At 36.6% G+C, this 70340-nt stretch overlaps 1 protein-coding gene across 2 annotated transcripts; it reads left to right on the top strand.

Annotated features, from left to right (window-relative positions):
- The first annotated feature begins 9883 nt into the window (after positions 1 to 9883).
- Positions 9884 to 47360, top strand: LOC149956323 (uncharacterized). Of its 2 annotated transcripts, XM_090164705.1 has the most exons (10): positions 9884 to 9963; positions 10034 to 10086; positions 39912 to 40015; positions 40903 to 41056; positions 41794 to 41825; positions 43173 to 43295; positions 44222 to 44338; positions 44394 to 44514; positions 45938 to 46100; positions 47067 to 47360. In XM_090164705.1, exons 2-10 carry the CDS (start codon positions 10041 to 10043, stop codon positions 47191 to 47193), a joined length of 987 nt encoding a protein of 328 aa, XP_090020831.1. In that variant the 5' UTR covers positions 9884 to 9963; positions 10034 to 10040; the 3' UTR covers positions 47194 to 47360. The 2 variants fall into 2 exon arrangements, with proteins under 2 accessions (XP_090020831.1, XP_090020832.1); XM_090164706.1 differs by lacking the exon at positions 43173 to 43295.
- The last annotated feature ends 22980 nt before the right edge of the window (positions 47361 to 70340 follow it).

Here is a 70340-nt window from a genome sequence, read left to right as displayed (position 1 = left end):
TGTTTATTTTGCGCGAAGCCATGCAAATTATTGAAAACAAGGTCTAAAAATCCTCATGTGCAACTTGTCGAAACAATTGAAATTAAAGATTCGATATTAAAGAAGTGTCTGGAGCGAGAGGACGGTTCGGGAGGCGATATTCTTCGACGAATCGGGTCATGTATCGATTTGGTTGCTGTAGAAGCACGATATCATACGACTTGTCATGCCGCGTTTTCAAAAACACCGAAATCAAAGGAAACGTCAGGATGACCTAAAATTGGAGCTTTAGAAGATTCCTTTGAAAAACTTTGCCTATTTCTAGTGGATAACGATTACCAGTGTCAGTATTCTATACCAGAGTTGAGAGAACAAATGGAAATTTATCTTCCGGAAGGTAATTTTAAGTGATTTTTCTTGGTAAATAAATGTGTAACGAATTCGAATATTTAGGGGTCGAAGGCTGGACGGAAAAACATTTAAAACGACGTTTAATTGATCATTTTGGGGAAAAGGTCATAATTTCTGAGATTCCTTCAAAGCCTAGCGTGCTTTCATAACATTGCTCAAAAAGTACTAAACAACGAATGGTACAATAGTAGGAAAAAAGACCCTGATGATGAAATAAAGAGAATTCTTAGTTCGGGATGTTAAATTAAAATAATTCGATTGCGACTCTTACCCTTCCGCGGAAGATATAATTTCAGGGGGCGAAAAGGATATCCCATATTCTATACAAATATTTTTAGAATCTTTGCTAGGTGGTAAAAAGATAATTGACGAAAAAAATGTAAAGATTCTTGCAATAGCAAACGCTTTAATAGCTATAATTAGATCGCGATCTTACGTGTCCGCAACTTTAAGTAGTCTATCTATACACCTACATAGAAAATATGGATCTAAAGATCTAATTGAAATTTTGTCAAAGTTAGGATTGTGTAGCTCATATAAGGAAGCTCTTAAATTTGAATCATCTGTCGTTGCTAATTCGAGTGTAGAATATAAAAATAACGCTTTCGTTCAATTTGTTTTCGATAATGCGGATTTTAATGTAAAATCCTTAGATGGACATGGAACATTCCACTCTATGGGTGGGATAGTTTGCGTAACACCGGAAAACAAATATTCCCGTCACATATTTTAAGAAAAAGAAAGAAAATACTATAGGGGAGCTAAAAGTGGAACAGTTTGATTATGGAGTAGAGGGTTCCGTATTAGTCTCTTAAACATCCTTTAGCGTTTTCTACCAAATACTACGAACGTATCCTGGAACGGCTATATGTCGGTTAATGTTTCTAACTACAATCATGTAAAAAGTAAAATTATGGCTGTTCCCTTTATAAAATTAGATCCTGGAAACCTAAGCACACTTTACACGGCACTTCAATTTGCAAAAAAAACTTCTGAAAATCATAATCAGCAACACTGCGTAGTGACGTTTGACCAGCCTTTATTTTTGAAAGCCGTAGAGATGGTTGAATTGGTTGGTGTCGAAGATCCGGTTAGCAAAGTATCCATCCGATTAGGCGGATTTCACACTTTGATGTCTTATTTAGGTTCCATCGGTTATATTATGAGTGGAAGCGGAATCGAAGAACTTTGAGAGACAGTGTACGCTAAGAATTCCGTACCGCATATGATAAATGGCCATGCCTATTCTCGCTCACTAAGGGCTCACCTTCTTACGCAACAAGCGCTAACTTCGTTAATTTCCAAGGAAATGGATACGAGTCAAGTTGATTTTAGTGAGATAGAGTTGATTTACAAAGATCCAACTGAAACAAATCTGATAAGAAAGCCCCTAGAAAAATTGCACGATTATTTTTTTTCAACTTAATTTAAACTAGGGGATAAAAGTCGCACCTCAAAGCTATGGGTAGTGTACTGGATGATGGTTGAAACAGTTAAGTTGTTCATTTACGCCGAAAGATGTGGACTATGGGCTCTACACCTTCACTGTTACAACAAAATGCTACCATTTTTCTTCGCTAGTGGGCAGGTAATTGGACAGACATGGTAATTGAGCAAGACCTAATGTGTGCCATGAAGATCTATGGTGGCCTTATACTCGGAAGGGGAATGACTGACCGTTCTATGGCAAAGTGGGTTTCTACAATTCCATTTTGCACTGCTATTGCTAACGCAATAGAAACTTTCGCCAAAATTCATACTGTAAGCGGTGAAAAGCACGTTGAACTCCGAGACTCCAGACGTGCGCGAGATGCGAAAGATTTAGACAAATTTAGTGATTGGTTTAAAAACCATTCTCCCTTTAGTACCGAAATCGGAGAAGATCTTATTTCGCTAGTAACTGTGAGAGAGCTCAAGAAATAGGAAATGCATTAGTCATTAACGCGGTTGGTAAGAAAATGAAAGACGTAAAATTTAAACGTAATGACAAAGTGAAAACACTCTCCTTTGTCAACAAGAAGAGTATTCGAATAAACAACGAAGACATTCAATCCTATTCAACTTTTTAATCGGATAATTTGCATAAACAAGACTACTGAAGAATTAGAGCACTGTTTTGAGTACGAACTCGCTTCTTATCAGCCGTCTTTGTTCGTTGACGGTCAACTACGAAAAGCAACGAAATCAAATCTACTCAAGGAATTAGATAAAGTTGTTGAACCCAGAAAATCTCTACTGCAATCGTAAAATATGGCTATTGTTGTCGACGGAGGGTTTTTACTGCACAAAGTTGTTTGGCAACGTCCATCTACCCATGGAGATATTTTCATTCAGTATGTTAGTTTTATACACTCTAATTACGGTGTCGGGGTAACTGTCGTATTTGTTGGGTACGACGAATCAGTTCCCTCAACAAAAGCGCAAGAACACATTAGAAGAAACAAATCAGCGGTTGATGTTGTTGTACAGGATAGGCTTGCTGTTTCACAAAGCCAAACGGATTTTCTTGGAAACACGAAAAACAAGAAACAGTTCATATCCATTTTATCGAAGCATTTTAAGAAGTCTCACATTCAAGTTGTTCAAGCCCTATCAGACGCGGATACCGTAATTATATCAACAGCTCTTTAACTTTGGGAACCCAAAAAGTCTGTTTGTGTTATTTCCGAGGACACCGATGTATTGGTATTGCTGGTTTACCATACTACTTTTAAAAATATGTACATGGTACGTCCTGGGAAATCGAGCAATCCGGATAAGGTCACTGACGTCTTTGAATTAAAAACCAAACTTGGAGACATATCAACTATTTTGCCGTTCATCCACGCTCTATCCGGATGCGATAGCACCTCAGCACTTTACAATAGAGGAAAACAGACATTTTTGAAACTTTTTCGGACAAACCCTAACTTATTCAATGACGCTTTGGTTTTTAATAAAGAAAATGCAAGTAAAAAAAATCTTTTGCAATCTGGTGAACGAATTATCCTTAAACTTTATGGTGCCAATATAAGAACTGAGACACTAAATAGATGAAGGTACCTGCTTTACAATAAAATGGTCTCGAGACAGATACTAAACCGAAATTTTGAACTTGCGTCTCTTCCACCAACAGAATCTGCGTTAGAACAACATATTTATCGAGTTTACTTTCAGACCCAAGAATGGAAATTTAAAACACTCAAGGTGGAAGAATGGGGTTGGAAATTAGGCCACTCTATCTTGGGCCCGATTTATTGCGATATTCCCCCCGCGCCATAAAGTATACTTAGGTTAATCTTTTGTAAATGCAAAGTTACCAACTGTACCAACGCCTGTTCTTGTCATAAGTTTGGGATGGTATGTTCCGCTATGTGTGCGGAATGTAACGGGATATCTTGCCTAAATTCTAGTCGCAAAGATAACATTTCTGATGACGAAGATATTGAATAGTGCAAATAAATGTAACCTTCAATGAAAAATAAATGTTTTTATGATTGACATGATTTCTTAACCATATATGAATTTTTAAAGTAACATTTTCGAAAAGGAGTCGAAAACGTAAAATTACGATTTGCTTTTTGTGTTGTAACTTTTATTATGCTTGGAGTATTTCGATGCGGTCTTTTTTACTAGATGGCTAATGAATAGTAGCAACGAAATGCTAATTACTCTCCCATTACTAAACCTACCCATTTCGCCGTAAACAGCAAAAAACTCAAAATTCCAAGATGGCGGCCATTTTTGGGGAACTTCCGCCCCCCCCCCCCCAACAATAGGAAACTTTTTTCCGGTGATTAGCACCATGGGTAGATTTAATTTCCGTTGAGACTTGCTTGTCTCTAATTTTGTCCGAATCAAAACCTAATTGCACTGTACTAGGTAGGAGATAGAAGAAAGCTTCAATGAAAATTTTCCATGTGATAACCTTAATTTATGCAAATTTTAACCCAGAATCGCAATTATTGAAACGAAAACATATTTAACCACGTTTTTTTTAACCAACGCAACTATATGCTTTAGTGTTTATAGCCTGCAATTTAAGGGAAGTTGCCTTTAAATATATTTCTTTATTAGTCTGTGATCACCTATTGTGTAAGGCACCATTTAAAAAAAAAATTAGGATTTTTTTTATTTTGAAATTTTAGTAGTTATTTAAATATTTTCTCTATTTTTTGCAATTGCATTTAATCATAACTGTTGGAAGACAAAAAACGCGCCTTAAACCCTAGTGCTTCAGGTTCATTTATTAAAATTATTTTATTGCTTAGCTGCAGGGCGTACCGAAGAGAGTACGTTTGGGGGGGGGGGGCTGGAGGTAAGTGAAATTTGCCAAGTAAAAAACAAAGTTTGTCTAGTCGTCTAAGTTTGGATTGTTACGGTAGATTTCAAGTTAAATGTTTCATTAAAATTATAATCGGTGGCGCCAACCGCTGTTAGCGGCGGGAACTATATACTATACAATTGATTTAATAGTACTAAGTTATAGATGGCGCCACCCGTATAGTGATAGAGTTGACGGCTGAGTGCGCCGACTGGAAATTTCAGAATTTGTTTCGCAAAACCACGACTACCGAACACGCCTATGTCCTTCTAGCGGTACTATTCCTAATTCAATGGCGAAAACGGCTCGGCGTCTAGTTATAGTGAGTGAAGCATTTGCGTACTCTCTTTATATATAAAGCGAGATACACGAAGAAGAAAAAAGAGATTGAACGATGCTACAGCAATTTAAAAATCCCATCAAACCCGCTTACTATTTTCTCGTCGTGTATCCCGCTGTAGTAAAAAATTAGATACATTTCATCCTGACGAATACTAGTTGTTGTTTAACTGAACTGCTTTGAATAACTGGTATTTTTCATACCCAAATATAACATAAACAATTCAACCACTTATTACTGGAATATTAACGTAAGAGCCACCGACACTGTATCACACCATATGATCACACGTTATCTTTACCCAACGTAACTCTAGGAATATTGGCTTGTTAAATTTTCACTTTCCTAAAGAATATCACTATAATATTCACGACTTACCTAATTTACCCTAAGTAAAAAAAACTGTAACATCTCCTATAGAAATTAAAACAATTTTTATAAATTTTAAACAGATTGCCAAATTTAACGTAGAAAATGAACACTGAAATAATAACGAACAACCGATATTCTCTATCACGCGTCTATCTGCCTTTCAATTTTATAAGGTGCTGTAGGAAAAATGACTATTTCAAAATCTTTTACCCAAGGCTGAACTAAAGTTCCGACACACTAGCCGGCTAGTATAGAAATCTAGAAATCAGGTCTTGTAAGTTATACATACTGAGAAGCAACTACATAGAAATCTCAAACATAATTAATGATTTAAGAGAAGTAAATTGCTGGGAAATTCTAAATTATTTGTTGCAATATCGTTTACCATCAATTTAGGAGTTTTTTTAATTAACTAACATGTTTCATAATTTACATTTTGCCAAGTCCACTTCGATTTGCCAACTCTACAAAACTTTGGGGGTGGAAGCCTCCCCCTGTCCCCCCAACGGTACGTCCCTGTTTAGCTGCAGTACACTGAAAGAAGACATTGAAGAGTTTCAATTATGAAACATTTTGGTAGTATTTATTAAAATCAAGATTGAAGAATATTAAACTTGTGTAATGTTACATGAACTACTTAATTTTAAATAGCCAGAAAAGTTACATTTTGTTGAAATTAAAAAAAAAGTAAATGTAATTGATGTTAACCAATGTGGGCAGCATTGTAATTTAACCACTGTAAAAATTGTGAATCTATTTTTAGTAAATTTTGTTAACTTAAGCTGTTTTAATTCTATATAGCTGTACCACGTCTTTGAAATAAATTAGTTCATTCAATAATTTACTTTTATATATTTAAATCGAAAATTCCTATTCACACAACAAATTTGCTTAGGTCACTTATATACACTTTTACCATGTAATAACTGATATTTTATTTTATTTTGGTTATGACTATAACAACAGCGTAATTCCTTGCCACAACAGGATATTACATTTAAGGTTCTATTTTTAAAATACTGTTAATTTCACTTTATACATCCAAATGTATATTATATATACTGTAGCAAACGGTTTTTACTTGCTTCTTTTTAAAATGTTCTCCATATGTTCATCTGATGTTCCACTGTACTTTTTTGGATAGTGTTCCACAGACGTGAAGTGTCCTGTAAACGTTACAGATGCTCTAATTTTGGAAGGATCTCGTTCCACAAGCGTTCCAAAAGAAGGTCTGTGGGAAAGGTTCGAGTGCATTTATAGCACACCTAGAGTGCACCATAAGAACACATTTGTACATCTGATGAACATCTAAAGCATATCTATCAAGGCGTTCAACAGGTGTCAGGTGCTCTAATTGCTGGACACTTTTTTTGCGTTCTTCAGGTGGCCGTTCTTTTAACGTTCTTTAGGTGTCATGAAGATTTGCAGTGTACCAAAGAACCAGATAACAGGAGAAACTAATTAACTGAAAATACTACCAAATTTTGAAGCCAAAACAAAGACAGAATCAGAGTCAAAAGTACAATAAAACTAACAAAACGTCCATATTCGGAAAATGCGGAAAAGATGAAAACCTTCAATCTAAACAAAAGTTAAAGATAACCAATCCCGACATCACCAAAAATTACCACAAATTTCCAACCAAAAAAATCACAGCAGTGAAAAATGTATTAAAATAACTTGCGATGCCAGTTCAGAGTGAGTAGCGGCCTTATGGCTTAAAGCACGAATCGAATCACGATGTGAAAAAACGAGCACAGATACGATATGTAATCGCTTAAAATTTTTCACACAAATAGTTTTATTTCAAAAGTGTAATTTTAAAATAAGTCTGCCATGGAAATCTCTCTAAAAAAAAGATTCATTGTGTTAAAAGAAAATACAACTAGGTCACCGTGAGATACCTTTTCGGTGTAGAGAATCTGTGGGAAACGTTTATTGTTCTGAAAAACAAAAGGAGAAGTATTGCCATATTTAATTATTTTTTCTGATCATCAGCTAGAAGGGTGGGAATACGCCGTAGTTTCAACTAAGACTATTATACATCAAAGGTATTTGTTTTTTTTACTAATTTGATGTTTCTTTGGTCCGACCCAGAGGAGCATCTATTGCTATAAGCTCTTCAAAGTACATATAAATTTATCAAGACCTTTCTCGTTAAATTCTTTTACAAACAATATATTCGCTGCAGCTTAACTAATATTTGATAGTTTGCAGCTGCTTAACTTCACGATTATTTTGTTTCTGTTGCTTAAGATATTTTCGAATATATATTATGTAGATTGCGTTATGATCGAACTGATTGCTGAATACACAATATTTTGTGTATTAGTTAGTGGGTTACTTCTAGTTAACATAGAACTCACATTTTAATGGTTAAGATGTATTGATACACGCATTAAATTTAATATACCTAGCTCTAGATAATCGGGATTAAGATTTAAACAACAAAAACACCAAGTTTTACTTTCACTGGTAATCGATGGGCTCTCGTAAATCGGCAATATAATTATTTACAAAAATTTATCAGAGTAGATATAAACGGAGTAAACAATACAACACGTTCAAGACGTTATAGACAGAGCGAATTTAAATGCCAACTTGGGCCAAGAGAATAATTTTATTAAAATTATTCAAAACAATTCCATTTTTGGTTGTGACGTCCTGAAGCTAAACTTCATCTAATCGTATTTAAGCAACAAGTTATTGCTTGGTATAAAAACATTTTAAAGTTGAAACCACAAAAGTCATCACCACCGCAAACCGAGGGCGTTAAGAAAGTGAGCAACGCTCTGGAGGGTCGGACCGAACCGCCTGGCAGGCATTATCAATACTACACTTATCACACTGCATTAGAGCCAAAGTGCTGCCATCTCTAGATGGAATAGTTGCTAGGAAATAACAAAGCCCCAGAACTCTGGAAGACCTCGTCTGCTAAAAATTTTAAAGTTATAGTCTGGATATTGCAGTAGTTTCATTACAAAATACCGTCCGCCATGACTCGATTAAACAGAACGAAGAATATCTCTTATCTGGTTTCCAACCCAGATTGGGGGTCGGAGCATATGTGTTTCCAGTCCCTACGTACGTTACTACAACAAAGCAGAGGGGGGCAAATACTGTGAATAAAGTTAAAAAATTAATATCCTTAAATTCCTCATTTGGTTGATCAACTGAGCGAGAGCTCACGCCAGATGATGATTTCGTACGCTTAGGCTGAGGGTCGATTAGTTCTCTCAGTCAGTGATTAGTCATGGCGCGGTGAGCGGAATGGGATGAATATCGCGGCAGCCATCTCAATTTTAAAAGTTGCGTCCTCTAGCGGCAGGATAGTTCGTTCACTAGAAAACTCTGACTGAGGGCTGAGCGAGATCGCTACGAGATATGTAGAAGTTGGTTCACATTGGAATTTCGCACCACGCTGACCGACGGGATAGTCTTTTTCCCGGAATCCGCTAACAGCACGGTGAGAAAATTTTCAGTCGATTTGGTTAGCTATAAAAACACAATAATAAGCAAACCGACTATAACTTACTTTCGAATTTGAAGTGCTCACTCGGTTCGAGATGATTTTCATAAATGAGCGCTCACAATGTTTGCCCTCCTCTGTACGGAAGAAACATGAGTTCACTTACCTTAGAAGTTGTGATAACTGCGTTTTAGTTCCTCGGATAAATAAAATATCCATGTCAATCGTTTACATATACCTTGATCGAGGGCAAAGACTATATATACGCTGCGCTTACTAGACAGGCGTCTCCATACAAAAAACCTATTAACACTTTCGAAGCACGAGAGAAGCCTTTGACCCGCCGTTAGAGGCGACACTAGTAGCACTGCTGAAGCGCGGGGAAAATTTTTACCAGCGTCTGCTATCGTATGCAAGTTGAGCCATTGAACACGCTACTAAATTACTAATTCAGATGTTCGAATCATTATTTCACCTTAAGTAAAAGGTCTTAAGTTAATCATTATAAACTACCAAAAAAATTTAAGAAAACATCGAAAATCCATTTTATCTACAATAATACATCAGGTGTATACATATTTATTCCGTGTGACTACCATCTAGGACACCAAACCTGGTTATTTGTCGGGTAGCCCTGCAAAACTAAAAAATAAAATTATATCCCCTCAGGCGAAATTTTTTTTATCTTTGTATCGTTTGACATTGAGTTATTACAGGCATTGTTTACTCGAATGTTAATACAAGAGCACGGGCCGGGAGTAGTGGCTCACTCCTGTAATCCCAGGCGTCCGGGAGGCAGAGTTTGTGGATGGCCGTGTTAGGACGACCACCAATCCCCTAACGGGTGGTCGGAATACTTCCGCCAAGGGTGTCCCCACCCCTGTCCCCACGTATCCCCCCGTTGGCGTGGCCGTTACACATATCTTGCCCTGATTAATCAGTTACTGTGTGTGTGCTGGTGTCTAAGGCCTCGGGTCGACACCGATGTGTGTGTATCTAAAAAAAAAAAAATACAAGAGCACGTTTTATTTGGTCTGTTGCGATTTTAATTTTTTAGTTAGCAATTAAATGGCGGAGTGTAACTCTAATGTAAGTATAAGGCATGTTTATATATAATTACCATATTTAAAACAAATTAAATCGTTGGTTTTCGGTGTAGCAATCTCATGCTAACGGCCCCGATGAGGCAAAATCAAATCCAGAACCAAAGTTGTGAGTATTTAGATTTTTTTTTGGAAATCTAACACCTAATTAGGCTTATGCAAGCAGAGATGGGCGAAACTGTAAACACTCTCAATCGTAGCACTCTCCCTCTAGAGTGTGAGTGTTCGTCGAAAGAGGGGATTTCCCCCTTCTTTCGACACTCTTCCCGCTCTTACCACTCTCCCTCTTTCGAAAGAGTGGCATTCTCGGAACTCTGAGTATTCCACTCTTATTGTTCTTCTGGCGCGCTAAAAAAGGGCGCGAAATATGAATTTCCATATTTTTCCAGGTCTTTAAAGGTCAGGAATTTTGAATTTTAATATTTTTATATATCTTTAATGAGCCGGGAAATTCCAATTTTCACTTTATTCTTATTTTTAGAGTGCTTGAAATAGTTTAGTGATTTTAAATTAAATATTTAAATGTAATGAAGTCTTAAACTCATAGCATAGTAAATAATTTTTTTTATTAGTGATTAGAATTAATCAAGGGTGAGATTTGTGTTACGGCCACGCCAACGGGGTGATACTTGGGGATATGGATGGGACACCCGTAACGGAAGTATAACAACCACCCGTTTATAGATTGTTGTTTTTTCTCACAGGGCCGTCCACATTCGGTCTCCAAAATGCTTTGTATTACAAGACTATGCTACTTGTCCCGGCAGTTATTGAAATAAACCAAGTAATAAGTAAATCTGAAGTATTATTTTTTAAGACGACATTATTTGTAAAGTAAAGAAGTACTAGAGAACCAGACTGTATACTGTACTGAACTAGGTTAAAACTCTACTGGTTCGATATATATGCAACATATTAGAAAACAAACTAGGTTATTATCAGTAAAACGTTATCTTGTTTACAAACACCGAAGATACACGAAGAAACGGTAACGCGTAATTTGAACAAAGTCAATATCGATTGTTTTTTTTTCCTTTTCTTCAACACTTGCCCTCGATGAAGACCTTGTCATACGCGTGTAGATTTAACTTCCGGCGTAACGAGTAATAGTTTCGCGAAGATATCTTGACTCGGAACGTAGGCTATATTAATGAACCCTTTGCTGAACACACTCTCTTACGTTGTACTGTCGAACGCTAGCCTTGTGTTTCGTGATTGTTCCACTTCCATCTGTTTACACACGGAAAAACCATTTGTTCCCAATTATTTAACGTTCACCGTGGAGGAGTGATCAAGTCGTAGACTCCGTGTTTGTTTATCGCCCTTTTCCACTCGGTGGAATCAAGTTTGGAATGAGCTTCTTCAACTCTTTTTGGCAAAGCGTCGCGTATAAGAAAAAGTTTATCCGCAGGAGAGCAGACACTACATGATGGCTTCCTCAGCTTCGAGCGATCCCTCAGGACAGGGCCGTCAGCTCCGGCTGGACATATTTTGGGTAGTTCGACGGGTAAGGCATCTGCGACTTCTCGTTTCTCGACGTATCTGGTAGTCAAGTCATCTCTTGACTTGACGGATCTGGTAGTCGCGTCATTCCCACTCTCATCTGATTCCGATGTTGCATCATGAGAGTTCGTCGACTGCTCACTCTGGCTAAAGGCATCTTCCGAACCAGAAATCCACGTCTCCACAACGAATTTCTCGGGACTGAACCGACCGTCCCGAGACCGTAAGACATTTGAGCTCAGGAACGTAGACTCGTTATTCGTTGGAATTTTCTTCGTAGCCGGCGATCACACCTTTATAGGCTTTCTTCCCCAGTTTCTTTCTCTTCACCTTTGGACTGTGAACGAAGCATTTTGTTCCGAAAAATCATAGGACGGATTCGTCTTCCCAGTCGATAGCTCATACGGTGTCTTCCCGGCAATACGAGTCGGAGCCGTTCAGTTTAATACATACGTCGTGGTATTAACCGCCTAGGCCCCACAGATTGGGTGGGAGATCTGAATTAACATGTACACTAACATCGCTCGGACGGACTCCATAATCGTTTGGTTATCTCGCTTGGCTACCCCGTTCCGATCTGGTGTGTATGGTATTGACTCGCGATTTCATCTGGTGAAAGTCGTCGTGTACGTTCTCAGTACCGTTGTAGTTTACCAACTCTAGAACAGTGTACCCGTGGGTTGTAAAAAGAGCGATAAAGTCGACCACATCAGATTTCTTCGCCAGAAAATGCGTGACCCTCAAGCCAGAGTATTCATACTTAAGAAGTAGGTAGTATATCTTGCCCTTCATAAACGGTGTTGGCGATAGTCCCCAGAGATTAGATTGAATCCGATCTCCAGGTCTTTCCGCCTTGTCCAGACGAGTGCTTAAACGGTATCTGGTCATTTTGCTGTACATACAGGCTTTTCAGCGCTTGTCAATCTTCGACTCAACCACTTCTTAGCAGAGTCTCTTTAGCGTAGCTGCAACGTGACGCTTATCTTAATGACCAAAGCGTTCGTGCCAGACTTGGAGATCTGCCATTCTTTCATTCTTTGGATCAGCTGCCAGATGTACGGATTTTCTCGACCTTTCTAGCGTGATGTCCAGAGGGAATAGGTGATCGACCTTCCCAGGTAGACGCATTTTTTGGGTTCCCTCGCCATTCTCGTACAGGCCGCGTGACTTTGCCGTAGCTCTAAATTCCAAGCCATTGTTCTCGTAACTGCACTTTTCAACGAAAAAACATACAAGCGAAATTTTTGATACGCTAGACATTGTGAATGACCTCTCAATGTAACTCCTTTCCGATGCGGATTACTACTGCAAGGCCACCTTCACCGTCTGCAGACATCTGGGCTTTATTTCCGACCTGGGCATTAGCTGGGGTGTTGAACTTCCGGAATCGTGTGTCTTTCCACTGCTACCTCGTGTATGGCCACCTCCCCCGTCGCCTTCATCCTTCCACGGTCTCTTCGGGTTAGGACAGTTTCTGGAGATTTGACCGTATTTGTTGCAATTATAGCACTTCGGTCTGTGATTTCGTTTACTTGCTCTGTTCGTTTACTTCGGTTCGAATATCTCTCGCAGTTTGTCCCACATCTCCTTCGGTTCCTTACGGCGATCATGTTCTGAACCTTCCTTGACAGTGATGACCAGATAAGGGTTCGAGCGCTACTGAAGGCCACTCGGAACTTCTTTTTGATAACGGTTCCATTCGGTCACCAGTGACGACGTCGAAAATATCTCAGATCGTGAGAATGACAATGACCTCCCGTTTCAAGCTCCTCCCGTTTTCTGGTCCAGTCAGTTTCTCAATGTCGTGTCGAGGAAGCCCATCCATCGTGATCCGGAAAGATCAGGAACTTATGGATTTCCGGATACTCACTCAGTCGTTTCGTGGTGTGGACGGTGATATCAGTGGCGCAGTGGAAGCGTACTGGGCCCATAACCTATTGAAGTTTTAAACTCATTGCATAGTCAATGAAATAAACCGACAAAATAGTAGGGCTGTGCGAGTACTCGAACTCGACCTCGAATAAGTAATTGGAGAATACTCGTCGATTACGGAGTACCAAAAAATTGCATATTTGGGTACCCGATTACTCGAATAAGCTGCTCTCGAAACTTGTTGAGTATTTGTTTTTTCTATACTCGAACAAGATAAAGTTTCAACTTAATCAAGTACGCGATAACCCGATTCGTTAAAAATATTACTCGAGGTTTTCCTTTTAGTTACTCGACTCGAACAAGAGAAAGTTTCCGCTTAATCAAGTACTCGATAACCCGATTCTTTAAAAATATTACTCGAGGTTTTCCTTTTAGTTACTTGACTCGAACAAGAGAAAGTTTCCCCTTAATCAAGTACTCGATAACCCGATTCTTTAAAAAATATTACTCGAGGTTTTCCTTTTAGTTACTTGACTCGAACAAGAGAAAGTTTCCGCTTAATCAAGTACTAGATAACCCGATTCGTTAAAAATATGACTCGAGGTTTTCTTTTTAGTTACTTGACTCGAACAAGAGAAAGTTTCCCCTTAATCAAGTACTCGATAACCCGATTCTTTAAAAATATTACTCGAGGTTTTCCTTTTAGTTACTTGACTCGAACAAGAGAAAGTTTCCGCTTAATCAAGTACTCGATAACCCGATTCGTTAAAAATATTACTCGAGGTTTTCCTTTTAGTTACTCGACTCGAACAAGAGAAAGTTTCCGCTTAATCAAGTACTCGATAACCCGATTCTTTAAAAATATTACTCGAGGTTTTCCTTTTAGTTACTTGACTCGAACAAGAGAAAGTTTCCGCTTAATCAAGTACTCGATAACCCGATTCGTTAAAAATATTACTCGAGGTTTTCCTTTTAGTTACTTGACTCGAACAAGAGAAAGTTTCCCCTTAATCAAGTACTCGATAACCCGATTCTTTAAAAATATTACTCGAGGTTTTCCTTTTAGTTACTTGACTCGAACAAGAGAAAGTTTCCGCTTAATCAAGTACTCGATAACCCGATTCGTTAAAAATATTACTCGAGGTTTTCCTTTTAGTTACTTGACTCGAACAAGAGAAAGTTTCCCCTTAATCAAGTACTCGATAACCCGATTCTTTAAAAATATTACTCGAGGTTTTCCTTTTAGTTACTTGACTCGAACAAGAGAAAGTTTCCGCTTAATCAAGTACTCGATAACCCGATTCGTTAAAAATATTACTCGAGGTTTTCCTTTTAGTTACTTGACTCGAACAAGAGAAAGTTTCCCCTTAATCAAGTACTCGATAACCCGATTCTTTAAAAATATTACTCGAGGTTTTCCTTTTAGTTACTTGACTCGAACAAGAGAAAGTTTCCGCTTAATCAAGTACTCGATAACCCGATTCGTTAAAAATATTACTCGAGGTTTTCCTTTTAGTTACTTGACTCGAACAAGAGAAAGTTTCCCCTTAATCAAGTACTCGATAACCCGATTCTTTAAAAATATTACTCGAGGTTTTCCTTTTAGTTACTTGACTCGAACAAGAGAAAGTTTCCGCTTAATCAAGTACTCGATAACCCGATTCGTTAAAAATATTACTCGAGGTTTTCCTTTTAGTTACTTGACTCGAACAAGAGAAAGTTTCCCCTTAATCAAGTACTCGATAACCCGATTCTTTAAAAATATTACTCGAGGTTTTCCTTTTAGTTACTTGACTCGAACAAGAGAAAGTTTCCGCTTAATCAAGTACTCGATAACCCGATTCGTTAAAAATATTACTCGAGGTTTTCCTTTTAGTTACTCGACTCGAACAAGAGAAAGTTTCCGCTTAATCAAGTACTCGATAACCCGATTCTTTAAAAATATTACTCGAGGTTTTCCTTTTAGTTACTTGACTCGAACAAGAGAAAGTTTCCGCTTAATCAAGTACTCGATAACCCGATTCGTTAAAAATATTACTCGAGGTTTTCCTTTTAGTTACTTGACTCGAACAAGAGAAAGTTTCCGCTTAATCAAGTACTCGATAACCCGATTCGTTAAAAATATTACTCGAGGTTTTCCTTTTAGTTACTCGACTCGAACAAGAGAAAGTTTCCCCTTAATCAAGTACTCGATAACCCGATTCTTTAAAAATATTACTCGAGGTTTTCCTTTTAGTTACTCGACTCGAACAAGAGAAAGTTTCCCCTTAATCAAGTACTCGATAACCCGATTCGTTAAAAATATTACTCGAGGTTTTCCTTTTAGTTACTTGACTCGAACAAGAGAAAGTTTCCCCATAATCAAGTACTCGATAACCCGATTCTTTAAAAATATTACTCGAGGTTTTCCTTTTAGTTACTTGACTCGAACAAGAGAAAGTTTCCCCTTAATCAAGTACTCGATAACCCGATTCTTTAAAAATATTACTCGAGGTTTTCCTTTTAGTTACTCGACTCGAACAAGAGAAAGTTTCCCCTTAATCAAGTACTCGATAACCCGATTCGTTAAAAATATTACTCGAGGTTTTCCTTTTAGTTACTTGACTCGAACAAGAGAAAGTTTCCCCATAATCAAGTACTCGATAACCCGATTCTTTAAAAATATTACTCGAGGTTTTCCTTTTAGTTACTTGACTCGAACAAGAGAAAGTTTCCCCTTAATCAAGTACTCGATAACCCGATTCTTTAAAAATATTACTCGAGGTTTTCCTTTTAGTTACTCGACTCGAACAAGAGAAAGTTTCCCCTTAATCAAGTACTCGATAACCCGATTCTTTAAAAATATTACTCGAGGTTTTCCTTTTAGTTACTCGACTCGAACAAGAGAAAGTTTCCCCTTAATCAAGTACTCGATAACCCGATTCGTTAAAAATATTACTCGAGGTTTTCCTTTTAGTTACTTGACTCGAACAAGAGAAAGTTTCCCCATAATCAAGTACTCGATAACCCGATTCTTTAAAAATATTACTCGAGGTTTTCCTTTTAGTTACTTGACTCGAACAAGAGAAAGTTTCCCCTTAATCAAGTACTCGATAACCCGATTCTTTAAAAATATTACTCGAGGTTTTCCTTTTAGTTACTCGACTCGAACAAGAGAAAGTTTCCCCTTAATCAAGTACTCGATAACCCGATTCGTTAAAAATATTACTCGAGGTTTTCCTTTTAGAAATTTATGATAATAATAATAATCAGCTATTCTAATACCCAAGAAATCAGCGACTTTTAATAATTTTTAATCAGGTGGCCGGGTTACAATGCGTAGGAGGGTGGTAGTAAGCCCTTCCTTCCACGCGAGCCAACAGCTCCCTACACTCACTATTATTAAACCTACAAAAATTTTATTGAAAGGGGAAACCGAAGAACATCAGGGAAAACCCCTTTAACAAGGGGGGGGGGGGGAGATAACTTTCAAACTACGCAAAAGTAGTAGTTTTTCTAGTTCACTCATTATACTGACCATAAAAAATTAAAATGGTTAAACGTTTCTGAAAATACGTTTTATCAGAAGTATATATTATACTATTACGAGAGAAGTATCCATCTTCCTATATTGCTAATCTTATACGCAGGCTCTGGATGATTATTCAATATCGAAATTCGGGAAAAAAAATAGTGCCGGGTCAAATGCATCGTATTTAAACTTTATATAGCTATTACGTCGGGAAAATATGGTGTATAAAGCGCTAAATATCCGTACGCCGTGTAATTTCCACGTTTTACATCGATAAACTCAGCGTTGCTCGCGGTAAATTCTATCACGTGATGTTATGTACACATCCGCGATTTGACGGCAAGTTCGCGCCCAATATATATTGCCTCGACCCTGCGAAGGTGAGTGTCTACCATTAATGTCGCAAATGGTAACTTGTCACGTAATAGATACCATTTTAACTTTGGAGTCTCAAGAGGACTAGAAATTTTTATAAATTGAAGCGAATACTGGCATTATATTTAGTTCCACGCGACAAGCTTTTTACACTCGCGATATACGCGAATCGTATTCCGAGCTGAGTGCTTTAATGTTTTTTCCCCAAATTTTTGTTGTTGTTTGTAACACTCGTGAAAGGAAAAATAATTTGAACTTTGTACGCTTATAAAACTTAAAAGTAAGACCTCGCGGTTACGTTAAAATGTTTTGGTGGGTTAGAAAAACCGAGAATGAATTATGTTAAAGACCGAGAGCAGGGCGAATTGCTACCCCTCTAATCCTGTACTCGATGTTTTGACGAGAGACTGTGACAGCTTATTTGACAAATATGATAAATTGATTGACAGCTCTGACAGCTTGAGTGACCGCTTATACAGGGTGTCCACTAAAAAATGAACCAGGGCGAATATCTCAAAATCTGTTTTAGGTACGATTTTGAAATTCTCAAGTCGTTTACAAGATGTAGGGGGAAACCTACTGCGAAAATGTCGATGACCTTGAACCATGTCTTCAAGGTCATCCAAAAACAAACTCGAGAACCGTAAGTGTTACAATGTTGGTTCCAATTAGAAAAGTCTTTCACGTCACATTGTAGGTCTAATTAGCTTTGATTCGATCGAATTTAACCAATAGGAAATCGAGGAACTGTTTTTAAAATCACAAAGGTCGTTAAAAAGAAACTTGAAAGAAAACGACCATAACTCGAAACCAATTCGTGTTACATCGAAATTTGCTAGACAAACTTATTATGGTGGGAGATTTTCAAGTTTGTAAAATTGGATGACCTTGAAGACGTGGAACACTTTTCTAATTGGAACCAACTTTCTAGAGGTCGAGGATGGTCAATTTTTATTCAAAATTATTCGTAAAACGTTTTGATCAAGTAATTTATATTTCTGTATTATCCGATTAATTTCTTGATAAATTTGTAAGACTAATCGGAAAAACGACGTTTTTTTCGACAAAAAGCTCAAATTTTAAGAATAATACATGTTTTTTAATCATTTTCCGAAATATTAACTAGTAAATTTCTTTGTTTAAATTTTTTTTCCCGAAAAAAATCAATTTAAACAGGGATGAGTAACCGTCACAACTTTCTAACACTTACGGTTCTCGCGTTTTTTTTTGGATGACCTTGAAGACATGGTTCAAGGTCATTTAAATTTTTAAACTAAAGACCCTCAATCCTGATGAGGATGTGTAGCAAATTTCAGTACTCTAACACGGGTATCTTTAGAGTTATCAGCTCCCGAACCTCGCTTTCGACACATTATCAACTTAACGACCTACTTGTTTTTCATCTAGCATTTATCGGCTTCCTATTGGTCAAATCCGATCAACTCAAAGCTATTTGTAAATAAAAAGTAACGTGGAACACGTTTCTAATTGGAACCAACTTTGTCACACTTACGGGTCTCGAGTTAGTTTTTGGATGACCTTGAAGACATGGTTCAAGGTCATAGAAATTTTCGCAGTAGGGTTCCCCTGCACACTCTATGCGACATGCAAATTTCAATTTCGTACCTAAAACAAATTTTGAGATATTCGCCCTGGTTCATTTTTTAGTGGACACCCTGTATTATTGTACAAGTCAAAAACAGTCTGAGCCGTCGGTCACTCTTCAAGAAATCAACAAGTTCAGATATGTGAGGGTTTTTTGGAAATAGTTCGAAAATTTTAGTTAGGCACCCGGGCCGACGGGCCCCTTTCGGAGACCCGGGCCCGGGGTACTTTTGCCCCGCTAACGCCGGCCCTGGGCTTTCTAACGAAGCGAACCAACGAAGAGGTTACTCTAACATGGGATAACTAAACCTGGAACTGGAATTTAATGCGTTGCCACATTTAAAAAAAAAAACCATACCACTCAGCTAATTTTGAAAAATAAATACAAGAAAACTTGACACTAAGAATATCGCCGTTACAACATCAAAGCGGGGACTACAGTTGCGCCTGCATGTTCTCAGTTAACATTAATTCACTCTCGGTAAAACTGGTTCCCCCTTTTTCTCCCCCTTTCGGAAGCGTGCCACTCTCGGGACGCTGATAATTCACTCTTTTGGTTTTTCTAGCGCGCTAAGTAAGGGCGCGATGTTCTTCTTAAAGGGCGGGATTGTGGAATTTCAATTCTTTGGTTTGCCTTTAACGGGGCGGGAAATTCCAATCTTCTATTTAGTTTTACTTTTAGAGTGCTTGAAATAGTCAGTGATTCAATATTTAAATAGCTGTTAAATTTATTCTTCGCTCACTCAGTACGCTGACCATAAAATATTAAACAAGGTTAAAACCGTGTCTGAAATTTACGGCAAAATAGTTGAATAAGATTACGATATTTTAGGTGAATAAGATAACGTCCAAATAGGTTAATAAGATTTCGATATAATAGGTGGATAAGATTACTTCAAAATAGGTTAATAAGATTACGATAAAATAGGTGAATAAGATTACGATATAATATTAAAATAGTCATAGTGAGAATTTTGCCACGGTTTTAGAAAAGTCAGCGTCACAAGCGGAACTTCAATATTTGAAGGATGGTGGATGGGCTCTCTTATCGTCAAAAATACTTTTCATTTCTTTCTTTTGAGATGGAATAGTTCTTTTTATAAAATAACCTTGGCCATCTTGTTGAAATGTTGCCTCCCAGCTTCAGCTGTGAATCCGTTTTCTCTCGCACTAAAGAGTTTATGAACTCATTCTTAGGCTTTGGCTGAACTATTCCAGGGCAACATTTCAACAAGTTGGGCAAGCGTAAAGACATTTTATAAAATCAACTATTATACTTCAGTTTATCAGGATTATTTAATTTGAGCGTGGGCGCCCGCGCGGGGGGGGGGGAACGGGCCATTTCCCCCCCTTTTATGAGCTATAAATGCAAAAATAAAGGTATGAAGTTCCTTCCCCCTTTTGATTAGGTATGCAGATTCCCCCCCCTTTGTAAACTTTCTGCGGGCGCCCCTGAATTTGAGTCCTTAAGAATTTGTCCCATAAAAGGTAATGATTTCGTACGAAGATAATCTTTATGTTAAACGCCTTCCTTTCGCATTAAATGTATTTTTATCCGGATTAAGAGCGAAAACGGAACCATCGATTCAATATCATCTGTTTTTAACTCAAAAGTTCTTTAATATCATCATGGGCCAAAAAATGATAAATCCAGGACATGACTCTGCGAAAAATCCGTCCAACAGCACTAACACCCGACCACTATTGCCCCCTATTGCGAAAAACGCCCATGATATCATCGTGATCGTACGGTTGGAAAGACCTTGAAATGCTCTCCCCACTCTTAGAGGGGCCTAAAAAAGGGGAAAGGCCCTTCGAAACCACGGCCGCTGAGTATTGCACGGCGCGTATCTCGTCAGTCTCTCCTGGAAACAGCGGGGTACCCAGTCGTTGGCGTCGCTAGCGCAGACACAAAGGAAGCGGTTGCCGCGCAAATCCCCCGTCGTAGTCGTAAAGCCCGGGAATGCACTGGGGTCTAAATTTAAATGGTACATTTTCAATCGAGATTTTTTAAGATTTTTTCGTTAAGAATAGTTACAAAAACCTTGTGTTTTCAATCTTGGTTGTTTTCAAACAATACCCAAAGAGTAAAAACCCGGTCATTTAACATTTAGGCTCAAAATCTAAACGGTAAATCTAATTCAAATAATGTTTGTAGCAGTAATGGAGTTATTATTTTCGAAAAAGTACTAATCAATTAGAAATTGATTTTATAGACTTTAAACCACTAAAATAAGAGTATTTTATATACTTCTGATAAAATGTAATTTCGAAATATACTTATTTACCTATTAAATCCCAATCTTATTCGCCTTTTAAACCGTAATCTTATTCAACTATTTTAACGAAAGCACTCTTTTGGTTTTTCTAGCGCGCTAAATAAGGGGGCGATATTCTACTTAACGGGAGGGATTTTTTAATTTCAATACTTTGGTTTGCCTTTAACGGGGCGGGAAATTCGATTCTTCAATTTAGTGTTACTTTTAGTGCTTGAAATTTATTATGGGTGCCCAGTTCAGAAAGAGATCCAGACAGCTAAGAATGAGCTTGGAAGTGATACTAAACTGATTAAGAGCCTTAAGGGCAGCCAGACTGTCTGAAAAAATCTGAACAGTCTTGCCCCGATACTTCTTCGTAAGAACAGAAGTCTACACAGAAGCAGATTGCGGAAATCTCAGCATGAAAAACCGTTGTAAAAACGCCAAGGCTCTCAGAGAAGCCCAACTTCTTAGGCCGACGGTTAACTCCATCTCCCACCCCTGAGTGAGTCTTGGAGCCATCCGTGAACCAAACAGTTTCACCTTTGGCTCCAAAAACTGTGTCGCCAGTCCAGTCTAGGCGACTTGGAAAGTAAACACTAAACTGCTTTTCAAATTGTAACTTTGCAGCTATCTTGTCAGAACCCATCAATAAGATCGGTAAATGACCAGAATATTGCCGAAACAATTTGGTGTGGCTGCATTCCCAATAAGCAGACCTCCACCAACCATTATTCGGTAGGGACTCATATAATTGCAACCTCCTCTATATAAAGATGGAGCGTTAGAATATTCAGGAGCACCTCTAAAGAAACGCTTGGGTTTTTCCCAAAGAAAGAAAAATCGTTAAACGAGCCTGTACCACCCTCCGAGTGAAAGGAACCAGGCTCGTCTTCAGTAGCGGCGCCAGCAACAGCCCGGGGTAGGCCTGGGCCTACTTGAAATTTTGATAGGGGCCTCCAAAAGTCGTCTTAAGGGGCCTCCAAAATGGGTCCTCCAAATTATTTAATATCAGAAAATTCTGTAATTTGTTTGCGAAATAATTTTATTATTTATTAATTTTTCAATATTCAACGCGAGTGATTCGCTTAACGACACTGCTGTTTTTATTCCTTTCAAAGGTACGAGTCACTTTTCTTTGGCAGTAGTTCATTTTTTAGTTTTAATTTTTCGCGAGCGCTACTTTATCCAAATTGTATCTTTAATTTTATCTTTACAAATAAATGGTTCATAAACTTACTTTACTTAATGTACCTACGTACATTCATTTTTGTAAAGTTGTAAGTTCTGATATATGGGATGTACATGCGAAGTACCGAAGGAATTAATGTAAATTGGTAGAAATAAGTGTTATCGGTACACAAAAAAGGATCAACACACACTCTGTTTTTAGTAATGTTTAAATTCATAATTAATTCTAATTGTTTCGTCGCGTACCCATTTTACCCAACATTTTCACCACCTGCTTAAAAAAAATTAAATAGTTCACGCGGACGGATTTGAAATAATTGTGGTGGTGGGGGGGTGCCTCCATAATTTTGGGTGGCCTCCAAATGTTTGGCCTACCTCCTGGCGCCGCTACTGCTCGTCTTGTCAGAATTGACGGTGAGGCCAAAATCCCTACGCCAGCATTCCACAGAGATGAGAGCTTTTTTCATCATAGCCGAAATGGTTTCTGGGAACCTCCCAGTAATAATCATTGCGACATCGTCAGCGTAATCAAAGCCGCAACAACCATCCCTGTTTAGCCTCACCAAGAGATCGTCCACAACCAGGCACCACAGCCCCCCTTGAGGGCAGCCCCGGCTGGTGGTGACTATTGCGGAGTAGCTCGATTGGGGTTTGATGGGAGAGCGGTTTGTTTTTAGTTTTTTAAATTAAGTCGACCGACTGAAAAATCGCTTAACTAATATTTGAATTTGTTGAGGTTAAGTTAAAGCTACGAATTCAATTTCTATTCGCGAACTGTGAGTTATTGTAACCTTACAAGAAAAAGTCATGAGTTTGGGTTTTTTTTAAAGTTTTATTTTTAGCGACTAAATATTTGGCTCCTTTCCTTTGGACGCCAATTGAAAAAGGTACCGGATGGAGGTCCGAATTCTTCGTTCCTCCGTTGTAACAAGGGGGCGAAAATGTTTCGAAATACACTGGTGCAGTATTGAAAGGAAAGGAAAATTTCCAGTGACGCGCGGGTTTTCCCCGCTCATCACTATGTCTTTCCTTTTACAATCGAGGTTTTTACAAAGATCGAGAACGAAATTATTTACAAAGGAGTATACAGGAAACGTTTTTCGGAATTAACAGATATATATTTAAATTTACACAATTTTAAGATTCAAATAGTTTTACACAATTTTATATTTATTTTAGGTTTAATTTAATTTTATTTTAGGTTTAATTTTATTTTATTTCAATCAAATTCTTAACACTCCCGCCCAGGTAATACATGCAAAGCGTGTTATTACCGACAATTTTAATTTCGATAATTGGCTTAAGTGATTTCTAGGGGACAAAGTGATTGCAATGACCGCCTGATATGGTTTCCGTTCGCGGTACGAAGAATGCAACTACGATATTTTTTGTCACGTCCTATGTGAATTTCAGTGACAACTCCTAATTTCCAAAATTGTTTTGGCACCTTGTTTTCGTGAATCAGCATTACATCTCCGATCTGAATGGTCGTTTCTTTGTTAGCGAGTGCTATTTTGTGCGCCGAGCCAAGTTCTTTTATGTACTCGTCTCTCCAGCGAGTCCACAATCGATTTATTATTGCGGCTCGATACTTCATGCGATTGGTAAAGTCCTGACGAGTTTTGGGGATTTCTCCCTCCTTAAGTTGAAGTGGAGGTAGGCAGGTTACACGTTTGTTTATGAAAAACTGCGAAGGGGTCAATGGCGAGGGTTCGTTTACGTCATTGAACACGTACGTGATTGGTCGAGAGTTCACTATCGCTTCCGTTTCAGCGAGCGCGGTTTGCATTTCCGACGGTGTGAGGGTGGCGCGGGCTAAGATTTTCTTGAGAGTGGTTTTCGTAGACCTGACTAGTCGCTCCCACCAGCCCCCATGCCAGGCGGCGCGTTCCACGATGAAACGCCAAGTGATACCTTTCCTTCCGAAGTACTCTTTCACTTCGTCGTTGTTGATTTTATCCCAAATGATTTTTAAGTCTTTGTTTGCGCGATGAAAGGTTTGGGCGTTGTCTGTGTACACGATTTGTGGAATTCCAAACAACGATATCATCCTTGTTAACGCGAGTAAGAACTCGTAGGTTGATAGTGTAGGTACCATCTCCAGATGCATAGCGCGGGTTACGGCGCATGTAAAAAGGCATATGTATGCCTTTTGCATGTTGTTAGCGACCTTGACCATGATTGGGCCAGCGAAATCAATGCCCACAATTTCGTATGGTTCTGCTTGATTAATTCGTTCCTTCGGCAGAGGAGCGGTTTCCACCTCGCCTTGTTTGGATTTGTATAAACGACATATTAAGCATTTGTTTATGACGGTTCTGGCTAATTGTCTCGCTGACAGCACCCAGTAGCGTTCTCGGGTCTGAGTGACGGTACTTTGTATCCCGCCGTGGATGACTTGTTTGTGGCTTCTCGTCATAATCATTTCGGAAAGGCGTTGTTGTTTTTCCAATAGTATAGGATGTTTTTGCGCATATGTCATATTAGATTCTGTTAATCTTCCTCCCACGCGAAGAAGCCCATCCTCGTCCAAGAAGGGTTTGAAACTGACGATTTTTGATGTACTCTTCATTGGTTCGTTTTTCTTCAGAGATGCGATTTCTTCTCCAAAGTCTTTGGACTGGATACATTTCAGCCATTCAATTTCCGCCGAATTCATTTCCATGGCAGTAATTGGTCCCTTTCGTCTATCAATTTTCCGAGCGAAGTCGAGGAATCTTTGAATGTAAGCTGTGACTCGTAGAACCCTTTCTAATGCGCTGTAATTTTCAAGTGTGAGGAATTTACTCAATCCAGGGCTGTCTTCAATTCTGACTGCAACCACGGTTTTACGTCTTGCTTCTTCGACTTCGTCTGGAATTGGTAGTCCTTTAAACTTGTCTTCGGGCCACTCTAATTTGTCCAGTTTCAGCCAGTGAGGGCCTTCCTTCCAAAGTCGGCTAGAAGTCATTTTTTCTACTGGCATTCCCCTAGACGGGAAGTCTGCCGGATTGTTTTCTCCAGAGCAGTGGTACCAGTCAGTTTGGTTTGTGTTTTTCTGAATTTCAGAAACTCGGTTTTGGATAAAAACCTTCCAAGTTTGCGGTGACTTTTTTATCCAATGGAGTGCGATACTCGAATCGGTCCACATTGTTGTGGTCGTGTCCTTCGATGGTAAAACTTCTTTTAACTTTTTTACGAGGCGCGACCCTATAAGACATCCCATCAGCTCCAGTTGTGGAAGTGTGGGCGTGTTTTTTAAGGGTACAACTCTGGCCTTTGAAGCGACCATCGTAACTCCTGTTTTTCCAGTTGAGGTGGTGTAGCGAAGGTAGACTACCGCTGCATACGCCTTTGTTGACGCATCGCAGAAGCAATGAATTGAATACTCGGCGACATCGTTTTCTTGGCCGAAGTAATGCCTTGGTAATTTAACGTTTTTTAGGTTTGGCATTTCCTTACACCATTTTTTGAATTCGTTGGATTCGACCTCTGGAAGTTCCTCGTCCCATCCTAGCTCTAGCTTCCATACTTGTTGGAGGAGCATCTTGGCCCGAATTGTATATGGGCTCAAAATTCCTACAGGGTCGTAGATTTGGGCGACCGCGCTTAGGACGTAACGTTTTGTGTTTTTAGAGTTTCGTAGAACTTCGTGGAGAGACGAAAGGTCAAAGGAGAAATTGTCTGATGTGGGGTCCCACAAGAGACCGAGGACCTTTTGTGTTTTCACTTCCGGTTGGAAGTCGATTTCAATTTCATTTTCGGAGTACTTGCTTTTGTCACTCCAGATTTGACGCAGCTCTTGGGAATTTGTAGACCATTTTCTGATTTTCATTCCGGCCTCACTCAGGATTCTTGTGACGTCGGTGGCTAGTTGGCTTGCGTCATCGATTTCGTCTTTTCCATCCAAAAGGTCGTCAACGTAAATACTTTCTTGGATTGCTTTGGCGGCTTCAGGATCGCTTTCAGTGTATTTTTCTGCATGGATTTTTATGGTTGCGCCAAGGAGGAAAGGCGAACAGGTTACCCCAAAAGGAACTCTAGCCATCTGGAGAATCTCGTATTCGTTTTCGGAGATCGTACCGTTTTCTTCCTTAGTCCACAGAAACTTGACGGAGACTCTTTCTTCTGGCGCTAACGCAACCTGAAGAAAGGCCTTTTCGATGTCCGCAATCAATGCGATTTTGTGACTGCGAAATCGAAGTAGTAACTGGAGAAGGTTGGGGTTTAGGTTTGGTCCACTCAGCAGACAGTCGTTTAGGGAAGGTCCGCCTCGAATGTGTGACGAGGCGTCGAAGACCACGCGTAGCTTCGTGGTAGTGCTGGCTTCCCTTTTGACCGGCTGATGTGGTAGAAAATAAGTTCCCGCCGTAACTGCGACTCCATCAGGGGCCTTTTCAGCAATTCCCAAAGCAAGTTGTTCATCGATGATGGTTTTGTAGTTTTGATAGAGGATTGGGTCTTGAATGAACCTCTTATTCAGTCCATTCATTCTTTTGGTTGCGATGGTTAGGTTGTCTGGCAATGTTTCTTTCGACGTTTTCCAAGGTGGCTTGACAACGTAACGACCGTTCTCAAACGTAGTTTCGGCCCTGAAGGTGTCCATAACTTCGTCGTCCGTGGGCGTTTTCTCCTGATTCTGAAGTATGCCAATTGACTCCAGGTCCCAAAATGTTTGAAGTGTTTTGTTTAGCTCGATGTTTTGAAGCCTGATGTTTAGTACTTTTATTTTTACGGCGTTAGTCAGGATCTGGTCGTTTTCTACTGGTCCCTGAATGGCCCAGCCAAAGATAGTTTCAACTGCCACTAGTTTCTCGGCGAATCGATCGGTTTTTCTGGTGACTGCGTCGAAGTAGTAGTCGGCGCCTAGTAGTAATTCTATGTCGTCGCTGTTGACGCAGTCTGCGCTAGCTGGATCTGCAAATTGATATCCCATGGTTCTGAAATAGCTTTCGATTTTCTTGCTATGTATGCTTGTGATTGCTTGGCAGACGTACGGGACTTCGATTGCGATTATTTCCAGTTCTTTTTTGGGGTGTTCTCGGTTTTGAAGAATGACCTTGACTTGTTTGCGGGTTACTGTCCTCGGATGTTGGTTTCCGAATTCCCCTATTTCCACGGTGACTTTACCGACGACCGGTAGCTTGAGTTTTCTGGCTACTTCTTCGCCAATGAAGCTGGCTTGCGCGGCGTTGTCCATAAGACATCTGATTGGTTGAGTCTTCCGTAGTTCTTCTGGGTTGCTGATGTTTATTTTTGCAGTTTGGAGAAGGACTGTTTTTCCTTGAGTGACAGGAGTTACGTTGAGTTTGTTGTTATCCGCGGCGGCTCGATTTTGCTCCGTTGATGGTTTGTTTTCTTCTCGAGACGCGCGATTTGTCTCGTTCTTTTCGCACACGGCGACGTTGTGGTTTCGGTCGCACAAACGGCACGTTTTGTTTTTAGATTGGCAGTGCTCTGCCTTATGACTTAGTCGTAAGCAAATGGTACAGCGACCCGAGTCGTCAATGATTTTCTTTTTCTCGGCGATGGTATGATGGCTACATTTCCACGAGGAATGATTATCTTTTTCGCAAAATATGCAGTAAACGTTTGGTTTTGAGTTTACGGCAGTAGCTAGTGCGCTGGCGGATTTAATTTCGTAGTTATTTTTCTTCTCATTTTTAGGCGTGAAGTGTGACCGTTGGTTATTACCGGAGTAACTTGATCGTGGTCGACTGTTCGAGTACGACGACTGCGAACGATCGCGCGAATTAGAACCACCTCCGAGTAAAACACTAGTTTCGCGGCATTCAACTTCTTCGCGAATAAAATCTACCAAAGCCTTAAGATTGTAGTCCGCGTCTTTTCTACGCAGTCTACTGTATTCTAAACGGATATCAGGCGGCAGGCATTTAAACAATTTGGGACAAAGAAATGTACCACTCATAGTAATGTCTACCCCCAATCCCTCCAATTGACGCAAATTAACCTGAATTGTGTCATACATTTCTCGTAAGGCCTTAACATCATGAGATTCATGCACAGGATTAAGTTTCATTAAATTTTTACTTAGATCGTTAATTGCTAATTTAGGTTTATCATAATTTTCAGTTAATAATTTAATAGCTAGATCATAATTTGCATCAGATGCCTTCATACCTTTAAGAGTCATTTTTGCCTCACCTTCTAAGTATGACATTAAATAATCAAATTTCTCAACCTTTGATAATTTTTTCTTTTCGTCCACTCCTGACTTGAAGCGACTCCAGAAGCTATCCCATTCGGTGAAGTTCCCGTTAAATTTCTGTATAGGTAGAGGCGGCAGTCTAATCTCCTCCCGCTCGACTTGGATGATGCGCGGCGGCGCTTGCTGTGCGGGTCCAGACGATGACTTGTTGGCGTCTGGAAACCTCCTCCGTAGGGCGATTTTGATGCTTTCGATAAGTTCCTGGTACTCGCATATTTTTTCGGCGTCTGCTTCTAAGTCCGGCCCGTCTACTGATAGGTCGATGACTTTATCATCCATGGCGTTGAGGTCTTCTTCTTTCCTTAATATCAGCGCCATTTTGTCTTCTACTTCTTCTTTAGTTGAGGTTGGATTATTCAGCAGCGTTTGTAGTTGACCCGCTGTATTGGTAACGTTCCTTCTAACGCAACCTCTTAAAGTTATTAATTTCGAAAGTTTGTCCTTTCTAGCCTTTTCTATGGCTTCTGCCATTGTTTAAGTTTTTTGTTTTGAAGTTAAACACGTAAAGATTTTAACTCGGTTAGGTTAATTTAGTTTTTTCGCGAACTACCGATTTGTAAGTCCGCGTCTTTTAACTTTTAATTTCTAAAGTTAATGTTTCTTTAGAACCGTGAATTATGGCTCCGAGTTTAATTCTTGATTTTGATTTTACTCACTATTTGTTTAATAGTCCATTCCCGGGTTTCGGCACCATATTGCGGAGTAGCTCGATTGGGGTTTGATGGGAGAGCGGTTTGTTTTTAGTTTTTTAAATTAAGTCGACCGACTGAAAAATCGCTTAACTAATATTTGAATTTGTTGAGGTTAAGTTAAAGCTACGAATTTAATTTCTATTCGCGAACTGTGAGTTATTGTAACCTTACAAGAAAAAGTCATGAGTTTGGGTTTTTTTTTAAGTTTTATTTTTAGCGACTAAATATTTGGCTCCTTTCCTTTGGACGCCAATTGAAAAAGGTACCGGATGGAGGTCCGAATTCTTCGTTCCTCCGTTGTTACAATGGGGCGAAAATGTTTCGAAATACACTGGTGCAGTATTGAAAGGAAAGGAAAATTTCCAGTGACGCGCGGGTTTTCCCCGCTCATCACTATGTCTTTCGTTTTACAATCGAGGTTTTTACAAAGATCGAGAACGAAATTATTTACAAAGGAGTATACAGGAAACGTTTTTCGGAATTAACAGATATATATTTAAATTTACACAATTTTAAGATTCAAATAGTTTTACACAATTTTATATTTATTTTAGGTTTAATTTTATTTTATTTTAGGTTTAATTTTATTTTATTTCAATCAAATTCTTAACAGTGACCCTCACTCTAAAAATGGTTGGGTAAAATATTTTTTGACCCATTTTTAGTCCCTTTTGGCCCAATTCGGGTTATTACAACTTTTTTGGGTAGCTGGGTTTCCCCAAGGCTTTTGGGTTATTTATGGATTATAGCACCAGCCCAACTTGTGTTATTTTCTGCCCACAAAGTAGTAAAAGAAATTTGGTCGTCTTTTCAACTTTCTGGTTCATAAAATAAAAGTGATTGGCCACTTTTTCGAATATTCGTTTCCCACCTCACAAACTGGCGACAGACGTTGGAAGGATTTTGCTTAAGGGTAAATTAATTTATCGAACTTAAGATTGCGTTTAGAATTAGATCCGACTTATTAATTGTTTAATATTAGGCTTAATTTGCATAGATCTAGGCTGTCAACTGGCAAGTTTCCACCTCTTCACCATAAGCTTTCCAGACTGTTCTAATAAGCAATATCTCTTAAAAAGCCTACGATTTGGGTCTTTGAACTGGTTGCTTTGTTAAAGCAATAAGTACTATTAATCTTCTTAATCTAAATTGACGTAACGTTGATTTTTATAAAACACGTTTGTTAAGTTAGCATGGTACATCAGAGGCGAACAAAAGTTGAAAGCGCTTGCTTTTTTGAAAAACTCCCACAATGAGCGCGCACTTATATAAGTTTGAAAATCATCGTGTTTCACTCACTGTCAGCCCGGAAGCCCCACTGAGCAATTCATAAGTGAACGCTGAAACATTCACTAGCCCATGAAGGTTCACGGCGGGGTGAGCGAGATCGTTAGAGCGTCAATGAGCGGAATACCATATTTGGTATTTTCTTGAAGGCATGATTGGTATCAAAAGTCGAAATTTCAGGCAAAGATTCAAACAAGACCGGTTTCACTCATTTGGGTCTAATCAGTACTGTGTAGGAATTCCGTCTTTACTCGGAAGAAGCTAATATACATCCAGGGTGCCCTATATTTGAGCAGTCCATTGCAATTTATAGTGAGGTTATTCACCTATTATTGCATGGCGGTCGCTATACAGCAGACAATAATTATACTAGGGCTTCCGTTTGAAAATCCAACGTTAAAAATTATATTAAATGTCAAAATTTCTTTCAGAGAAAAGGTCGAACCGGTCTAGTGTTGGAATCTCTGGCTGAAATTTGGATTTTTGATAGAGTTCTTAACGTTAGATTTTCAAACGGAAACCCGAGCATAAACGTTGTCTGCAGTATAGCGACCGCCTTGCAATAATAGGTGAATAACTTCACTATAAATTTCAATGGACTACTCACATTTAGGGAACTCTGGATGTACATTAGTTTAATGGTATCGGCAGCTTCTTCCGAGTAAAGACGGAGTTCTACACTGTGCTGATTAGCCCTCAAATGGGGAACCGGTCTGCGGTTTTAATCTCTGACTGAAGTTTTGACTCTGGATATATTTCTTAACCTTGGAGTTTCAAATAGAACCTCGAGCCAAAAAGCTGTCTGCTGTATAGTGACCGTCATGCAATAGAAGGTGAATAACTTCGCTGCAAAATTCACATATAGGGCACCCTAGGTGTATAATGGTTAGTAACAGTGGGAATGGTGGAATAAGTACCTTCACGAGTGACTATATATCAAATTTCTGATGGAGTAATCCAGTTCTTTGGGTCAAATATATATTTGGCTCTTTTAATTGGGCCACTTTTTCAACAACCCTTATAATAAACTACCAAGATATTTGGGTTAAATTAACAATTTAACCTTAAAATTTGGGCTATTTTGAATACAACCCATTTTTTGGGTTAATATTTTATTAAGTATTTTATTACCCAAAATTTTGGGTAATTTTAGATTGACCGACATTTGGGTAATACTTTTTGCCCAATTTGCGTATTTCAAGGTTTGCTCAATTTCTTGGATAGGTGCAATGGTGGACAAATAGTTTTGGGTAAAATTTTACCCATTTTGGGTACCATTTGACCCAACCTTTTTAAGAGTGTACGGGTGTCGTAACTATCGTTGCAGTGGCGTAGCACATAGGGTTACAGGGGAACGATGTACCCCATTTCAAATTGGAAAGGGGCGCTAAAAGTGTATTTTTATAACGTTTAAAAGGGGCGCCAAATTCCATATTCCAACTGTACCACCCTAAATCCAAAACGTTCCTATGCGCCTGTGTCGTTGGAAACATCAGTTCGTGTACAATCTCCATGTTAATCTCAGATTCCTGGACGTAAATTTGTCAGCGCGCTATCTTCTGATCAGCCTTAATCTTTATTTCGTGATCAGATACGTTTCTCTTTCGCTACCAATCGAGCAGATAGATTCGTACTGGTATGCAATATTCACTTCCAGGTTTCATTCTAACGTGTGTTTCAATGTACAGCTCATAGTTATGAAATCCCGGCTCGCGTGATATCAGGTCTACGAATATAATTCGGTGGAATAACCGTAGCTTCTTTAGCCCACAGATTTATTTTTGGTTCTGGTAACGGTTTTATGTCCAAATTAAGAAGTCACATTCTTTTTCATTAGGACGCTCTTCGAAAATGTGTAAGTGGTTTTTGCGTTTAACAACTAGGCCTGTATAGTGGATCTTCCAGGTTGCGTTCGATGGTTGAGCTCTGATTAGAGATGGAATCGTTGTCATCAGCCTGACAGTCGTCTGAATTTGGCATTTTGTCGTTAAAATTCGTTGGGCTGTCAACCGCTTCGTGAAAATAATCTGCGTTATCGTCGAGAATACCTTCGTTGTTGTAGCGGATTATTGAAATATCCTTTTTAAAAATATCGTGGTGCACAATGAGTGCGTAGGCAGTTACATTGATAGTGTGTTTTCGGTAGAATGGTTTTTTAAGCTGAGAATTTGGTTTTCGGGTTTTGTATAGTTGGAATCCGGCAATGAAGGGCGATTCTTTTCGTCTAGTCGCCTGTGTTTTCTTTTTTAGAGTTAAAGTATTTATTTACTTTTTAAATTCCGCGCGTTTTTATTCGTGCTGTTTATCCGTGTGAAGAGTTAAAGAATCGTTGCCTCAAATAGGTCTTTTTTGCCATCTATTAAGCCTGGTTGCTTTTCTCCTCATAAACCCATTGCTATTTTGGATAAATATTCCACTTCTGAAATTTTAGAGTGACCTCTTCGTTGGTTAGCTTCGTTAGAAGGACTTGGCGATGAACGAATTTAACAATTAACTTTAGATCAAAGAGTTTAATGGCGATAAAATACTAGAACAATCTTATATGTTGTAATGTTGAAAACTGAATCTAAGAGACTTTTCTCATAAGCGCGCGTTACCATAGTAACTTGAAGCATAAGCAACAAAGTGGCCTTTAAAGATATAAAGTAAAGAGAGTTAACATCCGTGCGATTTTCCTGGATGTTCTCCATTATGACTGCTCTATATGACTCTATACGTTTCGGCGAAACCAGGGTTAACTGCTACGGCTTGCTAGATGTGGATGCTACTTGTTGCTGTGTTACTTCGTTGGATTACTCTCCGGTTCACCATGACAAATCATTTGACCTCCAGTGCCGTTTCGGTTCGCTCCCATCAACTATATTGTTAACGTTGACTATACAATTTCGCCTTTGAATCTTTGATAGCCGTTCGGTTTATTGACCTTGCATGTTGCGGATATGTTGAAAGCAACCCTGGACCAAATTGATCTCTTCCGTGTTGTAGCTCTTTGTCAAAGGTGGTTTCATACCAAATGCGTCAATATGACTCGTGAAGAATACCGCCGTATTGGCTCCGCAACTGAACGTTACATTTATCCGACATTCACCTTACCCGCGTTCAATGATTCGTTTTTCGCTGTTGGTGACTCTTCAACACGTTTTGGTACTGGCCAGTCAATTTCAAAGCCACCGAAACGTTCCAGAAATGTCAGATTTCTTCTCTCTAACGTGTGTAGCGTACGTAAAAAGATCAATTACTTAACTCTTTTAAATTTGGAACATTACGATGTTATTGGTCCCACTATGACGTTGATGGACCCCTCGGTTCTGGGCTCGGAAATATTTCATCCAGACTATGTTATTTTCGTTGCGACTGTCCTACGCGTGCATGGAGGTGGTGCCCTTATTGCTATTCTTGACTCCCTTCATCTTCTTTCAGTGGAAGTGGCAGATGAATTACAGGAAACAGATAACGGCATTGTCGTAGACGCAATTTTCTTGACTTTAACATGTGGTACCCGAACAGTTGTGGCTATAGTTGAGTCTACATCTCGCGTAGTTCTTCCATGGAATACGTTTACAGACTTTGTGACATTCTTGGCTACTTACATGAAACTATTCCACCTCATGAGGTTTTCTTCCTGATGCATGGGAGACTTCAACCTGCATGTTGACTGAACGAATCCGTCTTCTAGTCCTGCAATGGTATATTTTTTCGATACTGTGATCGGATTGTGGCATTTCCAACTCATGAAAGAAGTACACTAGACTTGGTTTTTATCAACTACCATTGTTTCCTCAAAGAGATTGACAGTAAAGCCAACCTACCTAGTGATAATTTCGTTATTTCTGGCACCCTTGGTACTATACTCAACTAGAAGGATCTGTCTGAGGGAGATGTTGTTGAGACTGTGTCCTATGCTCCATGGGATATGGTTTTTACTTCAAGTAATGTCGATGAGACTTGGGAATTTTGGCTGGACAAAGCGTCCCCCCAGGATTATTACCATATCCGCTCAAAATCCAAGATACTACCGGCTTCGTCATTTGAAGTACAGAATTGTCAATTGTCATGTCCTTTGGAGATTTCTTTTACCGTAGTTTTACAAGTTGGAGCCTGACTTAACTCTACCTTTCCTTACACCTTCGGAGAATGTTTTCTCGTTTTCCTCAGTTGACGCAACAGATGTACCTTTGGCCTAACAGCGATTAAAGAACGGCTCAGCCTGCGGACTAGATGGTATAACTACTCGACTTCTCAAGATGATGGCTTCAGCTATTATTGACCCCTTGTGAAGCTTTTTAACTTGTCGCTATCCTCGTCTTCGTTTTCTCGAGTTGGAAGCTTATTAATGTCATTCCAGTCTCTAAAGGGTCTGGAAAGCGTATTGATCTTTCGACGTCTATCATTGGCAAGTTACCGGAATCCATAGTTTCCAAGAAGCTTTTAATACGTTCCTAGTTGTTAATTCCGTTATACCTGCCTCGCAATTAGGATTCCGTCAGGGACGTTCTTGTACCCACCAGCTTCTACAATCCTTCCATGACACAAAAGGGGTTCTGCTGACTAATTGAAGAAGTACGAGGACAAGGAATACCAGCCTTATACCCTTGCGAATTCGAAATTTCGACGTTAACGTACCATTTAGCTTGCAATAATGAAAACCTGTACGGTATGCAACAACGGTTTCCTTTTAATCGGGTAGCTTTTTTGACATCAAAAACACGACGTTCTGTTTACAGGTGAGAAGTTTCCATTATTTCAAAAAGCACAAAAACAAAACAGAAACTAGCAGTTCCTGGCTTTCGGAAATATTACTTCTTGGCCGTTTCCTTTACGATGTTTTATAGAATGGCCTATTATTTACAATTCATTTGAATTGGAAGGTTCGGTAAGAAAATTTGCTGAAAAATGTGAAACAGTGTCATACTTATTGTTGTTAGCTTACTTATGATAAAACGTATTTCCAGAAATGCTTAGCGTATTTAATTTTCTGTGGTCAGTGTAATGAGTGCGCTAGGTATAAATTTAACTGTCTTTGGCATTATCATTTTATACCTATTTAATTATTGAATTTAAAATCACTAAACTATTTCAAGCACTCTAAAAATAAGAATAAAGCGAAGATTGGAATTTCCCGGCTCATTAAAGATATATAAAAATATTGAAATTCAAAATTCCCGCCCTTTAAAGACCTGGAAAAAATATTCAAATTCAAATTTCGCGCCTTTTTTAGCGCGCCAGAAGAACAATAAGATTGGAATACTCAGAGTTCCGAGAATGCCACTCTTTCGAAAGAGGGAGAGTGGGGAGAGCGTCGAAAGAGGGGAAAAATCCCCTCTTCGCAGAGAGTGGTATATGCGAGAGGGAGAGGGAAAGAGGGACGCATTCGTTTACTCTTTACACTCTCCCTCAGAGTTTCGCCCATCTCTGTATGCAAGACCAATCAATTTATTTAATCGTTCACACCGAAGGTTTTTCAGCAGCCGGGTTCTTTTGAGATTGGTCAATCTTAATTAGAAGTAGTTTTTAAATTTATAATTTCTTATGGCAAGTTCAACCTTTTTCCGTGTTGTAAAGGATCATGGTTTTTTGTAACATTGTTGATAAATAGTTTAAGCTGTATAGTGCGTTAAATTTAACCAAGATAGCTACTTATCAAGTGTTTTTAATTTTAAATATGCACAGTATTATTGAGTTGCTTACGCAATATAATTAGATACAATTGTAGGTTATTGACCAATTGAAAATTCCGATTAGAATTTTTTTCTGTAAGCAATTTTAAGTTATTAAAGACCCGTAAGAATATTTCTTAAAATACGGCTGCCTTATGTGTAACAGTGTACGCGGTGGCGAAATTACTAAGCTTCGACACGTTTAGATCCAAGTATTTCGGCATTTCAAGTGCCATCGAGAACCCGGCAACAGGTTAACCTGGTCTTAGGTCAGGTATACATCTCCTGGAGGATCTTTTACTTAAAAACTTAAATACCACCCAAGGGCGTTGAAACTGCTAGTTCATACTTAATAATAAACCGCCTTCCCAATTAGTTATAAGCCGCATCGTGGGGTAGTTTCATAGATTTGTGAGTATAACATTTTGGGGCTGTTCCATGTTATAGTAGGCTTAACTTGTCTGTTGAACTTACTTTGATACTTAAATCTTTCTTCGTTATATTCCGGATAAAATGGGGGGGGGGGGGCTGAAAGTCAACGGCCAATAACTTAATAGGGACCCCGAAACAGTCTAGAAACTTTTTAAAATTTCAGTAGCGTAACACATGCTAGCTCAAAACAAACAGTTGTATGAAAATTCTTAAAAATTATTTACAGTCCCCTTTGAACCATTTACGAAGTATTTATATTAAAATGTAGTATTTAATGTCATTGTCCTTTCTGTTGTAGATTTGGTTAAACCCCTTTTCCTAGTACAGTTAAAGTTTGCCTTATCAGAAAATAAGTGGTGATTAATTAATAGTACGGCCTGATGGTTGAGGTTATGAATTTTTTTTAATCTTTAATTAACTGAGCTAAATAGAATGAAAGGATTGCTGAGTGGAAATCTGTAATGGGACATCTGGGCGAGAGATGGCACCGCGACAACAACAATTGTAAACTTCCTATTTAATCCTGGGTATAGCTTAAGAACGATAAATGTACCTTTAACTAAAAGTAGTTAGAGTGGCTAACGGACAAGCAATACATTAATGTAATACACGTACTCCATTTGGCTGTAAAGCACCACGCCTTCTTTTTCGGGGTTGTTTACTCGTTGTTTTCTATGTTAGAAATCTACCTCTTATAGCTTGAAACTAAAATCTCAAGACCGACCCACAAGCCTTAGATTCAATATAAAAGTTTATTTGCCAAGACTGACTAAACGATACAATTTACCGTACTCACGATAAAATAGATTGAATGAGGGTGACTGCAATCGTCCCCTAAAGAAGGTGAAGATTATTTAAATTACAAAGATTTTTTAAGCGGAGATTTATTATAGACATTTGCCTGACACGTGCAGCTCGTAAACCAGAGCCAAAAAATTATAACGCGTTCGTTCGTTGTGTAGGGTGGTGCTTGAACGAGAACTTTTGAAGCAAATTCAAAGCTTATGACTTCATAACGAGTTGTTTTTAATTGGGAAAGAGCAACTTGTTTTTGTTATTGTAGCGAAAATATCCCAAGGCTGTTGATGGGTTGCGAACAAATTTTTACCGTGCGGTATGCATTCCCTCCCACGCAGTATTTTACCAACCTTGATGCATTCCCATCTCTTGTAGGGGATTCTGAACACCTTAAAAAAGTATATTTCAGCATTTACATCTTTCTTCGAATTAATGACGTTGTCAGAAATCTATCTTTTAAATAAAAAGATTTATCACTGAATCTTAAACTAGTTTAATTTTTATATCTTTAAATTAAACTTTAAAAAGTAAAATATATTAGTTTCCCCTTAAAACATTTAGCGCAATCAATAATATTAAATACACCGGTAGGTACTGTTAAAAAATGGCTCTAGTTTAAAATATGTGGGGAACATCTGAAAAGACTAGGTAAATAAAAAATACTGGTAATAATTTTAGGTGATAATGGGATTTTGATCTATTGAAACGTAGCTCTCTCTGCAGCGCGTTAAATAAAATTAAAGTGTCCTGTTGTGAGCTCCCATCAGCGCGATTTTCAAATCGATAGTGCCTAAAATTAGCGAAAACATTAGAGAAACTAACGCCATATTTATTAGTTTAGTTGGTTGACGAAACGCTATTTTTGACTCTGATTTTGTATGTCATAGAATCGATGGTGGTGAATGTAGTGGCGATTCATTTAATGACTCAAGTAACTTTTATACTTGAAACCCCCATATTTAAAGCAAATATAATATTAATAAATAAAGTGAAAAACCGATAGCAAAAGCAAGCTCGACAGTCTTAGCAGACCGGGTTAAACGACTTCTTTCTTCCATAGTCCAGTTCTCAAGGTCACGTACGCAAATAAAATGTGAATAAAGTTATTACACTGTGCAGATTATAAATGTATCAATTTAAAACTGGGGTGTGGTTTAAAGTTTAAATTAAAAGAATGATTTTGCATTATTTAATGATCTTGGCAGCTTAATATACATTATTATATTGTAGAAATCGCACCATACAATAAAGTTAAAGAACATCCTTTTATAAGATTTACAAGCGATTAGAAATGTTTTGTAGATATACATCGATCGTTGTAATTAAAACTTCCGTATGGTTAAAAACTTTGTCATCCAAAACTGTTGTTTTCCACCTAAGGGTAAAAACGTTTTAACCCGTGAGAAATGGTTCGCTTTTCGAAGATTACCAAATAGGGGCCTTAGACAAAATGGGCGACGTGGCTAGGGGAATGGAGTTCGGATCGTTGCAAGATCTGGGGCAAGGCGCCCCTAAAATTTTACATCAGTTATCATATAATACCGGAACCTAACTTGTGTATATTTTGAACTTGTCTAATACGAAATCGTGATGGTTTTACTATTAAAATAGTTTTTTTCTATAAGTTAAACGAATATAACCATATATAAAGAATTGAAATAATTTTACGGTATTTGTTATTTATTTTATGGGTGGGTTCATTTGAATTGTTACTCGGCTTAACTAGGAGTGATATGGTGCCAAAAAAATGCGTTGTAATTTGATAACAGCTCGTTCACAACTCTATTGTTCAATTCACCGTTAAAAATAAAAAATGTACGTTATAAAGGTTTTGCGAAAAATGAATGTATTGAGAAAATTGGGATGCCCAAATAAAGTTTATACGGGTAATCGTTAACAATTGCCAAGTAACATTATTATATTTATAAAAAGGTGCTTAATTTTTTATGGCAAATTTATTTATTTCGTGTTATATCAATAACAAAGTAACCTTACTTTTTAGAAATGCCACGGCTAGTTCCGAACCAATACAGTTACGGAAGAAACGAAATACAATATATGGTATGTTATGACATTCCTGATTTCGACCATTTCGATTAGAGACAATTTAAAAGATTAAAAATTCTATCAATGTTTCGAAATATTGTTAAAAAATTAAGATTTTTAGGGAAAACAAAGAATTTTAATTGAAAAGGAAATAATTTAATATTTTAAAGTAAGAAAGAAAAGTTGATTTAATGAATTATTAAGCAAAAATATTTTTCTTCAATACGGTTTTTTAAAAACCTTTCAAATGTTTAAAAATATTTTTAAAATATAATTTTGGAAACAAACAATCTGAAAGTTTGGAAAACATTTATTTTGAAAGTTTTAAGAAAACTTATAATACGTTTTTTGAAAACATGAAATTACACTCTCGAGAAGCTAAATAACCAGTTGATATTTGAAAGTATATTTTCTGAAGTAACTCTTGTCAAACGAATACAGCTTACATTGCTTTTTTCAAATCGTCTTTTTTTTCTGAATGATTTAATTTTATTTGAAGTTCCATCCCGTTACAAGGAATCGGCCATCGCCTACGCATATCATCGACAAACATACAAAAAGACTGAAACTACTTGGGCTTCCGAAACTACGGTCTTAGTAACGGTAAGAACAGTCTCGGACAGTAAATTGTTTTTATTGGGTGGAGTTTCTGGCGATAGCTTGGCCTTATTTCAAGCTTTGACGAGGAGTGTTGGACACCCGTTTCAGATTTAGCATTGCTATAGGGTGCTCGCTCAACCATTTGATGTTCGAAAACACACTTCATGTAGCTAGAAACACGGATGGCGGTCAACCAGTGTGGCAAAATTTTCTGACCGAATTATTGTACCAAGTGTAAAATATTATAGTATAACAATAGAAATTATGGTACCAATATAAAATAGTATTAAAAACCTTTTAATTTTAAAGTGTTTTTTGCAAAACATGCAGTTAACTGTTCTCGTGTCGTATCTTTATGGGGAGTGGATGTAGTCAGTATCGACCATAGAAATCGTAGTAACTAACTTGAACGATTTTAAAAAATTTGCAGCGCGTGCCGATAACTAATTCTGTTTTCTTTGATGTCGAGAGATTTGGCAACACTTAAACGTGGGTTTAATATTTCGTTGCCTGAAAGCAAAAACTCAGTAACTGTTATTATACTTTTATGTAGTATAAAGTTACGTGGTTTTTGCTTTCTGGCAACCATTTTTGGGATAGTTAATTAGAAATTCTTATTATTTAAGTAGTAGAAATAATTTAAATTTCAAAATAGTACCATTATAGTACAAAAGGTTGGAAATATGGTACATTTTTTAAATATATAATACGCTCTCAGAATAATAGTACCATTTATAATATGATGCAAAATTATAATATTTATACCATAATTATAGTCCGTATGGTAACGCTGCAGTCAACCGCCTTTTCGTGGTTCGAAAGACAAAAAGGCGAAAAACTTTTTGTAGTACGTAATTTTTAATGATTTTAAGAAATTATTTTCCTTTTAGAAATCTGGGGAAGAGTCAAAGGCGAATAAATTGTTTGGAACCAAAACGTCCACTCCAAAAAAACGAAAGGGATTAAACATAAATGGTAATCAATTTGCTCCGAGTTTAACAGAGGCATCAACTATTTGTTTTGGTGCCAGTGGAGCTTCCAAAGGTCAGTCATCAATTTAGATTTCTATGTACGGTGCATTATTAGGATATCATAGGCTCATGTGTATAAAATATTATTTGATTCTAAGAAGTGTTTTATAGGTACTTATTTTGGGTCAAAATTAAATAATGGTCAGAGTTAAACAATATGTAGATATTTATGTCATTTAGAGGACCACACAAAGTTAATAAACCTGCGCCAGCTAGCCGCGAAAAAGGTTTCCTAAATCAACAAGGGGTTTTCTTTGGCGATATTTTATATACTTAATATATGTCACATTTTAATCTGACCTTTATAGGACTCCTTAAAGGACTTTATTTACCTTGTCAAAGTTATAATTTTTTTTTCTCTACCAACTAGTTGATCTGAATCGTATTTATGAGAAACCCAGGTAGAATTATAGTATACGGTATCCGTCGCCATTTGGTTTTTTAATTTTTCTTAAACAATCAATGGACAATACAATTTTGTTTCAAATAAAACCCCGCTTTTCGAAAAACATTGAGAATTTATGGTATATTTTCAAAATCATAAATTACGTTATTCAATCCAATATAGGTAAAATTTAGAAAATATACCATAAATTCTCAATGTTTCTTGAAAAGCGGGGGCCTATTTGAAATAAAATTGGTTTGTCCATTGAATATTTAAAAAAAATTGAATAAAAAAGAAAATTGCGACGGATACCTTATACTATAATTGTACCGAAACCCACTTACTCCTCTATTTATATCTTGCAGAAAGAAAAGAAGAATTTCAAAAGCGATCAACGGTATGTTTATATTTAAAAAAAATAATTATATGGTATTAAGATATTTTATAGAAAGAAGCAAATGTATTGCCTAATGTAATTTTTTTAAAAAAGGGTGTTAAATGCCATTTTAACACCAGGCTATTAAACTTATTATAAAGATAAGGAAAATATGATGCAATTATGCTCCTTACCAATTAAATCGCGGTATATCATTAGGTCTCAAAACGTCACGTTTTGGTCCATTATGCAAGTTGAAACAGTCTTTTTGATCTCGTAGGGTAGTAGTAGATGAAACCGGGTCGAAAGATGAAACAGGGCCTCATTCCAAATGGACTTTGATAACCTTTCGTTTTCAAAATGCCGATGATTTTGAGATGGCGTACAGGCGATATCCTAAATGTTCGATATCTCTAAATCGCTTTGTCGGAAAAGGGTGTTCTATACGTAAAAAAGCAACGTTAATTAAGTTAGTTCATTATTTCATTAATTTCTTAAGGTTTCTTTTAAAAACCAACTTGTTTATTATTAAAACTTGCATAATTTATGAGATACATGCTTCGTTATTTCCATTGAATAGCTTGGATGGTAAACAACTCTTTGTAGTATTATATTTTTTAATTAAGTTTAATGAAAATTTAATTATAACCGTAAATATCTACTTAGAAACGGATTTGCACCTAAAGAAGAAATTTGTGGTATTGAACGCTTAATTGTTTGAACACGAACCAAAGATAATGGCATTTAAAATATCGCGTGAACACCATCTTGAAATAGACACTGTTTTCAGAAAGATACGGTTTTGAGAGTTCATAGAAAAATGTAGGCTACCCCGACAAATCCTCTATTAAAGCTGAAAGTTTTTCTCTTGCCGCCTTTCGGTATTTTGGGAAGCTGTTGGCTCATGTGGCATGAAGGGTTTGCCACTAACCTCCTAAGCAGTTTAATTCAGCTAACTGAATAAATGACAATACACGTATTTGGAAGACTCACACCTAGGTTAGAAGCCTAGCTGATTATTATGATAATGTCCATGGATCAAGAATTTTCTTTTCTGGCTATTGTTAAATTTTAATTAAATATTAAGCACGTTAAAAATCATAACCACAGTTTAAATAACAATTAGGGTAAAATATACGATGTATGTTTTTACTTCATTATGATAAGCTGCTTTTCGATTAATCAGACATAGGGTAAAACGTGAAAAGAGATCCGTTATTTGTTTATAAGCATGTAGAATGTTCAGTAAAAAAATCCAAATTTCGCACTGCGGCCTTTTTGGCGTAATATGGAATATATTTAAGGGGTTTTCTTCGATTTAACCTCTTAGAGTTTTTCATTGTTCCTATGCGATTCCTTATTAAACAGGACATCAAATGGGATTTGATTAGCCCTATGGATAGACTTATCGTCGAAACCCAGCACCTTCTCGCAAACTATCAGGCGCGGAAGTCCACGAGTATGTTGGAGGATCAAGCGAAAAGCCACAAAGTAAGTGCGATTTCTAAAAGTCTAAACAGACCTATAAACTGAAATGAATTGAATTTTTACAATCGGAATATGTATTGCGCAATTTACTTGTTGCTTATTGGTGAATGCACGTTGGGTCGTAGGCTAACGTCAAATCTAAGCCCTTATTGAATTATGCGTCATGAAATATTTTTAAATAGCAAATAAGGAATCACAAACCAGTGATCGCCATTGTGTGTGTCCAAATGTCATGGGTAAACGAATCATGGCTATGAAAACAGGTCACACCCAATAATAAGCTAAGAATTTTTTTAACTGTTTTAACAAGCTAATAACTTGGCTCTGAAAACCCATATATTAAATTCAAAATGCCGACACTATAGAGGGGAACAGCAAATGTGGTTCGTTGTTCCCCATTAAGTAGCAGGCACTACTAAAAAACCTATTTTGAGATCATTTAAAACGGAGCCTTGTTTGCTACTTAAAACTTGCCATTTGAAGGTGAAGATCACCCGTTTCTTCACCCTTTAATAAAATGTCTGACTTAAAGATAGCTATCTCATGATCTAAAAGAAGTTCTTTGTAGTCAGTTCAGATTCTTCAAATAGGGTCAAACTGCCAAAACTTACCAAAATGTCGTCAAACTCCAAAAAAATAAAAATAGTGGAATATCCTATTCAAATTGTGTAAAAATCGAACATGTTTGGTTTGCGAAACCAAGATTGCATGAAACAATTTTAATTTTTCAATATCCGAAATTTTACGATATTATTTCAACCCTTTTCTCCCAAATATTCAAAAGTTACATAATTTAAAGAAAACTCTTGGGTTTGTGACCAGCATGCAGGAAAAGAGTTGGAAAACTGCTTGTAAACGTTTTTAATTTGTGGGTGGAAATTTAGCATTTTTCAAACATTTATATATATATAAAATTAAATTTCTTTAAGGCAATATTAAATAATCTGATGATGGAAAACGTGGCTTTGTCGGACCAGTGGTCAGCTACGGCCAAGAAAGTCAACCATCGCGAACAGACGCTATGCAGATGCGGTTATCTGGAAAAGGTTCGAAAATATTTCAAAGCTGTTGAATATTAATAAGCTTAATTTATCTGTTTAGATGGATAATGTATGTAAAGTTTTGATCGACGCTTTGGACATTGCTGCTGACCTTAAAGACTCTGCATCCCAAAAGGATTATAATAGATTGTTTTATAAAAGCATGGGTATTCCACGTTCAAGTAAGAGACTATCAATTCGAAACAAACGAAAAGTTTATTGTTTTTACTCTAAAGAATCATAGGTGGGGCCTGAATTTAACCCTGGTTAAGGGATAAATTTGGTATTTTCTTATTGGATGAACCCATGACTACATAATGGGGCTCTCGGATATCTGCAAAAAGGGTTGCCAGTAAACAGAATAATTATATACTGAACATTTAACTTGCTCCATCGTTGACTACTATAGGAGATAAAATTATTTAACTTTAATTTGGGAATTACATAATCAGAAAAAATTAAGAAATAAAATAGCCGATTTATTATTGTAACTTGACTTCTTTCACACATGATTGCTCATACGAATGAAGACGGTGATTTACGCACTGAACATAATTTTGCCCTTTGAAAATTCGTAACATTTAGTTTTCCATGAGCAACACATTGGAACCAATTACATAAAATTAAAAAGTCTGAAAAATTAATTTCGGTATTTTGTAGTTTAACCGTAAAAGTAATGAAATGGAATTTAATATTTGTTGTTATGGTGTGACAGTCCTGCATAATCCATTGGTCTTAACTACAAGGCACTAGCACTAAACCTTTTAATACAGGGTGTTAACTGAAAATGGACCAGGGCGAATATCTCACAATGTGTTTTAGCTACGATTTTGAAATTTTAGGTTGTTATAGAGCGCTCAGGGGGTCAACCAACTATGAAAATGTCAATGACCTTGAACCATGTCTTCAAGGTCGTTCGAAAATTAACTTGAGAACCGTAAGAGCTACGAAGTTGGTTCCAATTAGAAAGGTGTTCCCCGTCACATATTATGGCTAACTAGGTTTGATTCGATCTGATTTCCGAAATAATAAGTTGAGCAATGTTAGGCCAAAATCATGAAGGTCGTTAAGTTGATAACGTGTTAAAGACGATGTTTAACTGATACCTTTAAAAGTACTCTTGTTAGAGTACTGAAATTTGTTAGACAACCTCATCGTGGTTGACGGTCTTTAGTTTGAAAGTTTCAGCTCCCAAAACGCGTCTTCCACACGTTATCAACTTAACGACCTTCTTGATTTTGGCCTAACATTGCTCAACTTATTATTTCGGAAATCAGATCGAATCAAACCTAGTTAGCCATAATATGTGACGGGGGACACCTTTCTAATTGGAACCAACTTCGTAGCTCTTACGGTTCTCAAGTTAATTTTCGAACGACCTTGAAGACATGGTTCAAGGTCATTGACATTTTCATAGTTGGTTGACCCCCTGAGCGCTCTATAACAACCTAAAATTTCAAAATCGTAGCTAAAACACATTGTGAGATATTCGCCCTGGTCCATTTTTTAGTTCACACCCTGTATAATTTATATCTAGGAATATTTTTAAGTTAATTAAATTATATTATAAATCATTGGACAATGCATTTACAATTTTTTTACAAGGCTTTAGCTACGAGGAGGATCTTGAAAAGCGCCTCGATCGACTATTAATTTCGGAACATGGTATCGCTGATGAGAAATGGAAAGTTTTGGACGAAATTATGAGTACTTTTCGGGATCTGTCTAAAACACCAGAAGGCCACTCCATGGAAGACTTTTTTGCACGGTGAGATATTTCCACCAAGTTAAATCGAGAAAGCAATCTTCCTCCTAGAATAGATTGTCCATCTGTGTTTTTATAGTGTTTATTTGGTTGAAGCAACATCATAACCTTTTTCTACTAAAAGCTTTCAGTTGAAAATAGATTAGGCAAAATAACATTTCTTTATAGGACATAAAGGATAATATTTCACTCTATTGGATTTTTATTAAGGTTTAAATATAACTTAATAAGAATTACAGAATACAGAGTTACTTGGCTGCCTGGTGTCCTAACGCTAATTTAATATTAACACCTATTGCTATTTACACAAACTCTAAATAAGCAGGGTTTGAATATAAAAAAACCGCGGATGTTTTTGGGTTGGACCCACCTTAAAAAACCCACAATAAAGCCCACTTAAAAAACAAAATTGGCGAAAAAAGGTTAAATTTATAGATTAATAATTAAACTATATTAAAGAATTTAAAGAATTAAACTTTAATTGTGTAAATTTTTTAATATTACAAAAATATGGCTTTTTAATAAACTTTAAATCAATATGTAGCAGAATATGGAGCAGGCGATACTTTACGTCTACGAAAGATAAGAATAAGGTCGAGAAATTAGTCGTGTTAAATTGAAAATAAAAAATTAAAATTAAGTAAATCATCGAATTAAGGTAAAAACCGAAAAAAACCCAAAAAGTCCAATGGGCTGGGGTTTTTTTTTAAACCCGGTTTTTTTTAAACCCTGTAAATAAGTGAACCATCTTTTAAAAAGACTTTAGGGGTTTTGTACCAATTTTAAAAGAATTTGCTTTCAATCACATTAATTACAGCCTAATTTCAGCTTTAAAGTTAAATAGATAATTTTTTTACCGGAACTGTTTTCCCAAGCTATTGGCGTAAACATATAACATAGAATGCTATATCATATGCCAATGTATATTTGCTACTATAGCTATATACGGCTATTTTTATTATCGACTAGATTGTGCTGCAGGTGTAAGACTCTCACGAACGCTGTGAGCCGTAAACTCTCCATTCTGTTGGACGCCAAAGCAAAGAGAGACAGGCGAGCACCGACTGAACTCAACAAGGAACTCTTTAATTGGTAACGCGATTTTATTAACTGTTAAAAATTGTTTATGTTAAGCGTTATTTTGCAAGCATTAATAATTTATCATTTTATTGTAAAACCTCTACCTCTGTTACTTCCAAAAAAAAATTTCATTTGAAATATTTGATTTTATTACTACTTTTCAATTAAAGTTTTTATATCTTGTATCTTTGTCACTTGCAAATTGCATTTTTATTAGAAATGTGATTTTAATTACAGTTTAGCATTAAAAGCAATTTTTAATGGTTATGATATCGTTCAAAATTAACGGTTCCATTGAGGTAAACTCTGTGGTACTACTGTCTTCGAAATGAATTAGTTAGGCTGGCAACTCTTAAGCAAATAGCCCAATTTATGAAACCATAAATTTCCTTAGTTCCAGGCGAATTCTTAGTCCTTTTGGTCAAACATTCTTATTTTTAAACTGAATCCGAAACAAGTCTTTAAGTTAATTTGTCTATTATAATACATGATCGGAAGTTATCTCATTTTCTCATTTTGGAGAGCCCAAAAATCACAAACGCGATTAGGGTTTTCACCGATCTAACATAATCTGGTAAAAGGGGTCTTCAAAGCCGAGCAGATACTGACGAAAGAAGAATTTGGGGTATGATATGTTAAATGTAATGTGAATATTGACTAAGATCAAGTAAAGGTGGTCTATGACGATCCACAGTGTGTGCTGTGTAATAGTAAGTTTTTGAAAAAACTCGAAGATAATTTGTCTGGGGCACATCTGTGTGATATTTTATTTCCTATATTTAAGCAAAATAATATATTTATATTAATTAAATATTTATAAATTATATTAATTAAATATTTATAAATTATATTAATTAAATATTTATAAATTATATTAATTAAATATTTATAAATTATATTAATTAAATATTTATAAATTATATTAATTAAATATTTATAAATTATATTAATTAAATATTTATAAATTATATCAATTAAATATTTATAAATTATATCAATTAAATATTTATAAATTATATCAATTAAATATTTATAAATTATATCAATTAAATATTTATAAATTATATCAATTAAATATTTATAAATTATATCAATTAAATATTTATAAATTATATCAATTAAATATTTATAAATTATATCAATTAAATATTTATAAATTATATTAATTAAATATTTATAAATTATATTAATTAAATATTTATAAATTAAATAAATTAAATATTTATACATTATATCAATTAAATATTTATACATTATATCAATTAAATATTAATACATTATATCAATTAAATATTAATAAATTATTTAAATTTTATATTTAATTAAATATTTTATGAAGTATTTAATGTAAAATTTGATCGTGATCAGGAATTGAACTCGGGTCGCATTATTACCATGCTGATAGTTTACCGCCGAGCCGTTGACTTCCTTAGGGAAAATTTTAAAGTAAAGGAACCATTATGATAAGGCGGGTTTTGTTACTAAACGGATGAATACAATGTCTGTGGATATTTTTTATTGAACTTTGTTTTTTAATTTTTGTGAAATTGTTTTTATTTCGTCGGGAATTGAACCGGGAACGCGGTTTTAGGACTTTGAATCGTTGCTGCTGTGTTATTGATTCCTTTTACGTTGTGTTATAAATCTGTAATATATTATTCAATGACGTTGTTAAACTCTTTAATAGTCAGTAGGTTTAGTTTTTTCGGATACTCTTTTTTTAATATAATATGTATCTGGGTTTTAGGCAAAGGAAGGGTGGTATGTTATTTTTACTGATCGAGATAATGTTGTTTTTGTCTAGTTTTTGATCTTATATTTTTATCTTTGGTTTTTTGAGATTATTTTGTTGCCACGAAAATGTCCAGTTTAGGAGGAGACTTTATAGTGTGTAGGTCGTGTTGTTTAGCTTATCCGCTTTCATGATAATAACGTCAAAAATTCCTGTTTGTTAATGGTAAGGTGTCGCACTAACTATTCCGTCTACGGTCATTTATTGATATACGAGCTGTGGTTTAGTCAAGTGGCTTTGTGATGATAATATTTCGCTTCTTGTTAATACATTTTTATTGGTATGGATACTTGGACATCGACGACTCCTAATGCAGTCATTGATTTCCTTGGTGTGCGAGTCATTACATGATATTGGAAATTGGATGGTATTGGTCTTTTTCATGCGATATGTGTCAAAACGTCCACAGGAAATCTACGAGTCGTCCACTACCAGATATCTAATATAGCTATTCTGCGGTATCTTAATCAAGGGCGAGTGTTGAAGTAAAATGAGCGTTAAAGATGCGGCTAGTATTTCGTAAGCGAGAAAAATACAAATACCCTCTGTAGATATTTATTTAATTAAAATTCGCTTCGTATTATATTTAACTGATAAACTTGTTCTGTAAATAGGGTTAAATTCAATTGTGCATTGTTTTAGTAAGTCTAACTCGCTGTTGTAACTACTTAATTTATAATATCCTGAATAAATTAAACGTGGTTGTTTCGTCTCAATTATTTAAATTAAAATTTTATACCGGGCAGGGATTGAACCGAGATTACGTTTTTAGTAAATAACCCTGAATTGCGGAGATATCTTTAAGGGTCGTCTCGGGAAATTAATACCACTAGGTACCATTCTTCCGAGGAGAGGGATATTTTGGCTTGCCAACTTGTTCAAGTCGTATTTAGTGAAAAAGAAGTCAATTTTTTTGACGCTCTTAAATTTTCTCTTTGACAATTGTCTTATAGCACCTAGCGGTTAAAATTTAAATTTTCAAAAAACGTGAAAATATTTTACGATTTAGATGCAATTCTGGTAGAAAGTGGCCCCCAGCACGTATAATGTACAGTACAAATTTCAACTTTCTAGAGAACAAAGTGTTTTTAAACAATCACTTTTTCAAGAGAAAAAAAACATCCTGTATGTTTTCTCATTAATTGCCATGGTTCCATTCTTTTAAAGGATTAGTTTTTCGTAAAAGGCATTTATAATCGAATTTACGACTAATTTCATTATAAATTTTAAGTTATGATTGTTTATTAAATACTACTTCTACAGTCTTAAATTATTTTTTACACTTAATCTAAACAGAATTGTAACTAAAAATGTCAGCCATATTTAGAAACTAACTAACTCTTATTTGAGGGTCAAATTTACTACTTAAAAGCGATATTTCCAATAATATTCTGAAACAATTTTGAATTTAAAATTTGATTATTTTACACTGCCGGTTTTAATTTCATCTAGGTTAATTATGGTACATTTTCCATCGAATTAAAGTGGTTTTTACACACAATCCTAAGGATTTTTGTGTATAAGTCTCACGTACAGTGTAGCCGATGCCGATGGCGCTGTGTCACGCATACCTATTCAACGGTTAAGGCTAGAAGAGTAAATGATATCTTGTTCGAGTGTACATGCATCGCCATTGATAGCCTTTCATAAGTTTTTGAAATCGAGGCCCAAGAAGTTTTGCATTTGCCCAATTTACTATTCTCGGTGATTTCATTTATGTGGTAGATATTTTCTTAAAAGTTAAGTCTTATAACGTTAAAAAAATGTTATTCGATAGGTTAGGATTGAGGAAACCTACATCTTCGGTTATATCAGTAAATATTAAAGTTATGTATAGTTTTCAGGGTAAGTTACGGGACCCCAATTTTCGTGGCTTTATATTTTCGCCTAAAAATCTACATATAGTTCCTTATTTTAAGTCAGATTGTTATATTTTTGAATAGCTGTGGTTTACATTTAACCTAGACTTGCAAATACGTTCCTTAAATTTAATTCTAAGTAAGGTTTTTTGGGTAGCGTATACGGACCCCCGCAATTTCCAACATTGTAAATCCGCGTGTTTATAGAGGTCTACGCGCCCGTTTCCCTCTGGCGTTTTTCAGTGCCGTTCAGAGTCTGTGGGCCGCGCTTTCAACGTATGACCAGAAGTAACAATTAAGTATGACACTGATCAGCCTAGTCTTCGACGTATGACCAGAAGTAATAAACGTGACACTCAACGTAACAAATAAGTGTGATCAGAAGTAACTAATAAGTGTGATCAGAAGTTACAAATAAGTATGAAACTGATTGAACTAGTCTTTGTCGTATAACCAGAAGCACTAAGTGTGACACACAACGGCTAACTAGTATTACCAAATAAGTGTTATCAGAAGTAAAAAATTAGAAGTAACAAATTAGTGTAAATTTGTATATATGTGTGACCGTGGATATATTTTGGTTGTGATACCGGCGTTGCAGGTTGCTGTGAATAGCTCAAACAAACTTAACACATTAGAAGTATTGTGTGTATTCTGACCGTCTTACGTCTTGTTTGATCTTAACTTTAAAGGTATATTTTACCCTTACGTATTCCTATTATGCTTATACTAATATTATTTTAAACTTTATCTAAAAGTAAATGTAACTACCACGGTTAAGAGATAATTAAGTCTTACCAGAGTGTCAAATTTCGTTAAAATATGGCAAATTTAAGACAAAACTTATTTAACATAATCTTGAAATTTTCTTCTTAGACTTATGCTTATCGAAAACACTACTTGATCTTTATTTATTCCATATTTGGAACGTGAAGTATGCTTTACTCGCATTTACTTTTAACCTTTTTTCAACTGACTTTATAGGGTTTAAAAAAAGATTTTTAATTTACGGGTATTTTTATCGACTAACAATTAAGGATTTAATTTTAAGCCCTGTTCTCGACTTTTTAAATATTCAATAATATGTAAATTTGCATATCTATTTTCCCTCTCTAATTGCTGTCGATTTTACAACTTATTTAGAACTTAATATAAATCGAAATGTAACGTAGTAATTAAGACATGTTTAAAATTTTAATAAGACCTCGGCGAGTTCAATTAAGTTAGCAAATATTTTTCACGTGTGAGCTTTGTTATAATCTTACATGTTTGATATTTCGATGTATTTAATATAGCGTTTTATTGCAATTTACTTTAAGACTTGATTCTTATATTACATCCTCAAATAAGACTACTATTTTCCTAATACCTAAGCTTTATTCAAGAACATATTAAAAAATTTAACCTTATTTATGTTTTCAAAATACAGACGTAAAATGCTTAAGTACCACAACTACGATTACATATTTGAGTCTTGCCATAAACCTTATTAGGTTAAAATAAGGATGTTTTATTTAAATATATTGTATGCTGTAAATTTAAGCTTTCTTTAAAACCTTTTCATATTTTACATGAAAAGGAGATTTGAACCCATTTTGTTCTTTTAATTTACGTCAAGCTTAAAACTTTTAAAGGACTTTAAGAAATCGCGGAAATAAAGAGGTTTTTAAATTATTAATAAGGCTTCTGTGATTGATAATTTGCAAATATTATATACGCTTAAGATTTGTTTCAGTATTATGCATTTTGATTTTTCGAAAATATCTGTTAATTTCACTCTCATCTAAGACTTGATCCTTATTAATCCTAGTTGCATCCAAAAACAAGACTCCTATTTTCGTAAGGGTTAGGTCGAGAATGACATAAACCACTATGATACAGAAATGGATTTTACCGAATTCCATCATATAGAAATCATATATAAATACCAAGCTAAAAATAACATGAGCTACGATCCATATTACCATAATATATTGTAATAAGTGCAAATTTCAGAAAAATCGAAGCATTTTGGGTGGTTTTAAAAATTGATTTTTCACCGATAGGTCGCTGACAAAAAGTGTCCATGAACAGGTTGGGTAAGTCGAAATACGGTTATTTCCCGAAAATCTCAAGCTTCTATTCTAACATACGTACATTTTTGATATTTGCTTCTTTTGGTTTTAGAAGAAGCTATTTCCGCCTACGGCCAACTTGTCTTCTTTCGAGATCTCAAAATTCGAGAAAAATTACCGTTATTTGACCATGGACACTGTATCTCTAACCGGACGGGAAAAGCTGTAGCTTCCACCATACAAAATCACCTGGTTTTAAAAATTGATTTTTCACCGATAGGTCGCTGACAAAAGGTGTCCATGAACAGGTTGGGTAAGTCAAAATACGGTTATTTCCCGAAAATCTCAAGCTTCTATTCTAACATACGTACATTTTTGATATTTGCTTCTTTTGGTTTTAGAAGAAGCTATTTCCGCCTACGGCCAACTTGTCTTCTTTCAAGATCTCAAAATTCGAGAAAAATTACCGTTATTTGACCATGGACACTGTATCTCTAACCGGACGGGAAAAGCTGTAGCTTCCACCATACAAAATCACATGGTTTTAAAAATTGATTTTTCACCGATAGGTCGCTGACAAAAAGTGTCCATGAACAGGTTGGGTAAGTCGAAATACGGTTATTTCCCGAAAATCTCAAGCTTCTATTCTAACATACGTACATTTTTGATATTTGCTTCTTTTGGTTTTAGAAGAAGCTATTTCCGCCTACGGCCAACTTGTCTTCTTTCGAGATCTCAAAATTCGAGAAAAATTACCGTTATTTGACCATGGACACTGTATCTCTAACCGGACGGGAAAAGCTGTAGCTTCCACCATACAAAATCACCTGGTTTTAAAAATTGATTTTTCACCGATAGGTCGCTGACAAAAGGTGTCCATGAACAGGTTGGGTAAGTCAAAATACGGTTATTTCCCGAAAATCTCAAGCTTCTATTCTAACATACGTACATTTTTGATATTTGCTTCTTTTGGTTTTAGAAGAAGCTATTTCCGCCTACGGCCAACTTGTCTTCTTTCAAGATCTCAAAATTCGAGAAAAATTACCGTTATTTGACCATGGACACTGTATCTCTAACCGGACGGGAAAAGCTGTAGCTTCCACCATACAAAATCACATGGTTTTAAAAATTGATTTTTCACCGATAGGTCGCTGACAAAAGGTGTCCATGAACAGGTTGGGTAAGTCAAAATACGGTTATTTCCCGAAAATCTCAAGCTTCTATTCTAACATACGTACATTTTTGATATTTGCTTCTTTTGGTTTTAGAAGAAGCTATTTCCGCCTACGGCCAACTTGTCTTCTTTCAAGATCTCAAAATTCGAGAAAAATTACCGTTATTTGACCATGGACACTGTATCTCTAACCGGACGGGAAAAGCTGTAGCTTCCACCATACAAAATCACCTGGTTTTAAAAATTGATTTTTCACCGATAGGTCGCTGACAAAAGGTGTCCATGAACAGGTTGGGTAAGTCAAAATACGGTTATTTCCCGAAAATCTCAAGCTTCTATTCTAACATACGTACATTTTTGATATTTGCTTCTTTTGGTTTTAGAAGAAGCTATTTCCGCCTACGGCCAACTTGTCTTCTTTCAAGATCTCAAAATTCGAGAAAAATTACCGTTATTTGACCATGGACACTGTATCTCTAACCGGACGGGAAAAGCTGTAGCTTCCACCATACAAAATCACCTGGTTTTAAAAATTGATTTTTCACCGATAGGTCGCTGACAAAAGGTGTCCATGAACAGGTTGGGTAAGTCAAAATACGGTTATTTCCCGAAAATCTCAAGCTTCTATTCTAACATACGTACATTTTTGATATTTGCTTCTTTTGGTTTTAGAAGAAGCTATTTCCGCCTACGGCCAACTTGTCTTCTTTCAAGATCTCAAAATTCGAGAAAAATTACCGTTATTTGACCATGGACACTGTATCTCTAACCGGACGGGAAAAGCTGTAGCTTCCACCATACAAAATCACCTGGTTTTAAAAATTGATTTTTCACCGATAGGTCGCTGACAAAAGGTGTCCATGAACAGGTTGGGTAAGTCAAAATACGGTTATTTCCCGAAAATCTCAAGCTTCTATTCTAACATACGTACATTTTTGATATTTGCTTCTTTTGGTTTTAGAAGAAGCTATTTCCGCCTACGGCCAACTTGTCTTCTTTCAAGATCTCAAAATTCGAGAAAAATTACCGTCATTTGACCATGGACACTGTATCTCTAACCGGACGGGAAAAGCTGTAGCTTCCACCATACAAAATCACCTGGTTTTAAAAATTGATTTTTCACCGATAGGTCGCTGACAAAAGGTGTCCATGAACAGGTTGGGTAAGTCAAAATACGGTTATTTCCCGAAAATCTCAAGCTTCTATTCTAACATACGTACATTTTTGATATTTGCTTCTTTTGGTTTTAGAAGAAGCTATTTCCGCCTACGGCCAACTTGTCTTCTTTCAAGATCTCAAAATTCGAGAAAAATTACCGTTATTTGACCATGGACACTGTATCTCTAACCGGACGGGAAAAGCTGTAGCTTCCACCATACAAAATCACCTGGTTTTAAAAATTGATTTTTCACCGATAGGTCGCTGACAAAAGGTGTCCATGAACAGGTTGGGTAAGTCAAAATACGGTTATTTCCCGAAAATCTCAAGCTTCTATTCTAACATACGTACATTTTTGATATTTGCTTCTTTTGGTTTTAGAAGAAGCTATTTCCGCCTACGGCCAACTTGTCTTCTTTCAAGATCTCAAAATTCGAGAAAAATTACCGTTATTTGACCATGGACACTGTATCTCTAACCGGACGGGAAAATCTGTAGCTTCCACCATACAAAATCACCTGGTTTTAACAATTGATTTTTCACCGATAGGTCGCTGACAAAAGGTGTCCACGAACAGGTTGGGTAAGTCAAAATACGGTTATTTCCCGAAAATCTCAAGCTTCTATTCTAACATACGTACATTTTTGATATTTGCTTCTTTTGGTTTTAGAAGAAGCTATTTCCGCCTACGGCCAACTTGTCTTCTTTCAAGATCTCAAAATTCGAGAAAAATTACCGTTATTTGACCATGGACACTGTATCTCTAACCGGACGGGAAAAGCTGTAGCTTCCACCATACAAAATCACCTGGTTTTAACAATTGATTTTTCACCGATAGGTCGCTGACAAAAGGTGTCCACGAACAGGTTGGGTAAGTCAAAATACGGTTATTTCCCGAAAATCTCAAGCTTCTATTCTAACATACGTACATTTTTGATATTTGCTTCTTTTGGTTTTAGAAGAAGCTATTTCCGCCTACGGCCAACTTGTCTTCTTTCAAGATCTCAAAATTCGAGAAAAATTACCGTTATTTGACCATGGACACTGTATCTCTAACCGGACGGGAAAAGCTGTAGCTTCCACCATACAAAATCACCTGGTTTTAAAAATTGATTTTTCACCGATAGGTCGCTGACAAAAGGTGTCCATGAACAGGTTGGGTAAGTCAAAATACGGTTATTTCCCGAAAATCTCAAGCTTCTATTCTAACATACGTACATTTTTGATATTTGCTTCTTTTGGTTTTAGAAGAAGCTATTTCCGCCTACGGCCAACTTGTCTTCATTCAAGATCTCAAAATTCGAGAAAAATTACCGTTATTTGACCATGGACACTGTATCTCTAACCGGACGGGAAAAGCTGTAGCTTCCACCATACAAAATCACCTGGTTTTAAAAATAGATTTTTCACCGATAGGTCGCTGACAAAAGGTGTCCACGAACAGGTTGGGTAAGTCAAAATACGGTTATTTCCCGAAAATCTCAAGCTTCTATTCTAACATACGTACATTTTTGATATTTGCTTCTTTTGGTTTTAGAAGAAGCTATTTCCGCCTACGGCCAACTTGTCTTCTTTCAAGATCTCAAAATTCGAGAAAAATTACCGTTATTTGACCATGGACACTGTATCTCTAACCGGACGGGAAAAGCTGTAGCTTCCACCATACAAAATCACCTGGTTTTAAAAATTGATTTTTCACCGATAGGTCGCTGACAAAAGGTGTCCATGAACAGGTTGGGTAAGTCAAAATACGGTTATTTCCCGAAAATCTCAAGCTTCTATTCTAACATACGTACATTTTTGATATTTGCTTCTTTTGGTTTTAGAAGAAGCTATTTCCGCCTACGGCCAACTTGTCTTCTTTCAAAATCTCAAAATTCGAGAAAAATTACCGTTATTTGACCATGGACACTGTATCTCTAACCGGACGGGAAAAGCTGTAGCTTCCACCATACAAAATCACCTGGTTTTAAAAATTGATTTTTCACCGATAGGTCGCTGACAAAAGGTGTCCATGAACAGGTTGGGTAAGTCAAAATACGGTTATTTCCCGAAAATCTCAAGCTTCTATTCTAACATACGTACATTTTTGATATTTGCTTCTTTTGGTTTTAGAAGAAGCTATTTCCGCCTACGGCCAACTTGTCTTCTTTCAAGATCTCAAAATTCGAGAAAAATTACCGTTATTTGACCATGGACACTGTATCTCTAACCGGACGGGAAAAGCTGTAGCTTCCACCATACAAAATCACCTGGTTTTAAAAATTGATTTTTCACCGATAGGTCGCTGACAAAAGGTGTCCATGAACAGGTTGGGTAAGTCAAAATACGGTTATTTCCCGAAAATCTCAAGCTTCTATTCTAACATACGTACATTTTTGATATTTGCTTCTTTTGGTTTTAGAAGAAGCTATTTCCGCCTACGGCCAACTTGTCTTCTTTCAAGATCTCAAAATTCGAGAAAAATTACCGTTATTTGACCATGGACACTGTATCTCTAACCGGACGGGAAAAGCTGTAGCTTCCACCATACAAAATCACCTGGTTTTAAAAATTGATTTTTCACCGATAGGTCGCTGACAAAAGGTGTCCATGAACAGGTTGGGTAAGTCAAAATACGGTTATTTCCCGAAAATCTCAAACTTCTATTCTAACATACGTACATTTTTGATATTTGCTTCTTTTGGTTTTAGAAGAAGCTATTTCCGCCTACGGCCAACTTGTCTTCTTTCAAGATCTCAAAATTCGAGAAAAATTACCGTTATTTGACCATGGACACTGTATCTCTAACCGGACGGGAAAAGCTGTAGCTTCCACCATACAAAATCACCTGGTTTTAAAAATTGATTTTTCACCGATAGGTCGCTGACAAAAGGTGTCCATGAACAGGTTGGGTAAGTCAAAATACGGTTATTTCCAGAAAATCACAAGCTTCTATTCTAACATACGTACATTTTTGATATTTGCTTCTTTTGGTTTTAGAAGAAGCTATTTCCGCCTACGGCCAACTTGTCTTCTTTCAAGATCTCAAAATTCGAGAAAAATTACCGTTATTTGACCATGGACACTGTATCTCTAACCGGACGGGAAAAGCTGTAGCTTCCACCATACAAAATCACCTGGTTTTAAAAATTGATTTTTCACCGATAGGTCGCTGACAAAAGGTGTCCATGAACAGGTTGGGTAAGTCAAAATACGGTTATTTCCCGAAAATCTCAAGCTTCTATTCTAACATACGTACATTTTTGATATTTGCTTCTTTTGGTTTTAGAAGAAGCTATTTCCGCCTACGGCCAACTTGTCTTCTTTCAAGATCTCAAAATTCGAGAAAAATTACCGTTATTTGACCATGGACACTGTATCTCTAACCGGACGGGAAAAGCTGTAGCTTCCACCATACAAAATCACCTGGTTTTAAAAATTGATTTTTCACCGATAGGTCGCTGACAAAAGGTGTCCATGAACAGGTTGGGTAAGTCAAAATACGGTTATTTCCCGAAAATCTCAAGCTTCTATTCTAACATACGTACATTTTTGATATTTGCTTCTTTTGGTTTTAGAAGAAGCTATTTCCGCCTACGGCCAACTTGTCTTCTTTCAAGATCTCAAAATTCGAGAAAAATTACCGTTATTTGACCATGGACACTGTATCTCTAACCGGACGGGAAAAGCTGTAGCTTCCACCATACAAAATCACCTGGTTTTAAAAATTGATTTTTCACCGATAGGTCGCTGACAAAAGGTGTCCATGAACAGGTTGGGTAAGTCAAAATACGGTTATTTCCCGAAAATCTCAAGCTTCTATTCTAACATACGTACATTTTTGATATTTGCTTCTTTTGGTTTTAGAAGAAGCTATTTCCGCCTACGGCCAACTTGTCTTCTTTCAAGATCTCAAAATTCGAGAAAAATTACCGTTATTTGACCATGGACACTGTATCTCTAACCGGACGGGAAAAGCTGTAGCTTCCACCATACAAAATCACCTGGTTTTAAAAATTGATTTTTCACCGATAGGTCGCTGACAAAAGGTGTCCATGAACAGGTTGGGTAAGTCAAAATACGGTTATTTCCCGAAAATCTCAAGCTTCTATTCTAACATACGTACATTTTTGATATTTGCTTCTTTTGGTTTTAGAAGAAGCTATTTCCGCCTACGGCCAACTTGTCTTCTTTCAAGATCTCAAAATTCGAGAAAAATTACCGTTATTTGACCATGGACACTGTATCTCTAACCGGACGGGAAAAGCTGTAGCTTCCACCATACAAAATCACCTGGTTTTAAAAATTGATTTTTCACCGATAGGTCGCTGACAAAAGGTGTCCATGAACAGGTTGGGTAAGTCAAAATACGGTTATTTCCCGAAAATCTCAAGCTTCTATTCTAACATACGTACATTTTTGATATTTGCTTCTTTTGGTTTTAGAAGAAGCTATTTCCGCCTACGGCCAACTTGTCTTCTTTCAAGATCTCAAAATTCGAGAAAAATTACCGTTTTTGACCATGGACACTGTATCTCTAACCGGACGGGAAAAGCTGTAGCTTCCACCATACAAAATCACCTGGTTTTAAAAATTGATTTTTCACCGATAGGTCGCTGACAAAAGGTGTCCATGAACAGGTTGGGTAAGTCAAAATACGGTTATTTCCCGAAAATCTCAAGCTTCTATTCTAACATACGTACATTTTTGATATTTGCTTCTTTTGGTTTTAGAAGAAGCTATTTCCGCCTACGGCCAACTTGTCTTCTTTCAAGATCTCAAAATTCGAGAAAAATTACCGTTATTTGACCATGGACACTGTATCTCTAACCGGACGGGAAAAGCTGTAGCTTCCACCATACAAAATCACCTGGTTTTAAAAATTGATTTTTCACCGATAGGTCGCTGACAAAAGGTGTCCATGAACAGGTTGGGTAAGTCAAAATACGGTTATTTCCCGAAAATCTCAAGCTTCTATTCTAACATACGTACATTTTTGATATTTGCTTCTTTTGGTTTTAGAAGAAGCTATTTCCGCCTACGGCCAACTTGTCTTCTTTCAAGATCTCAAAATTCGAGAAAAATTACCGTTATTTGACCATGGACACTGTATCTCTAACCGGACGGGAAAAGCTGTAGCTTCCACCATACAAAATCACCTGGTTTTAAAAATTGATTTTTCACCGATAGGTCGCTGACAAAAGGTGTCCATGAACAGGTTGGGTAAGTCAAAATACGGTTATTTCCCGAAAATCTCAAGCTTCTATTCTAACATACGTACATTTTTGATATTTGCTTCTTTTGGTTTTAGAAGAAGCTATTTCCGCCTACGGCCAACTTGTCTTCTTTCAAGATCTCAAAATTCGAGAAAAATTACCGTTATTTGACCATGGACACTGTATCTCTAACCGGACGGGAAAAGCTGTAGCTTCCACCATACAAAATCACCTGGTTTTAAAAATTGATTTTTCACCGATAGGTCGCTGACAAAAGGTGTCCATGAACAGGTTGGGTAAGTCAAAATACGGTTATTTCCCGAAAATCTCAAGCTTCTATTCTAACATACGTACATTTTTGATATTTGCTTCTTTTGGTTTTAGAAGAAGCTATTTCCGCCTACGGCCAACTTGTCTTCTTTCAAGATCTCAAAATTCGAGAAAAATTACCGTTATTTGACCATGGACACTGTATCTCTAACCGGACGGGAAAAGCTGTAGCTTCCACCATACAAAATCACCTGGTTTTAAAAATTGATTTTTCACCGATAGGTCGCTGACAAAAGGTGTCCATGAACAGGTTGGGTAAGTCAAAATACGGTTATTTCCCGAAAATCTCAAGCTTCTATTCTAACATACGTACATTTTTGATATTTGCTTCTTTTGGTTTTAGAAGAAGCTATTTCCGCCTACGGCCAACTTGTCTTCTTTCAAGATCTCAAAATTCGAGAAAAAATTACCGTTATTTGACCATGGACACTGTATCTCTAACCGGACGGGAAAAGCTGTAGCTTCCACCATACAAAATCACCTGGTTTTAAAAATTGATTTTTCACCGATAGGTCGCTGACAAAAGGTGTCCATGAACAGGTTGGGTAAGTCAAAATACGGTTATTTCCCGAAAATCTCAAGCTTCTATTCTAACATACGTACATTTTTGATATTTGCTTCTTTTGGTTTTAGAAGAAGCTATTTCCGCCTACGGCCAACTTGTCTTCTTTCAAGATCTCAAAATTCGAGAAAAATTACCGTTATTTGACCATGGACACTGTATCTCTAACCGGACGGGAAAAGCTGTAGCTTCCACCATACAAAATCACCTGGTTTTAAAAATTGATTTTTCACCGATAGGTCGCTGACAAAAGGTGTCCATGAACAGGTTGGGTAAGTCAAAATACGGTTATTTCCCGAAAATCTCAAGCTTCTATTCTAACATACGTACATTTTTGATATTTGCTTCTTTTGGTTTTAGAAGAAGCTATTTCCGCCTACGGCCAACTTGTCTTCTTTCAAGATCTCAAAATTCGAGAAAAATTACCGTTATTTGACCATGGACACTGTATCTCTAACCGGACGGGAAAAGCTGTAGCTTCCACCATACAAAATCACCTGGTTTTAAAAATTGATTTTTCACCGATAGGTCGCTGACAAAAGGTGTCCATGAACAGGTTGGGTAAGTCAAAATACGGTTATTTCCCGAAAATCTCAAGCTTCTATTCTAACATACGTACATTTTTGATATTTGCTTCTTTTGGTTTTAGAAGAAGCTATTTCCGCCTACGGCCAACTTGTCTTCTTTCAAGATCTCAAAATTCGAGAAAAATTACCGTTATTTGACCATGGACACTGTATCTCTAACCGGACGGGAAAAGCTGTAGCTTCCACCATACAAAATCACCTGGTTTTAAAAATTGATTTTTCACCGATAGGTCGCTGACAAAAGGTGTCCATGAACAGGTTGGGTAAGTCAAAATACGGTTATTTCCCGAAAATCTCAAGCTTCTATTCTAACATACGTACATTTTTGATATTTGCTTCTTTTGGTTTTAGAAGAAGCTATTTCCGCCTACGGCCAACTTGTCTTCTTTCAAGATCTCAAAATTCGAGAAAAAATTACCGTTATTTGACCATGGACACTGTATCTCTAACCGGACGGGAAAAGCTGTAGCTTCCACCATACAAAATCACCTGGTTTTAAAAATTGATTTTTCACCGATAGGTCGCTGACAAAAGGTGTCCATGAACAGGTTGGGTAAGTCAAAATACGGTTATTTCCCGAAAATCTCAAGCTTCTATTCTAACATACGTACATTTTTGATATTTGCTTCTTTTGGTTTTAGAAGAAGCTATTTCCGCCTACGGCCAACTTGTCTTCTTTCAAGATCTCAAAATTCGAGAAAAATTACCGTTATTTGACCATGGACACTGTATCTCTAACCGGACGGGAAAAGCTGTAGCTTCCACCATACAAAATCACCTGGTTTTAAAAATTGATTTTTCACCGATAGGTCGCTGACAAAAGGTGTCCATGAACAGGTTGGGTAAGTCAAAATACGGTTATTTCCCGAAAATCTCAAGCTTCTATTCTAACATACGTACATTTTTGATATTTGCTTCTTTTGGTTTTAGAAGAAGCTATTTCCGCCTACGGCCAACTTGTCTTCTTTCAAGATCTCAAAATTCGAGAAAAATTACCGTTATTTGACCATGGACACTGTATCTCTAACCGGACGGGAAAAGCTGTAGCTTCCACCATACAAAATCACCTGGTTTTAAAAATTGATTTTTCACCGATAGGTCGCTGACAAAAGGTGTCCATGAACAGGTTGGGTAAGTCAAAATACGGTTATTTCCCGAAAATCTCAAGCTTCTATTCTAACATACGTACATTTTTGATATTTGCTTCTTTTGGTTTTAGAAGAAGCTATTTCCGCCTACGGCCAACTTGTCTTCTTTCAAGATCTCAAAATTCGAGAAAAATTACCGTTATTTGACCATGGACACTGTATCTCTAACCGGACGGGAAAAGCTGTAGCTTCCACCATACAAAATCACCTGGTTTTAAAAATTGATTTTTCACCGATAGGTCGCTGACAAAAGGTGTCCATGAACAGGTTGGGTAAGTCAAAATACGGTTATTTCCCGAAAATCTCAAGCTTCTATTCTAACATACGTACATTTTTGATATTTGCTTCTTTTGGTTTTAGAAGAAGCTATTTCCGCCTACGGCCAACTTGTCTTCTTTCAAGATCTCAAAATTCGAGAAAAATTACCGTTATTTGACCATGGACACTGTATCTCTAACCGGACGGGAAAAGCTGTAGCTTCCACCATACAAAATCACCTGGTTTTAAAAATTGATTTTTCACCGATAGGTCGCTGACAAAAGGTGTCCATGAACAGGTTGGGTAAGTCAAAATACGGTTATTTCCCGAAAATCTCAAGCTTCTATTCTAACATACGTACATTTTTGATATTTGCTTCTTTTGGTTTTAGAAGAAGCTATTTCCGCCTACGGCCAACTTGTCTTCTTTCAAGATCTCAAAATTCGAGAAAAATTACCGTTATTTGACCATGGACACTGTATCTCTAACCGGACGGGAAAAGCTGTAGCTTCCACCATACAAAATCACCTGGTTTTAAAAATTGATTTTTCACCGATAGGTCGCTGACAAAAGGTGTCCATGAACAGGTTGGGTAAGTCAAAATACGGTTATTTCCCGAAAATCTCAAGCTTCTATTCTAACATACGTACATTTTTGATATTTGCTTCTTTTGGTTTTAGAAGAAGCTATTTCCGCCTACGGCCAACTTGTCTTCTTTCAAGATCTCAAAATTCGAGAAAAATTACCGTTATTTGACCATGGACACTGTATCTCTAACCGGACGGGAAAAGCTGTAGCTTCCACCATACAAAATCACCTGGTTTTAAAAATTGATTTTTCACCGATAGGTCGCTGACAAAAGGTGTCCATGAACAGGTTGGGTAAGTCAAAATACGGTTATTTCCCGAAAATCTCAAGCTTCTATTCTAACATACGTACATTTTTGATATTTGCTTCTTTTGGTTTTAGAAGAAGCTATTTCCGCCTACGGCCAACTTGTCTTCTTTCAAGATCTCAAAATTCGAGAAAAATTACCGTTATTTGACCATGGACACTGTATCTCTAACCGGACGGGAAAAGCTGTAGCTTCCACCATACAAAATCACCTGGTTTTAAAAATTGATTTTTCACCGATAGGTCGCTGACAAAAGGTGTCCATGAACAGGTTGGGTAAGTCAAAATACGGTTATTTCCCGAAAATCTCAAGCTTCTATTCTAACATACGTACATTTTTGATATTTGCTTCTTTTGGTTTTAGAAGAAGCTATTTCCGCCTACGGCCAACTTGTCTTCTTTCAAGATCTCAAAATTCGAGAAAAATTACCGTTATTTGACCATGGACACTGTATCTCTAACCGGACGGGAAAAGCTGTAGCTTCCACCATACAAAATCACCTGGTTTTAAAAATTGATTTTTCACCGATAGGTCGCTGACAAAAGGTGTCCATGAACAGGTTGGGTAAGTCAAAATACGGTTATTTCCCGAAAATCTCAAGCTTCTATTCTAACATACGTACATTTTTGATATTTGCTTCTTTTGGTTTTAGAAGAAGCTATTTCCGCCTACGGCCAACTTGTCTTCTTTCAAGATCTCAAAATTCGAGAAAAATTACCGTTATTTGACCATGGACACTGTATCTCTAACCGGACGGGAAAAGCTGTAGCTTCCACCATACAAAATCACCTGGTTTTAAAAATTGATTTTTCACCGATAGGTCGCTGACAAAAGGTGTCCATGAACAGGTTGGGTAAGTCAAAATACGGTTATTTCCCGAAAATCTCAAGCTTCTATTCTAACATACGTACATTTTTGATATTTGCTTCTTTTGGTTTTAGAAGAAGCTATTTCCGCCTACGGCCAACTTGTCTTCTTTCAAGATCTCAAAATTCGAGAAAAATTACCGTTATTTGACCATGGACACTGTATCTCTAACCGGACGGGAAAAGCTGTAGCTTCCACCATACAAAATCACCTGGTTTTAAAAATTGATTTTTCACCGATAGGTCGCTGACAAAAGGTGTCCATGAACAGGTTGGGTAAGTCAAAATACGGTTATTTCCCGAAAATCTCAAGCTTCTATTCTAACATACGTACATTTTTGATATTTGCTTCTTTTGGTTTTAGAAGAAGCTATTTCCGCCTACGGCCAACTTGTCTTCTTTCAAGATCTCAAAATTCGAGAAAAATTACCGTTATTTGACCATGGACACTGTATCTCTAACCGGACGGGAAAAGCTGTAGCTTCCACCATACAAAATCACCTGGTTTTAAAAATTGATTTTTCACCGATAGGTCGCTGACAAAAGGTGTCCATGAACAGGTTGGGTAAGTCAAAATACGGTTATTTCCCGAAAATCTCAAGCTTCTATTCTAACATACGTACATTTTTGATATTTGCTTCTTTTGGTTTTAGAAGAAGCTATTTCCGCCTACGGCCAACTTGTCTTCTTTCAAGATCTCAAAATTCGAGAAAAATTACCGTTATTTGACCATGGACACTGTATCTCTAACCGGACGGGAAAAGCTGTAGCTTCCACCATACAAAATCACCTGGTTTTAAAAATTGATTTTTCACCGATAGGTCGCTGACAAAAGGTGTCCATGAACAGGTTGGGTAAGTCAAAATACGGTTATTTCCCGAAAATCTCAAGCTTCTATTCTAACATACGTACATTTTTGATATTTGCTTCTTTTGGTTTTAGAAGAAGCTATTTCCGCCTACGGCCAACTTGTCTTCTTTCAAGATCTCAAAATTCGAGAAAAATTACCGTTATTTGACCATGGACACTGTATCTCTAACCGGACGGGAAAAGCTGTAGCTTCCACCATACAAAATCACCTGGTTTTAAAAATTGATTTTTCACCGATAGGTCGCTGACAAAAGGTGTCCATGAACAGGTTGGGTAAGTCAAAATACGGTTATTTCCCGAAAATCTCAAGCTTCTATTCTAACATACGTACATTTTTGATATTTGCTTCTTTTGGTTTTAGAAGAAGCTATTTCCGCCTACGGCCAACTTGTCTTCTTTCAAGATCTCAAAATTCGAGAAAAATTACCGTTATTTGACCATGGACACTGTATCTCTAACCGGACGGGAAAAGCTGTAGCTTCCACCATACAAAATCACCTGGTTTTAAAAATTGATTTTTCACCGATAGGTCGCTGACAAAAGGTGTCCATGAACAGGTTGGGTAAGTCAAAATACGGTTATTTCCCGAAAATCTCAAGCTTCTATTCTAACATACGTACATTTTTGATATTTGCTTCTTTTGGTTTTAGAAGAAGCTATTTCCGCCTACGGCCAACTTGTCTTCTTTCACGATCTCAAAATTCGAGAAAAATTACCGTTATTTGACCATGGACACTGTATCTCTAACCGGACGGGAAAAGCTGTAGCTTCCATCATACAAAATCACCTGCCGCCGTCACCGTCTCTCTGTAAAGGGGGGGAGGTTCAAGAATTTTTAAAGTTTCGGGGCTGTCAAGGCCATATAATTCGTCACGTGGTCGAAAAAACGTTCTTTATCGTTTGAATACGACACCTGGTGAAATAAATTCAAATTATTCTGAGAATTATGGGAAATCGAATTTTCCCAAGAGTTCTTTGAAGTTTTTTCAGAAAGATCGTCTGCTTAGGAATAGTTTTTTTTAAATCGTTCCTGCATTATCTTCGTAATTTAAAGGGTTATTTAATGATAATGAAAAAGTTGAATACTTTAAACAGGTAAGCAATTTATTCCTAAACTATTCTTTATAGTTTTCGTACATAAAATTATACAAAATATTAAATTTTTATAGTTAAAGTTGAAATTTAAGCCAAGGTGGTAATGTGAGGAATAGAAATCTCTTATACATATTTCAAACATGGAAAACCAAAACAAGTAAGTTGCATTTACAGTGTAAACAGAGTCTATAGTGGATAGACTGTGGTGTAAATATAGTTACCGTTGATATTGCTATGTAGTTTTTAATATGACAATGTTTTTATTTGTAGATTAGTGGTTACGCTGAATGACTTATTAGTGGCGTTGGAAACCCTAAATTGCATCTCAAGATTTATGAATTGTTTACATTTATTCGTTAATTCATTTAAGGTGTCTTCTAGGGTGAAAGACTTCTCTTTAAGCTCCTTATTTTCAAATATCAACTGGTTAATCAGAGCATCTTTTTCATTAATAATTGATGAGTAATGGTATTTTATTATACACGAATGTTCACAGTGGCTGATGGTAAACTCATTATTCATGCTCATTTGTGGTACTGGTAACGTACTTTCCTCGTTGTTAATAACAACATCTGCTCTTAGCGACAACGTTTCATCCGGAGGAAGAACCAGATAGTTATAACCTAACCGTACTGTGAATAAAAACAAGGTATAAATGTTATAATTTATTATAAATAAATAATTATAAGTTAATTTACAACCTTTGAAAGGCTTTAAAACAATATGTTCAAAAGATTTCCAAGGAAAGTAACAAGGGAGAAAATCATTGTAATGTTTGACTCCAGCTGGGTTGAAATGGTATCTGAGATTTTGCTAGTTGCTGAAGGAATCCAGTTTCAAAATTTGCTTTTGAACTTGTGCATGGTTTAGAAATCATGAGGAGCTGATTGAATCTTACTAATCCATTCCTCTTTCAAAGTCTTGTCCCTTGGAAACAAATGAAAGCTAGCTTTACTCTTGTAGCTGTTTTTCCCACAACCGATAACACAACATCTTGTTCCTCCCCTTTTGGGAGTTTCTGAAGAACTGTAAATAATATACTATCATTAAAAATTGAACATTCAATAAAATAAGCGAAATTATTTATTATAAATTACCTGTTTTGTCTCTCGATCTCGTTTGAAAATCGTATTTTACACCTAAACTTATTAAGCCTTACCGATAACTTAAGTAGCAGACGATTTATACAGTCCTAGCTAAGCAGACAGAAATCGCGAAAATGTTGATACCCATAATACCTAGAGAATCCCCAGTAGATGGCGCATTTCAAACGATAAAGAAATAAGGTTTACATTCTTTCGAATGACCTTGACGGCCCTGCAAATCGAGTATGGCCGACTATTTCAGCTAATACGAAGTAGGCCGCAAACGGACAGTGAGGGGGACCTCTTTTAGGCTGCTTTTCCCGTCCGGTTAGAGATACAGTGTCCATGAATAAACTTTGATAAAAAAAATGATCTTTGAAGCAGTGCTATTTGTCCCATAATCTTTTCGAAACGTAGGTCTTCAATACTTTAATGAGAATTTGAATAAACTATTGCCGGAATGCTTAGTTTGAAGGTTATTTGAAATATTTGAAATTAACACTTGCCATGTTAAAAAAATAGTAAATTTTGTCTGCTTTTATTCAGAGAATTAATTGAAATTTTTAACTTAATAAGACGGGCTTTAACGCTGTTAAAATGAAGTGAAAACAAATATTCAAATTCTTATGATTTTGACCAAAGCGGAAATTATCATTCATGTCATATTTCGACGTAACACGTTTGCACGGTATGGCCCAATATCATATCTACGTCAACTTTTGTAATTGTTTGTCTAAATGAGCGCAGTTTATAATATAACCTATTACGACTACACACCACGGTCCTAATCTGCTTAATTTAATTTAACCCAACAGCATTTAGGTTAGGAAATTTTATGAAAATGTTTATTCCAACAAGATAAATTCATTGTTTAAAAATAACAGTTTTGTTTGTTAAAACTAAAATTTAAAAATAATAAGCTTTTGAATGCGGTACTCACCGCCAGACTAAAGAATTTCAAGATGATGCTGGAATATGGATTTATTACTTAAACATCTCACTTTTATTAAAAAAACATTTTATTATCTTTTTAAAATGATCAACCGATGTAGGAAATTTACTTGTGCATGTTTTTAATTAAACAAATTTACAAAATTTCAAAGCGCTAACATTTTATCACTTAATATTGAACGAACAATATGGTTAAAAGTTTTAAGAAATAAATAATTACATAATATAATTAATATTCTGCTATCTTGGAAACAAGTTAGGTAACTTCAACTTAATAATAAGGTAGTGCGTTGTTGAGGTTAAAATGTTAATAACATTTACATTTTGTGAAAAGCTTGAATAGAATTTCCGCGAAAATTAAAAAGAGATTTTACCTCATGAAATCGCTGCTATCCACGACTGGGAGAGGGAAAAGGCTTAGAAACTTCAAAAAGTCACCGTTCGTTTTTCAGGTGATTCTTCAAACGCAGTCAGTTGAGCCCTTTATTTTTTTAGCAGTTACAAGTATCGTTACGAAGTTAGATGAAACGAAAGGATTCCTACACTCTTAAAACAGTTGGGTTAAAATCGACCCAAAATGGGTTATTTTTGTAACTCAACGCTGGGTCAGTATTTACCCTACCCTTTTTTGGGTTATTTAAATTTCAACCCAGAAATGGTTAGAACTTGCAACACAAAGTTGGGTTGTTACGTTTTAACCCACAGTTGGGTTATTTTTCGTAACCCATTTTGGGTTGCAATAATAACCCAATGTGCGCTCTTTTTTAAACTGAAACACCCCATTTTTAGTTGCAATAGTAACCCATTTTCGGCTTTTATTTACCCAAACCACCCATTATTGGTTACAATAATAGTCCTATTTGAGGTCTTTTTTTAATTTTAATCCATAACTGGGTTAATATCCCATCAATAACAGCCCAATTTTGGTTGCCTTAAAAAACAAAACTCTGAAGGAATCCATATTTCGGTTACAAAGGGACACAAATATAGTTGGTTTCCAGACTATATATAAAAAATCATAATACTGGACCTGTATTTACTGACATTTAGCTTAAAAATACACTCATTTAGTTTATATATATACCGAAACTTCGTAACATTCTTAGTAAAAGAATCAAAACTATCTCTGATTCACCTAAAAGAATCCTTTCTAGCCTACTCAGGTATAACCTAGCCCGTTCATCTACCCTTTGTGAATACAATCAATAAATACCAAATTCAATCACTTAGGAAATTTTTTTATTTTCAAACTGTTGTTGTAAATAGTTAAATTATGACATT

This window comes from Leiobunum rupestre, chromosome 2 (assembly GCF_980474605.1).
Source record: "Leiobunum rupestre chromosome 2, qqLeiRupe1.1.hap1, whole genome shotgun sequence".
In the NCBI taxonomy this organism is placed as follows: Eukaryota; Metazoa; Arthropoda; class Arachnida; order Opiliones; family Sclerosomatidae; genus Leiobunum; species Leiobunum rupestre.
The sequence above is the reverse complement of the archived record's forward strand: the minus strand, read 5'-3'. Positions and strand labels throughout refer to the sequence as shown.

What these genes read in the sequence shown, in the direction of transcription:
- LOC149956323 (XM_090164705.1), top strand. Translation starts at nt 10,041, where the DNA reads ATGCTAACGGCCCCGATGAGGCAAAATCAAATCCAGAACCAAAGTT. An exon ending in AAACTACGGTCTTAGTAACG is followed by an intron (nt 40,016 to 40,902) that starts GTAAGAACAGTC and finishes TTTTCCTTTTAG; the next exon opens with AAATCTGGGGAAGAGTCAAA. An exon ending in GATGCGGTTATCTGGAAAAG is followed by an intron (nt 44,339 to 44,393) that starts GTTCGAAAATAT and finishes TTATCTGTTTAG; the next exon opens with ATGGATAATGTATGTAAAGT.